General features: G+C 39.1%; 2 protein-coding genes across 5 annotated transcripts; both read right to left on the reverse strand.

Moving 5' to 3' along the window:
- Nucleotides 1-4,547: 4,547 nt before the first annotated feature.
- On the reverse strand, nucleotides 4,548-6,542 carry LOC138887110 (uncharacterized). Its single transcript, XM_070168826.1, has one exon. The coding sequence runs from the start codon at nucleotides 6,540-6,542 to the stop codon at nucleotides 4,548-4,550; it is 1,995 nt and encodes a 664-aa protein (XP_070024927.1).
- Nucleotides 6,543-24,582: 18,040 nt separating this feature from the next.
- Nucleotides 24,583-31,225, reverse strand: LOC104220744 (uncharacterized). Of its 4 annotated transcripts, none has more exons than XM_070170692.1 (8): nucleotides 31,039-31,225; nucleotides 27,378-28,481; nucleotides 26,997-27,294; nucleotides 26,482-26,691; nucleotides 26,096-26,269; nucleotides 25,730-25,927; nucleotides 25,537-25,650; nucleotides 24,583-25,301 (listed from the first exon to the last, which is right to left on the reverse strand). In XM_070170692.1, the coding sequence occupies exons 2-8, from the start codon at nucleotides 28,463-28,465 to the stop codon at nucleotides 24,948-24,950; spliced, it is 2,436 nt and encodes an 811-aa protein (XP_070026793.1). In that variant the 5' UTR covers nucleotides 28,466-28,481; nucleotides 31,039-31,225; the 3' UTR covers nucleotides 24,583-24,947. The 4 variants fall into 4 exon arrangements, with proteins under 4 accessions (XP_070026793.1, XP_009769974.1, XP_009769975.1 ...); XM_009771672.2 differs by having other exon boundaries at nucleotides 27,378-28,489; XM_009771673.2 differs by lacking the exon at nucleotides 31,039-31,225 and adding an exon at nucleotides 30,341-30,365 and having other exon boundaries at nucleotides 27,378-28,489.
- Between the last annotated feature and the right edge of the window lie 40,864 nt (nucleotides 31,226-72,089).

A 72,089-nucleotide genomic window follows, 5' to 3' on the forward strand; every position in this document is an offset into this window, starting at 1 on the left:
AGGGTTAAGCCGAAAGGGATTCAAGGAAAGGTAAACCAAGAGCGGAAAAACGAATTTAAAAGAGAAACGTCCCTTTCGGGGGAAAAAAAGACTTATCTGAGGTGCATGCTGGCTTCAAACTGACATGACATACTTTTTGGACTGGATGCTCGAACCTCACGAACTTGCATTTCCTCATGAACTAAAACGGATCTATGTTTCCCAACCAGGGAACCTTGCCAGAACTTTCTGGGGTGAAATCATCTTTTCGGCCGACAGCGCCTTTTGTGGGTTTTCGCTAGTCGACCTCTCTCATTTCTCTTCTTACCATCGCCTGATAGTACCTTTTGCTGGTTTTCACTAAACGGACTCTCTCATTCTTGGTTTCTCTACTCTCGTCGCCTCATGGTGCCTGAAGGTTTTCACCAACAAGACTCTCTCATTTTATTTCTCTCAATTTGAGAATGCATCAGCTTCCAACCCTGATATTTCTTGGTTTCCCCCGCCTTTGGCGTTTGATTCGAAGGACTTGTACTTGGTAAAAAGAATTGTTGATGAAATTATAACTTCGGAGCCATTTTAGTGTGCCCGTGGTTGAACCTTTATAACATCTGCCCAAGTTTCAACTTCAGGGAAAATGGGATTTTTGTTTTGGTGTGACTGAACCCCAGAGAGAGGCTGCCTACGTATCCTTTCGGAATCAAGTCAGACGTAGTTCAGGCAAATCATTTTTTTTTATTTTTTTATTTTTTTTTATTATTTGTTTTTTTTTCAACGGTGCTTTTGGATTCCAAAGAGGGTAGCCAAAGAAATGTAACCGGCCCAAAGGGTTTGTAAAAAGAGTTGATAGTATTTGGGTAGTGGGAATAAAAGCCTTCATCATCTCAAATGTGCCAACACATCACCGAAGTAAACTCAGACATAGTATCTTTTGACCGCATCCGCATTCACAGCTGTTTCAGGATTACTTCCTTCAATATCACCCAGATATAACGCTCCTCTTGGTAGTATCTTCCTGACGATGTATGGACCTTTCCAATTAGGAGCAAATTTTCCTTTCGCTTCTTGGTGATGCGGAAGAATGCGCCTTAACACCAGTTGACCTACTTCAAAATTCCTGGGTCGCACCTTCTTGTTGTAAGCGCGGGCCATTCTTTGTTGGTACAACTGCCCGTGACAGACCGCAGCCATTCGTTTTTCGTCAATTAAGGTCAACTGCTCCAATCTAGTCTTAACCCACTCACTATCTTCAATCTCCGCTTCAACAATGGTTCGGAGCGAAGGAATTTCTACCTCTGCCGGTATCACAGCCTCGGTCCCATAAACCAACAAGTATGGGGTTGCGCCTACTGATGTGCGCATTGTAGTGCGATATCCCAGCAAGGCAAAAGGTAACTGTTCATGCCACTGTCTGGAACTCTGGATTGTTTTTCTCAAAATCTTCTTGATGTTTTTGTTTGCCACTTCAACAGCGCCATTGGCTTTGGGCCGATAAGGAGTGGAGTTCCTATGTGTTATTTTGAACTGTTCGCATACATCCCCCATCAAGTGACTATTCAGGTTTGACGCATTATCTGTGATGATAGTTGCAGGAATACCGAAACGACAGATAAGATTTGAATGTACAAAATCCACCACAGCTCTCTTAGTGACCGATTTAAGAGTGACAGCTTCGACCCATTTTGTGAAGTAGTCGATAGCAACCAATATGAATCTGTGCCCATTTGAGGCTTTCGGCTCAATCGGACCAATGACGTCCATACCCCAGGCGACAAAAGGCCACGGCGCCGACATAGGATGTAGCTCTGTTGGAGGTGCATGAATCAGATCTCCATGTACCTGGCACTGATGACATTTCCGGATGAAACTGAAACAGTCTTTCTCCATGGTTATCCAATAATACCTAGCTCGAAGGATTTTCTTCGCCAGGATATACCCGTTCATATGAGGTCCACACACTCCTGCGTGTACTTCATGCATGATTTTTCCAGCCTCTTCTGCGTCAACACATCTCAACAAATTTAGATCCGGGGTTCTTTTATACAATACCTTGCCGCTCAAAAAGAATCCACTCGCATGTCGCCTAATGGTTCTCTTTTGATCTCCAGTAGCATGTTCGGGGTATTCTTGCGTTTTCAAGAACCTCTTAACATCATGGTACCATGGCTGGGTACTTGGTCCTGCCTCGATTACATTACTGTAACCGTGTTTTTCCCTGATTTGGATTTCCAAGGGATCGATGTGGGCATTTCCTGGATAAGGTAACATTGAAGCTAAGGTGGCAAGTGCATCGGCTAGTTCATTGTGACACCGTGGGATATACCTAAAATCTATTGATTCGAATCACTTGCTGAGATCCTCCACGTGCTGCCGGTAAGGAATAAGCTTGACATCTCGAGTTTCCCATTCACCCTAGGCTTGTCAGATAATCAGATCAGAATCCCCCATAATCAACAAATCTTCAACATCTTGATCGATCGCCATATTCATGCCCATGATGCAGGCTTCATATTCAGCTGTATTGTTCGTGCAAAAGAAATGAAGCCTAGCTGTAGCCGGATAGTGTTGACCAGTGGGTGAGATCAAGATTGCCCCAATTCCTACACCTTTGGCGTTTACGGCCCCATCAAAGAACATCTTCCAGGCATGAGCATCTTCCGAGACTACTTCTATGGTGTTTATCTCTTCATCTGGAAAATAAGTACTCAATGGTTGGTATTCCTCATCAACTGGGTTGTCAGCCAAGTGATCCGCCAATGTCTGAGCCTTCATCGCCGTGCGAGTGGCATAGACTATGTCGAATTCTGTAAGCAAGATTTGCCACTTTGCTAATCTCCCAGTAGGCATCGGTTTCTGGAATATGTACTTCAAAGGATCCAACCTGGTTATGAGGTAAGTAGTATGAGCTTGGAGATAATGTCTCAATTTCTGAGCGACCCATGTCAAAGCATAACACGTTCTTTCCAACAAAGTGTATTTGACCTCATAACCGGTGAACTTCTTGCTTAAGTAATAGATCGCCTGCTCTTTCTTTCCAGTTATGTCATGTTGTCCGAGGACACAACCGAAGGAATTTTCCAAGACCATCAGATACAAGAACAGGGGTCTCTCTGGCTCTGGCGGGACCAAAACTGGAGGATTTGAAAGATATTCTTTGATCTTGTCAAAAGCTTCTTGACACTCAGTCGTCCATTTGATTGCTGCATCCTTCCTCAATAGCTTGAATATGGGCTCACATGTGCTAGTCAGTTGGGCAATGAATCGACTGATATAGTTTAACCTGCCCAATAGACTCATCACGTCTTTCTTCGTTCTTGGAGGAGGTAGATCTCGGATAGACTTTATCTTTGTTGGATTTAACTCGATACCTCTCCTGCTTACTATGAAACCCAGAAGCTTGCCCGATGGGACTCCGAAGGCGCACTTAGCTGGATTCAGCTTCAGGTCGTACTTTCTCAGCCTCTCAAAGAATTTCCTCAAGTCTCGGACATGATTGTCCTGAGTCCTGGACTTGACTATCACGTCGTCTACATACACCTCTATCTCTTGATGCATCATATCATGAAAAATGGCAGTCATGGCTCTCATGTAAGTTGCCCCGGCATTCTTTAAACCGAATGACATAACCCGATAACAGTAAGTACCCCAAGGTGTAGTGAAGGCGGTTTTCTCGGCATCTTCTTCATCCATCAACACCTGATGATATCCAGCGTAACAATCTACGAAAGACTGTATCTCATGTTTGGCACAGTTATCAACAAGGATGTGGATGTTGGGCAACGGGAAATTGTCTTTGGGACTTGCCCTATTCAAATCTCGATAATCCACACACACCCGAGTTTTCCCATCTTTCTTCGGTACCGGAACTATATTAGCCAACCACGTAGTATACTGGACTACCCGAATTACTCTTGTTTTCAACTGCTTTGTGATTTCTTCTTTGATCTTATCACTGATATCAGTCTTGAACTTCCTCTGCTTTTGTTGAACTGGAGGACAATCAGGGTAAATTGGAAATTTATGCACCACTAGATCAACACCTAATCCTGGCATGTCATCGTATGACCAAGCAAACACATCTTTAAATTCAAAGAGGAGTTGAATTATTGCATCTCGCGTTTTCTCATCTGTGTGAATGCTTATTTTGGTTTCTTGGATTTCTTCAGGAGTTCCCAAATTAACTGGTTCGGTGTCATTCAAATTCGGCTTAGGTTTATTCTCAAAGTGTTCCAATTCTCGATTTATTTCCCTAAAAGCCTCTTCTTCGTCATATTCCGGTTCTTGGTTCATTATTTCACAATTAGACAGCTCGTTTGGATCTGGGTGTGAAGTTCACAAGCATGTCATATTATTTAAAGCCGCATTATTATAACTGAAAGGAAAAGATAAAAGAAAAATAGCAAAAATCAGAAAGAATAAAGAAAAAATGATGAAATACTGATTTTATTCCTTGGAATTGGGAAGATAACACGGTTTATATCTCAGGAAATTAAAATAGGAAACTAAAGAAAAACATCCGAGTTACACCCTAGGATAACTCGTGATGCAGGAAAGGTGGCAGGACAGGTCTACTCGGACTCCTGCCTAACTGGGAACGGTGTGGCCTCCCAATTTTGAAGCTTAGCATTTGGCCCCATGTATAGCACCTCAGCGGTGCTTGTGCCTTCTCCCAGCTGAACCATGTGAGTTTCGTAAAGCATTTCTCTCATTGTCCCACATATTTCTTCAATCTCTTCGGCCGTAAATGCCTCGTCATCTTCTTCTTCGATGTACCTTGTTCTGACGAAAGTTTCATACAAATGTGGCAATGGTCGAGGCAACTTCCATCCCTCATTTTTTCTCTTCTTCGCCCAATCTTCATCTTTTGGAGTAGGTTGGAAACCTAGCCCAAAGAGTTTCTTAGTGGAAGGCAAGGTGATAAGTTCCGTTATTCCTTGCAGCGATTTTCCAAGCCCTTTTCCCGGTTTGAATCCCTGTCGGACCATTTCTTTAGCAACCATGATTGAAGCGTTGGACAAGAAAGGTTGGGGACAATGGCTCCCTTCTTCATACTGCTCCGCCAGCACAACTTCAAAAACCTGATAAATTGTGTGCTCCCTCCCTTCTCTTGCTTCAAGACATGGGGTGGATGGGTCCCGATAAACAGATTGTCCGTCTTCTCCGTGGACCACAATTTCCCGATCTTCATCTTCAAACTTCACCATTTGGTGGAGAGTGGAGGGTACAGCCCCCGCAGCGTGAATCCAAGGTCTTCCGAGGAGAAAATTGTAAGATGTGTCCATATCCAGTACCTGGAAGGTTACTTCGAACTCCACCGGCCCGATAGTCAATATCAGGTCTATTTCTCTGAGGGTGTCCCTCTTGATACCATCAAAAGCTCTTACACAGACATTATTGGGGAGAATCCTTCCGGTCCCAATTTCCATTCTTTGCAGCGTGGAGAGCGGGCAAATGTCAACACCCGAACCCCCATCCAACATTACTCCCTTGACGTAGTAGTCTTCACACTTGACTGTCAGATGTAAAGCCTTGTTGTGAGCTGCTCCCTCCGGAGGCAAATAGTTCTTGCTAAAAGAAACTTGATTAACCGCAAAGAACCTTTCTGTCATTCTTTCAAGTTGTTCAACTGAAGTCTCAGCCGGTACATACGCTTCGTTCAAGGTTTTGAGCAGGATCTTCTGATGTTCGGCGGACCTCATTAGCAAAGATAGCATAGACACTTGTTCAGGGTACTTGCGCAACTGATCCACCACTTCATAGTCAGGCATATTCATCTTCTGGAAGAAAGCCTCTGCTTCTTCAGCGCTTACAGGCTTCTTGGGTGGGAAGCGCTTCCATGTGGTGTTGTTCACTTCTTGAGTGTCTGAATATTTTCCAGCAGAAGTATTTTCTGGCAGTTCTCCCGTGATTTCTTTGCCTTTGTATGTAACCAATGTTTGTTGATAATTCCACGGTACCATAGACGGGTCTGTCATTAGCTTCTGTGGTACGCGTCCGATAACCACTGGCTCATTCAGCCGAGGCAGTTTAATCGTCCCCCGGACCATATAGGCCCCTTTCGACACGTACATTGGTATTGCCCTTTTTATTTCGAATCTCTGTGGCTTCTCTGATCGACCTCGTGGAATATAGAGAACCTCATTCTTCGAAGGCACCATCTTCTCTGTCTTTGTCTCAGCCTTCTTTTCGAGCTCAGCCTTGATAGTATTAGTCTTCTTTTCCCCTTTCTCTTGCTTCGAGGCTGCTTTAGGCTTTCTCTCTACATCGACAATGGCGATTATAGCTTTCAGGGCAGGATCAAACTCCTTGTCCTCACAGATCATCCCAATCAACGGCCCATTATTGTGAGCGGGCAACGGATTGTTGGTCACATTTGGGACCTCCTCGTCCCTTAATACTATCTTTCCTTGTTCTATTAAGCTCTCTATTGCCCTTCTTAAAGTCCAACAATCATTGGTATCATGCCCTTCTTCTCCTGAATGATAAGCACACCTGACACCGGCTTTGTAAGCAGGTGATGCTGGATTGTGCCTTGTCTGAGGGACTGGTTGCAGGAAACCCATCTGGACTAGTTATGGGAATAGGGTAGAATACGGTTCACCAATAGGTATGAAAGTTTGTCTTCTGGGTGGTTCTTGAGGACGGAAGCTATTTTGGGGTAGTTGTGGATTATAGTGGTTTCGGTAAGGAGGCTGATTTCTGGGAGGTGGAGGTTGGCTCTGATTGACTTGTTGTGGTGGCCGGACATAAGGCTGAGTATTCATGACCGAGTATGGCTGAGGAGTATAGGCCAAATCTTGGTGAGGGTAATAGTGCTGCGGGGTCCTCTCTGAGAAAAGGGGTCCGGGAGTATAGTTTCTCCTTGTACCCGACGATGCCATGAACGTTTATTCCCTTTTCTTTCCCTTTGCTATTCCTCCAGACCCACCCTGAATGGCTTGGGAGGTAGCTCTGATAGCAGATTGGCTTAGAATTCGACCTGTTTTTAGCCCATTTTCAACCATTTCTCCGATCTTAATTGCTTCTGCGAAAGGTTTCCCCATGGCCGACATCATGTTTTGGAAGTAATCTGATTCTTGAGCTTGGAGGAAAGTAGTGACCATTTCTATTTCATCCATGGGAGGTTTTACTCTTGATGCTTGCTCGCGCCATTTAATAGCGTATTCTCTGAAGCTTTCTGAGGGTTTCTTCTTCAAGTTTGACAAAGAATTCCTGTCAGGCGCGATGTCAATATTATAATGAAACTGCCTTACAAAATCTCTGGCAAGATCGTCCCAAATGTGCCATCGAGATATGTCCTGATCCATATACCATTCTGAGGCTATGCCCACCAGGCTTTCTCCGAAGTATGCCATCAACAATTCTTCTTTGCCGCCAGCCCCACGCAATTGGTTGCAATACTTTTGATGTGAGCAATGGGATCTCCATGCCCATCATATTTCTCAAAATTCGGTGTTTTGAACCCTACGGGCAGGTGCACATGAGGGAACATGCACAGATCAGTATAGGAAATACTCTTCTGCCCTCTTAAACCTTGCATATTTTTTAAACTCTGTTCGAGGCTCCTCATTCTATTTGCCATTTCATCTTGTTCAAGAGCTTTGGGATTTTGGTCTTGCCCAGGCGTAAGCTCGTATTGAGGCTGCTGAGGGTAAGCGCTGGTGGTAAACCGAGTTGGTTCCAGCGAGAAGGATGGTGCTTGAAATGTGAATGAGGAAGAATCAAAATTAGGCCTGTGTATAGCGGGTTGTGCCGCAATTGGACAGGGCGGTGCAGTGAATATGTTTGTAGGCACATCTGTCGTTGACATCCGGGGATAAGAATCAGAGGGTGATCCAGCGGAGTGGGCTGAAATGGTAGGGTACCCGAATTGGGTAGTTGGATAATTTATGGGGACGTTGGAAGTCCCACTTGTCCTAGAGAACAGCTCGTGGAATCCAGGGATTACACTCGGCGGCTCTTTTCCATTGTTCCAATCATCCAACATTTCCAACATGCGAAGCCGCAAGATTCTGTTTTCTTCAGCAGTTGCTGATTCGGAAGTTGGGATGGCCGAGATTGAACTCTCTTCGGAGACAGGAATTGTTGGCAAAGGAATTTCTGAAGACATATCTACACTTCCCTTTGATCTCGTGAAGTAAGTGTGAATACTTCCTCTTGACTTAGTGACGGGCAGCTGAATACTTCCTTTCGACCTCGTAAAGTATGAATGTGAGGCCAGACCTCCATCAAACCAAACCATCTTTCTAAAAACCTGGACTTAGCAGCAAGCAAACGGTTAGTTTGAAACAAATAACAGATAGGTAATCTCACGTTGGGGTGTGATGCACCTATACAGTTAAGTAAATTTCTACATGTTTGCATCGATGGCATGCGTCATTCCGGCTTCTCTTTATGCTCCCCTTTATTTATTTTTTATTATATTTTTTTATTTAAAAAAAACATGACCGGATACGATGAGGATTGCCTACGTATCACGATGCCGTGCGAATCAGATCATTACGTAGTTCAAGACAAACAAGTGTAAAAATAAAGAAATATTTTTTTTTATTACTAAAACAATCTATTAAAAACTAACATTTTTTTGAAAAAGGGAGAATAATAGACTTGAAATAAATACAAACTCAACAACCACTGATACACCCTGATGCGAAAAGACAAACAAAAGACGCCAAGACGGGAAATACAAACTCGGCCTATTAATACATTAATGTTTTAAGAATTGGTGCCTGTGGGGCATCGTTCGGCCTCGCCGCGGGCTTAGATGCGAGGTCCCTTTCAAGTTGTTCCAGCTCATACATGGTCTGCTTGACATAAATCATCACTGCTGAGACAAAGGTAATGCGGGTCATATCTTCGCATCGTAGACACCTCCTAATGATGGCATGAGCAATGGTCTTAATCTTATCCCTGGTTTGCCTCTTTTCTATGAGTAGGCGCTCTATTTGATCATTACGGGCCTTCAAAACCTGAGAATCCTGGAGATGTTGATTCTGCCACTACTGAATTTCTACTTCCATTTGGGCCAGTAAATCATAGCAATGTCTATTTTCAACTTCAACGGTTCGGGCTAGCTCAACCGCTCTGTCCTCAAGAGCGGCCACCTTTCTCTTCAAATTGGCAATGGTTTGCTTATGATCCCTTTTCAACTGCTACAGGTACCGGTTGCGCTCTTCTGTTCTTTTTGCCCAGTGTGTCTCGAGTCCTGCTATGGTATTCTCAAGATTCTCCGACTCACTCCGGCACTCACCAATTTTCATTTTTAAACCTTTTATCAGTCGCTCATCCGACCGGCTCCTTTGTTGGTTATCAACGGCTATCCTTATCTACTGGATTTGGGCCCTAAGCGTCCCGTTTTCCTGGGTCAACCTGTTCTTTTCTCCCAGATCAGTAGCAACTTGCACGTTGTGCTCAAATTTTAGACCTTCAATTTGTTGTTTCAGCTTGCTGATTTCAAACCGATAGCCTTTTTCTTTTGCTAACCAATCCCATTGCTCCTGTGATGACTCGGCAAAATTCAGGATATGGGGTCTTTTAGTCGGCCTTTTGTGCTCAAGTTCTCTTTTGTACCACACAAGGTACCCTGGTGCTACTTCACCTTTGGCCCGATCCTGCACGCAAGTATCTGCTTTTAAACATTGGCATTCATTCCAGATCTGGCGGACTTTTGCTTCAGGAAATTGTCCGTCAGGGCTAATCTCAATTGCCTGAGCACTAAGATCTTCCTCGTGTGGCACTATCTGGCATCTCCCGAGTTGTCTCAAAACTCGATAGGGCGCGTAAGGCTGAATGCTCTTAAGCCCCATCAATAGAAAGTGGGTCCTAGCGGTCGGCATATATATGACCTCATCAACAGGCAACCATCCCAGTGTCCATTGTATTTGGCTGGCAGTGAGGGTTCGAAAGAATGACGTACATGTCGTAACTCCCTCGGGTAGACTGACCTCCTTGATTCTCGTGTAAAACTCTTCTATGCAAGTCTTCTTCGAGGAACCATAACTCAAAAGCTCGGAACGGTGGCAGAGATGTTCAGTCATCCATATTTGTAGCAGCAAATTACACCCCTCGAAAAAATTCCCTCTAGCTTTGCAGGCTGTGAGAGCTCGAAAGATATCAGATACTACCATAGGCACGAGAGTGCTTTCATTTTGAGTGAGCAAAGTACTGACGACCCCGGATATTTTTAGATCAATGTTTCCGTCTTTCCTCGGAATCACCAAAAGGCCCAAAAATGTTATCATGAAAGCCACTCGTCTATGCTCATCCCACTTCTGACGGTTACCTTTGCTGCATAGCTTGTTAACCGGATTGTTGAACCCTCCTACATGACCATATCTGTCGTATATGAAGCGCGGACTACAGAAACCTGCGGCCAAATCTGGGTTATGGGCTGTCCTGGGTATCTTTAATGAATCTAGAAAACGATTCACCGTGACATCTCTTGGGGCAACCAGGTATTTTTGCCTTAATGGAACTTCAGCATTTCCGATGTACCCGGCTATTTCCTCCAGAGTCGGGGTGAGTACAAAATCGGAGAAGTGGAAGACATTGTGTGTCGGGTCCCAGTAGGTGACCAAAGCTCTTATGATATCTCCCCGAGGCTGGATTTCCAATAAACCCGTGAGATCTTTCAGATATTTCTTGACCTCATCTTGCCCTTCACTACCTAGATCATTCCACCATAGCCACAACTTGACAGGGACTTTAGCCATTATCGAAAAGTGTTCATTTTGCATTGTGCTTATCCTGCACATTTATTAAGGTGATTTAAGTAAAAGATTATTTGACTCAAAGATGATTTGACTATGTTTTAGAAAGAAAGATCCGATTTTCAAACACGGCCTTTCAGCACTTCGGGGATGAAGATTTTAAGGCTGTGAGGGTCAACCGATCAAAAACTCTAAAGGATGATCGAAAGTGGCCATTTATGCAAAGTCAGCCTTCCGCCGTCCCTTTCGGGAACATTTGGCTATTTTTGACAAAACAACATCACTTGATTTATTTATGACTTTTTTAAAATAAAAAAATAGTAGCCCGACATTGGGAGCACGGCCTTACAGAGCCTCGGGGACGAGGATTCTAAGGCTGTTGGGCAAATTGGTCAAAATTCACAAAATGACCAAAAGCGGCTATTTATGCAAAGTCAACCTTCCGGTGCGTCCCTTTCGGGAACCTTCGGCTATATTTGACAAAAGTGGCATCACCCGACTCATTTATGATGAAATTAAAATTCTGACATTTTGGCGATTTCTGAAAAAGGGGAGGTTGGACCCGATGAGGGTTGCCTACGTATCTCACACCCTGTGAGAATCAAACCAGCGTAGTTCGGGCGATCGTGAATAAAGTAAGTAAACTAACTCCCCTTTTTTTTCTTTTTGGAAAAAGAATAAAGGTTTTTTTTTTTGATTTTTGTTTCTTTTGGATTTTTCTAAAAAAAATGCTTTAAAAGAAGAAAAGGATATATTTTTTTAGATTTTTGAATTTGACTCTATTTTTATTTTTGAAAGAAAGACTTCTAAGAATTCCTTTTCTTTGATTGGAACTTTGAGAAAAAAAAATATATATATATAACTTTGAGAATTTTAGAAGTAAAAAAAAATTTGTTTGAATTTTCATTTGTTCTCTCCTTTTCTAAATAAGAAAGAAAATATTTTCTTTGGATTTTGGCTGTCGCCTCTTAATTTTCGAAAGAGGCACTTTTAAGAAAATATTTTGGATTTTCGAGTTTTTTTTCTTTTTTTTTTGTTTTTAAATTTACAAAAGTACTTCTAAAGAAAAATAAAAATATTTTTGGATTTTAATTTTTAATTCTATGACATTTACGAAAGAAAGACTTCTAAAGAAGGAAAGTCTTTAAAAATATCGAATATATATATATATATATATATATATATATATATATATATATATATATATATATTGATTCACTCTTTTTTCTGATTTTTTTTTGATTTTTTGGGAAAAATACTTCAAAATAAAGGAAACCCGTATTTTAGATTTTTGATTTTATTGATTTTTTTTTCTTTTTTTTTTGTATGAAAGATATTAGAAAGGAGGAAACCATTTTTTTTTTGAGTTTTAAAACTTTTTTTTTTTTTGTTTTTTTTTCAATAAGTATTTTCAGAAACCGGTCAACATGCAAGTCTGCAGCAAATAAATGTGCAAAATAAACAGGATGCAGCAGGATGGTCTTTTTTTTATTTCAGGTTACTTGTCCTAGACGGACTCAACCCCTGTGTTGAGTCCCTTATGCCAAATGCAACATGATGCAAATAAGCGTTCCTACTAGGGATCCGGCATGAGGTTTTGTTATACTAGGTTTATAACCTGGTTATTTGTTCTAGACTGTGTACCCGAGCGGACAACTCGAGTCGAGGAGGGGGCTACGTACCGGGGACCCGTGAGATCGTCCGGCTTTGTAACTTGTCCGGCCTCTTTCTTATTTCAAGGTATTGACACTAACAGAATAGGGAGTCTTGACCAGCAAGCTCCTCCCCGGAGGTAAGAAGAGAAGGGTTTCGTCACAGTTTATATATAGTTCAAATAATATCAAAGCGGTAAAAGGTAACATTTAGCACGTTATGCCCAAACATGTAATAAAGATCAGATAATAAAGCTAAATATAACAATTATTCTAAGCTCGAATTCTTGAACCCTGAACCAGAGATTCTGGGTTCGTTTCCCCAGCAGAGTCGCCAGAGCTGTCACACCTCCTTTTTGTGCACCTGCCCCGAAGGATAAATGCGTGAGGAGTTTTTCCAATTTAAGTGACATTATTCGAAAATGGGATTATTTATTTAATTCAGAGTCGCCACTTGGGAAAGGTTTGGCTTTTGGTGTCCCAAGTCACCGGTTTATCTTGAATCCCAATTCGAGGAAAATATTCGACTTTCCAAATGAAGTCTGCGAACCAGAAATTCTAAGTAAGGAATTCTGTTGACCCGAGGGAAGGTGTTAGGCACCCCCGAATCCCGTGGTTCTAGCACGGTCGCTTAAATTGTTATAATGGCTAAATATCTTATTTTAATATATGTTATGACTTGTGTGCTTTTATTAAGTTTAAACAGCTTTTATTATTATTTTTAATAGAATTGCAACGTCGTGAAAATGCATCTCGAACCACGTCACAATCAATGCACCCGTGGTTGTTAATACGTTCCGACTCCGTTGAGATTTGGATTTGGGTCACATAAATGCGCACCCGAATTTAAGAATGTAATTTAATTAAAGTGCGTCCTAAAGAGACTAACGTATTGTTGTTTTAGGAAGAGGCCGTAAAAATTCGCTAAACGGCCAACTTCGAAGTCCAACCAATTATTGTATGCGTTTATTGAGGGCCCCGCAATTTGTAATTTATTTGGCGAAGCTCATCTCATCTTTAGTTAAGGCCAAATCCTGAAAGACTATGATTTTTCTGTTTATTCTTGTCTCAAAATAAAGAAAAAGGCTTGAACTAACTAGCATGCTCAGGTATCATCATTTCAATTAATATGTTAAGGGCAAATAAGCCCTCAAATCTTTGGGCCTTAACTGGATTTCCATTCAAAAGGGACTGCGCTAGCTTACAGCCGACATATTTATTCACAAAAATAAGCTTGTATGTGCATAACTAGGCTAAAATTTGGTATTTTCATGAGCATGTACACATGGAGATTTGGCATTTCTGATTGTATAAAATTAACCCATACTTTTACGTTTCTTTGTAGCGAAGATTAGGACAAACCAAAGTAATCCACGTGTGATTTTTATCTTTTAAACAAACCTACAATTTATGTAAATGGGTTCAGTATCAGACTATGAAGCATGGAATCAATACAGTTCCTCGTTAATTCACAGAATTAAAGTTAAGGGCCTATTCAATGTTTATGCTTGATCAGACGTTAGTTCAACTAAAGTTTACACAATCAGCGCCAAACATACCGAATCTATTACATACTCACTACATCAATAATGTCCCAACGGTCCCACAACAGTCTAACAAAAGTCCAAATTAAACGGCCAGAGTTTGTATGCACATGAATTGGAATCGAATTTTATTAGACTCTAATATCTATTTGGCTATTACTACATAACAATCCAAACAAACACATTTCAAGAATCAAATATGCGAGCATCTCTCATTTCATCTTCCCTTCAAAGTTACATCAAAAAAACTTAATTCGAGTGTGTACCTGGATGTTGAAACACAACAAGAAGAAGAAGAAAGTATAAGATCAGCAACAGCAAATCGTAGCAATAACCAGCAAATAACAACAGCAACAGCAACAGTATCAACCAGAATAAATCCTAGTGAACGAAACAGAAATAAACCAATGAAAACAATGCCAATATCCACCAAAACAGATTCGGGAGACTCAGTTGAGACCGGAAATACCAATGTTAATCACAGGCAGAAAACAGGTGAATCCGAAACAAAAGTGAAACAGTAATTCCTGATTTTCGGACACTCAAAGAAAGAAGCCTAAGTTTCGATAGAACAAAGCAGTTAATGCTAATTTCAAACAGAAAAAGTGAAGAAAAGCAGAATTTTTTCAACTTCAATGGAGCGACAAAGGTTTTTCTTTTGTTTGTTGTCTACCTAGGATTGAAATCCAGAAATGAGCTCTCTCGTCTAGTTTCAAGATAGGCTCCCTTAGGTTCTAACCAAAAAAAAAAACCTTCTTTGTCCGAAATCAGTCCCTTTAAAAGACTAGAGCTGGCCCTCAAACATTTCACTTTCTAGTCTGTTTTATTCCCTCCTCATGTGCATTTCTACCTTTTTATCATTAAACCCATGTTGTTACTGATTTTCCACCAGTAAAGTCACTAAGCCAACTCAAGTAATACCCTTTTTCACTAGTTAATTCAAAAAATCTGTCAGTCTTTTAACTGGCAATTTCTATTTTAAAATTAAACCCCATGCTCTTTCTGATTTCCAACCAACTAAAGGCACTTAACAACATTATCACTCCCACTATTGATCCTTATTTTATTCATTAGCTTAGTGGTATATTAGCATTAAACTAACAGACCATTAAAACTTGGACAATTTGCAAGTTTCTAACATCCCAACTAATTGACGACATTTATCCAATCGACTATATGAATTACAACATACAAGTCAGTAGCTAATGATCAGAATCGAACAGTACACATAGGTGATTCAAGTTGTACTGACAAAACAGGGAATTACCTTGGAAACTAATTAATCGACCAAACTCATTCCAATCGATTATATAGTTTAACACATACACTTAACAATGAGCAGATGAAAATTTCGACCAAATAAGAGGTCTGATTTGGAGAAGAAAAAGAACAAAGCACGAGAATTGGAAATAAAATTATTCTAACCACACAAACGAATGACAAAACAAACAAAAACAAAAAAATAGAACAAACAGAAAGGAAAAAGGAAATACCTCAAGTAAAACTAGATGACCCAGGTCTGAACTCAGACTCGACCTTTTTGAGGTCGAATGGACCTTAATCAAGTATTCTCAACGGAGAACACTTCGACTAAGGTCTATTAGACCCCAAACCTCTGCTAATTTGGACAAACTCCTGGTTCTTGGATTTCTAGGGTTCTTGGGGCTCAGATTAAGGGTTCGAGCTTTTCTGGTTCGATTCGAACCAAACCAGGCTTGGTTTGGTCACGAGGGAGGTCAGGGGAGTAACTGGTGTGCATTTGGGATCGGTTAGTACAAGTTGAGGTTTGGCTCGAATCTTCAGATGAAGATTCGAGATGATTTAGGTTGATTCAAACCAAACGGTTTGTAGATTCATGTCCAGGGGGTTGAGGTGCACTAGGGGTGTTAATTTTGTGGTCATCGGCATCGTCGCCGCCGGGTTTTATGGTGAGGGGATGGAAGGGCGGCGCTAGGGTTCTTGAGGGTTTCGTTTTGGTCTGTCTCTTTCAGAGACGAAGGGGAAGGGTGTTTGGGAATGAAAGGGGTAAAAGGGGTTTGGGGGTTTTGGGTATATGAAACGTGACAATTAATTTGAGCTGTTAGATCAAATGATCTTAACGGCTTGGATTAATTGGTGAAGGACGGGGCGGGGTCGTTTGGTGTAGAAACAGGGTCATTTGGTTTTAATGAGGGGTTGGGTCGACCCGGGTAAGCAGGTCGGGTTATGGGGTGAGATCGTGGACCGTTGGATGAGGATGGATAAACGGTCGAGATTTGTCGGTCTCGAAATGACGTCGTCTGAGGCGTCTTTTGAAAGCTGATGGTTTGGACAGGGTATAGGTCTTGTTTGGGCCTGATTTTGGCCCAAAAGAGAATGGCCCAGTTCAAATTTTCTTTTCCTTTTTAATTCCTAGTTTATATTCCGAATTTACAAAAAATCCTAAAAATAAATTATAAAATTCAAATTATATCACACAGACATTAATTGATTTTTAGCAATAATTAACACACAATATCATATATTAATTAAACAAAATCAACCATTAAACGATAAAAATGAAATTATCAAAAAATAATATTTTTTGTGATTTTCATTCATTTAAAAATCAAATACGATTTAATTAATTCCTAATAGTAGAATAAGATCCTAAATTTACACGCAACATATTTTGTATTTTTAATTAATAAAATAAACAAACAAAGACAAAAACTACAAATAACTATAAAAAAAATGCCACGCAAATTCTCAAAGTTATACACAAAGACAATTTATTTTATTTTTTTGATTTCTTTTGGAGTAATTATCGTGAAAACAAAAATCACGTGCTCACACTACGAATAAGGGTCCAAAAGATAAATACAAATTGTTTCGGAAATACATAGAAGAAACAGTATAGAATGATAGAAGGAGACGTCAGGGCCTGCGGACGCCAGCAGGACTACCTCGAGTCGCATGAATAGATTGAAGACAGCACCCTCACTGCAGTCCAAGAGCTGCAGCACCGGGATCTGCACACAGTGCAGAGTGTAGTATCAGCACAGCTGACCTCATGTGCTGGTAAGTGTCTAGCCTAACCTCGGCGAAGTACTAACGAGGCTAGGACCAGATTACCAGATAAACTTGTACAGTTAAATCATATACATCGAAAAATAAAAGCAGATATTCACAGTTAAAGGTGGAAAGGGAAAAGCATGCTACGAGGAGTATCAGACAAATACAGAATACCAAAGAGAAATGTAAAGAAACCAAAATCTAATTACTGACAAGAATAAGGAAGACAAATTCAGTATTCACTTTCATTTCTTTCTTGTTGCAGGCGTGCAACCCAATCCCATTTCAAATAATACCGTGGCGATGTGCCACCCGATCCCATTTCATATTTCTTGTTGCAGGCGTGCAACTCGCTCCCATTTCATATATATATATATATATATATATATATATATATATATATATATATATATATATCTTGTTGCAGGCGTGCAACCCGCTCCCATTTCACATATCTTGTTGCAGGCATGCAACCCGCTCCCATTTCATATATCTTGTTGAAGGCGTGCAACTCGCTCCCATGCCATATATCTTGTTGCAGGCATGCAACTCGCTCCCATTTCATATCAACATCAATCATAAAAGGATCCCGACAAGTGAACAAGAGTATAACAACAACATCCCGGCAAGGGAGACAATACCATAAACAAGTACATCCCGACAAGGGAACCAACAATGATAATCAACATATTAAGCATGACTAAAATACAACGGAGTCATAAAAAATACTATACGAGTCTCACGGGCATGCTTGACACTGACGTATAGATACTCGTCACCATGCCTATACGGCGTACTCCACAATTAACACATAGCAAATAAGACACAACTCCTAATCCCTCAAGCTAAGGTTAGACCAAACACTTACCTCAAAGCCACGAACACAATTCAAGCCTCAACTACCGCTTTACCTCTTGTTTCCACCACCAATTCGCTTGTATCTAGCCATAATTTACTTAACAATATCAATAAATGCTAAATAAATCAATTCTAATGCATGAAAATAGGTTTTTCAATAATTTTCCCAAAAAGTCAAAAATCGACCGTGGGCCCACATGGTCAAAACCCGAGTTTCGAACCAAAACCCGATTACCCATTCACCTACGAACCCAAATATATAATTTGTTTTGAAATTGGACCTCAAATCGAGGTCCAAATCCCCAAAATTTGGAAAACCTAAGTTCTACCCAAAACACCCAATTTTCCCAATAAAAACCCTTGATTTTGAATTGAAATCACGTGAAAAGATGTTATAGATTAAAGAAAATGAGTTAGAAATGACTTACCATCGATTTGGAGAAGAACTTTTCAATGGAAAATCGCCCAAGAGAGTTTATGTTTTGAAAGAGTTTGAAAAATGGGAAATTTTCGGCTAAGTTAGGATTTAGCAAGTTGCATATATCGCAATTGTGAACCCTTAAGAAACCTGTTGTCTTCGCATTTGCGATCATATGTTTGCAATTGCGAACTCGCTTTTGCAAAGGGAATGTCGCATTTGCGACAGCTGGGGATATTTGGGTTATTCGTATTTGCGAAGAATTGCTCGCAATTGCGAGAAAGGCTGGCCAGGCATACTTCGCAATTGCTAAGTGGGCCCTCACAATTCCCAAGTTTGATAGGCTCGCAATTGCGACACCTGACCTCGCAATTGCAAGATTAGGTCCTGCAACACATACCAGCTGAAAACCTGCAATTTTCTAAGTTTAATTTCACTCTATGGCTATCCAAAACTCACTCGAGCCCTCGGGGCTCCAAACCAAACATGCACACCAACCTAAAAATATCATACGGACTTGCTCGTACAATCAAATCATCAAAATAACATCAACAACTATGAATTAAACCCCAAATTCATGAAATCATTCAAGAACACCAAAATTTCCAATTTCTTAACTTTTAAGTCCGTTTTATACCAAACCAATTCCGATCTTTACCAAATTTTAAAGGTTCAACCTAATTATTATTTTAAACTTGTACCGGGCTCCGGAACCAAAATACGGGCCCGATACCATCAACTTCAAACATCTTTCATTTCCAAAAATTCTTATATATTCCAGAAAATAATTTCTTTCAAAAATTCATTTCTCGGGCTTGGGACCACGGAATTCAATTTCGGACATACTTCCAAGTCCCATATTTTCCTACGGATCCTCCAGAACCGTCAAATCATGAGTCCGTGTCCATTTACCCAAAATATTGACCGAAGTCAACTTAAATTCATTTTAAAAACAAAATTTATCATTTTTCACTGATTTTCACATAATGGCTTTTCGGATACATGTATGGACTGCATACGCAAATCGAAGTGAGACAAAAATGAAGTTTTAAGGCCTCGGGATACAGAATTTATTTCCAAAAGAAGTGATGACATTTTGGGTCATCACATATATGGTACCCAATTTTGACTTTATTATTTTCTTGCAAATATATAATTGAATAAAAATAATAATGATGAACCCGATGATGGAGTTTTTATGAATGACGTTAATGATGATAATGTACTCGAAATGTCAGCGGAGTATTACTTAAAGTTTTGTCTTAAAAATTCATGCATAACTTCTCTTTAATAAGGAAATATATATGAAAGGCATGATAATAGATGTTATGAGATGTTTAGGGTGAAAAACATAATTTTCTCGATTTATGCGAATATTAAATGAACAATGTGATTTGACAGCAACAAGAAAAATAATTATAGAGGAGAAGATTGTTATGTTTTTAATAGTAGTATGTCATGGTGTAGGAAGTCGAATGATTTAAGAAGAATCTCAACATTCTAGAGAGATTATTTGTAGACATTTTGATAATTTTACTAGCATATCTGAAATTGGTTATGGACATTATTAAGTTAAAAGATTCATCCTAAACTAAATGAAGATGATGAGTATTGACCATATTTTAAAAATTGCATTGAAGCTATGTATTGTTCTTCAAATTGTATACATCTATATAAGTAATAAAGTTACCATATATATTGGCATTATGGTTAAGCCAAGTAGCAAGCTATTAAAAAGCCACTTGACAATATTAAGGAGAGTTTGTAGGGATATTGTCAAATAAGGAAAAATCGGTTAAGACCTATATATGCAATACCATTTACTAAATTAATCTTTTATTATTCAATTCTATTTTGAATCTTATATGGCAATTTTAAATTCAATTTTGTTTTAGATCTATAATTATTTCAATTCCGTTTAGGCTCCTTCATTATAGTGAATATTATTAATGAAAAGGGGGGTTGAGATAGATTTTGACTCTTCCATGACACAAGTTTGATTTATCTCGAGTACAGTATCTTGCAAGTATGTATCTTTTTAGAATTGGTATTTGATTAACCATAATATCTATTAGAATTTATCCAATACGTTAAATACAAATAATTTTATTTTTTAGATTAAATAATAACATTACGTTGATTGTGAGGAGGAATCACGATTAAAGAAATTATTTTTATCGGCAAAAACCAAGTGGTAATGTAATTTTATTTATTCAAATGAATTTAACTTAAATCGATCATATATGTATTTAAAGATAAATAGAAAACTTGATTTTAGCATTTACTATTATTACTTCTACTACTACTAATACCAATAATAATAACAATAATAACATTACGTATACAAATAATTTTATTTTTTAGATTAAATAATAACATTACGTTGATTGCGAGGAGGAATCACGAATAAAGAAATTATTTTTATCTGCAACAAATCAAGCGGACTACTACTACTGCTGCTGCTGCTGCTGCTGCTGCTAATGCTGTTGCTGCTGCTGCTGCTAATGCTGCTCCTACTACTACTACTACTAATAATAATAATAATAATAATAATAATAATAATAATAATAATAATAATAATAATAATAACATAATAATAATAATAATAATAATAATAATAATAATAATAATAATAATAATAATCGCATATCTTCTGTCTATTTATTTGTTACACCAAATTAATTCAAATCATATCCAAACTTTTAAATTGAAAAATAAAATAAATTTTACCCAAGCTTTTGAATAAGCAAAGAAAACTCCAAGGATGAAAAGAAAAACACTTTGAAATCTTACAAAAAGTATGAGCATATGTACTTCTATTTTTAATCTATTATTATATTAAACACCAAATAAAATGATAATATAAAAGTTTTATAGTAGGAAATATAATATAAAAAAAAATAGAGAGTGTAAGTTTTATACTTTAAACTAAGTTTAAAATAAAATGGCTATATTAGATAAATAATATTAAAAATATTATTGACAAATTTAAACAATAACCTGAGCAGTAGAATAAAAGAATAAAAGCAAATAAAAAATTTATTACAAAAAAAAAAACTAAATTCATCTATAATATATTATAATGGGAGTAGCAGACACGATATGGATAATTTTAAGTTATGATAATGCAATAATATGGATAAAATAAAAAAATAAAATAAAAAGTTATGCAAATATATAATTTCAGTATCGAGATATATAGAAAAATAAGACTTATTTGATTTTTTAGAAGAGAAAGCTTTTCAAATAGTAACGAGAGAAGTCATACTATATAGATAAGATACACGTATTTGAAATTATTATGATAGATAAAACTAAAATAGGAAATATAGACATTTGACATAATTCCAAGAAATAAATAAAAAATATAAAGATATATTTTAAATGTTTATGTAGTTAATTTCAATAGAAACTAAAAGTCATTGGGCATGCAGTTTGATTCTCTTGCTCAATTAGCATTCAATTTTTAGAATCGAAATGTGTGATGGATGTAGTATGGATTCGATCAATTTTAAAGTTATTCTCAAAAAAGAGAATGATCATCGGGAAGTAATTTAATTCGATCAATAATAAAGTAACTCCAATAATGTTGGAAGGAAGCTAAAATCAATTATGAATGTACATATTAACAAGAGGAACTGATATCAAACTACACATCAATGTATTTTGTGGGAATAATATTTTAAAGTATGAAGCTACTTAGACACAAGCTAAATGTCAATTGTGTTACTTTACTGTTGATTATCAATAAATCATCGTATATGTATATATTAGTTTGTCTTTTCAACATCAAAACACTAAGGGGTCATTTGGCAGGAGATATTAGAAAAAATAATGCAAGCATTAGCTTTGTGTATTACTAATTCTTTATTTGGTACAATATTTTTTAACATATGTAAACTAGTACAAGTATTAATTATACATCATATTTGATATTATCCTATGTATAACTAATGCATAGCAAATCGTGATATTAGCAATGCAAGGATTTTATACATGCATAATCATGGTTAAAGACATAATTGCCCCTCCAAATACTTTGTATATATATATATATATATATATATATATATATATAAATATATATATATATTGTATATTTTTATATTGTGATATTTTAATTATTTTTTTCTTTAGCATTCTATTATAATCAAAATAATATTATATTTAATACTACATTTGATTCTTCATTCAAAGTATAAATTGATTTTTTTTATTTGTTAAAAATGTCAGCAATTAAAATTTTCTTCTCTTTTAACTCCAATATTTCAATTAGTTTTCTATTTTAATTTTGCTCTCATGTAAAAGAAATTGACTTTAGAGAGAGTAAAGAATGTGGAGGGTAATAAAATTGTTGCAATAAAAATAGTGTACAAAGTTAAAGAATGTAAAGGGTATTTTTGTAAGCAATTAATTTATAAAAAAAAATTATGCAATGATTTAGTACACCAAACCAAATAATGAACAAAAAATAATGTCAACATTACTAATACATCATATTCAGTACTATTCTTATACTTCCAATCATACGAACCCTTAAGGTAATAAATTATGTGACTTAGGTTGGTAGAAATTAATGTTGCATGTTGTGAGAGGTACTTCTATTGGGATAATAATAGAATATATTTTTTATAATTTAAATTAAGATATTACCAAAAAAAAAAAATAGTTATTACTCCATAAATGTGAGGTTAAAATATTTAAGTTTCCACCAATAGTTATTCATTTATGTTATAAAATTTAATTTTTCTTATGGAATTACAATAGTATTCCCACATCATGCGGGTACTAATACGAGTTGGTAAGAACAGCTTCACTTCCCAAAGCGTAATGACCGTATGTAATTGAAACATGTGCTTCACATTTGTATCGCATCGGTGGGAAGGTAATGTGCTGAAAGTAGATTTAGGAATAATACTGTTGAGAATGTTAACTATGTATGAGTAATTCTGCTTATTTCATAGTGAATTTTCGATATATAATAATTTATGGAATGAATTTTTGATTGATGTATTTAGTGTGTTTGGATCACCATGTCCAAAGTAAAAATCATTTTACCAGATATTCAATATTGCTTTTGTTTAACTATATATTAAATTAATTAAAAACTTTAAATATATTTGTTATTTTAATGTTTATATATTTTCATTAATAATAATGTAAACTTAAATAAAGTCGTTCATAATGAATATTCAAAATAATTTTTCTTTTTAAATAATCTGGATTGTAAAATGGATATTTATACTTGTCTTCTGCAATAATTTGATATTCAATGCTTTTTTGGAAAAGATTGGTCAATTACAATTTGCTTATCAAATACACAAAAAAGTATTTCTCAAACGAATTGGTCAAATACAAATTGTTTCTCTCTAAAAATACTTTTTTGAAAAGTTATTTTGACAAAAATACTTGTCAAAATTAACAATTTTTGACAACTTGATCAAACATGCTCTAAAAATCTCTCTTTCTCTCTCTCCCTCCCTCCATCTCCCTCTCTCTCTCTCCCTCCCTCCATCTCTCTCTCAATTTATGTGGTGGAGCTCGAATCTCGAGAGTCAAACTTCTTAATTATGACCATTAATTCGAACATAGAATAATTAAGCTTTTTGAAACAAAATTTATATATTTGAAAACTATGTTAAAAGTACTATAAGTCACAATAATTAATAATTCAAAAATATCTAAAAGGCATATGAAAAAATTATGGTAAAAAAAACCTGGTTTGACTCTAAGAATTCGAATTTCGGCACATAAATTGGGATGAAGGGAGTAACATTTTGTCGTTGAAGAGAGAAGTAAATTCCTTTGGGTTTCAATATAATATAAACCTGTCTTCAACTGAAAAAATGAGTTCTTCCTGGAAAAAAAAAAAAACTTATCGACGTAGTGAAAAAATAAATTATACCATCAACGCAATCGCAAACCAAAAATTAAATGATTTAGTAGCAAGAGATCTTCAATTGCTTTTCCTGGAAGAGGTTTTTAAAATTCAATTGCGAATTTTGCACAGAACTATACAGCATAACATTAAAAGGTTACTTTTTATTTCTTGCAATTTCGTGCACAATTTAGATGAAGATCCGAAAATTATGTGACCCCGTCCTATAGATTCTCTTTCATATGGAATAGTATTCTTTTTACTTTTCATTCGTTGATGTTGATAGAAAATAAAAATAAGTAATTCATATTAGAAGACATCTGTGTGTTAATTTCTCAAAAAAATACAACTCAGAGGAAAGTCAAACCCGTTAAAACTTACTGAATAATGGACTAGTTCCTCTACTCTTGTGCAATAAAATTCAAAACCGTGACGCACACTTACGCACGATATTCAGACATTAAAGACACAAATTCCAGAGTAATGCAAAGATATTCAAGAACCCAAAAAGGAAAACAACACAATCTTAATAATGATTTAGCAGGTGATAAAGTTGCAAAAACTATACACTTGTTATGAAGACTTGCAAAGACCAGACCTTAAACAGAAAAGAACTCCTCACTTTCTTTACTTGAACTTAAGAAAAGAAAACGATCAACTTCTTTCTTTACTTTTTTCTCAATGGTACAGTCATAAAGATTTCATATACAGAGAACCCTATAATTTGGAGGACGAAAAGCTCTAATCACTATTTACTGCTTGCATTTGTTGTATGATTTTCTGGTAAATTTCATTTCCAGATTTCTTCTTGCTCCATACCAATGATTTTGATACGAAATCTCACAAGTGTAATTCATAGCACACTCAAAAGTGGCATTATGTTGTCAGCCAAACCTCACGAAGAAGATCATACCTCGTATTTGATCCAATTGAACCTGTTTCTTCCTTTTGTTTAGCTTTTCTACTTCCATTCTGTGCAGAAGCGGGTGATGATGGCATTTTATCAATAATGCATGCTAGAGGAGAATCTATTTCCTCCAGTTCCTCGTCACTTGTGTATCCCTTCCTTTGTATAGCAGAAGCACTCCGAGACAGGAGAGACTTCCCATCAACTTCCGCAACTTTTTCTGCAACGTCAGCAGCAACAGGAGGTTTATACACAACTGGGGCGGCAGGGTAAGGGAAACTACCGGAAGAGTCTCCTCCTGATAATCGACGTGCTATGATGCACTGCAAACATCAGTGATGTGAGATAAAATTCATCAACAGAAACCTCTTTGCAAATGTAGTTTGATATCCTAGAAAAGGAAAAGTCAGTTGTATTGGCCAGTTTTGTCAGTTAATCACATTGTTTCGATTTTCGTCATTATTTTTACCATGGGCTTTTGTTTCAAAGTTGTAGTGAAGGTAACACTTCTAAATAACCTTAAAATGCAAAACTTGAACTAGCTAAGAGTAGCCAAACCTCGGCGTTGAGAGCTTCTAATACAGTGCCAGGGACAGGATCAGGACAAAACTCATCTGGAGAGAAGTTGCAGAGGATTCGCTTAACCAGTGGAAGACTGATAGATGGACATACCTGCAGCAACATTTAGAATTTTCATCAAGACTAAAGAACAATTGACCTCTACGCATATTTGGCAAACCAAAAGCTGTACCTCCATTCTGATAGTGCGGTCCATGAGCATATCTTTTGGAAGCATGAGAAGATCGCTTAAGGCATTGAGAAGATGGAAATGCTCTGGTTGATTTCCACCTTTCCTGTGATCATCTCCAAAGCTGCCTTCATCATTTTGCCCAGAATCTTCAGCATCCATGCCAAACAAATCAGTAAGACATCTTGACCAGTTGCCAACCTGCAAAAAAGATATACTATCAATATCAAGAGCATGGCCAATGAACAAAAGAACATAAAGGTTCCGTTAGCACATAGCCCATTGTTGACAATTTGGCAGAGTAACACTGCAAGAGCCAAGGACAGAGGAAAATATTTTCAAAACAAGTTAACAGTGAATAGTACTTACTGAGTTTTTCAGTTGCGCACCCGAGCCAAAACTCAAATCTCCGGCTGGAATAGGCAACACCTTTGAGTCAACTATTGGATCAGATATGGGATCAGTTGGGATCTCGTGAGCTGACTCACGAAGAATTGCATTGAACATAGCCACATCCAGTCTGGCAACACATTGTTCAATGACCTGAAAAGGTACATATATACAGAGGCGTAAAGCATTTAGACTAACAAGTGAAGCTGAAACCAATTACAGCTAGCTTTAAAAAAATACAGCTAAAATGGAAGTGTAAAAGTACTATGAGCTTTTCCTTGATCACCTGCATCCAAAAACTATAGGAGATAGAAGGATGGAAAAGATACGGAACATGGAAAGCAGAAACACCGGGGATTACTTACCCTTCTAGCCAAAACAGGCAAGCAACCGCATTCATGGCTTCCTGCTCGAACAGGACATAATCTCTTCAAAGCCTCCTGGAAAGCATGCTTCCATAGGTTAATGGAAAAGTTTCCTTGCTGCTGGTCACCCAAGGCAGGTCCTAATAACCGTCCAACAGATTTTCTGGCCATTGGATCATCAGCGGGAGATTGCATATTGGGAGTCAACGTCTGTCGCCAAAGCGATCAATCAGTTTCCGAAAGGAAAGCACATTAAAGCTGCTTGCTTGCTATTAAATAACATGCAATAGAGTAATAGGCTTAAGTTTCAATGTAATATAAGTTTTAGATATCAATTACTTAAAAACCTAATTAGTGATGGCATGTTTGGCTAAATCCTGTAGTTACTATGTAGAACAGAACATAAAAGGTTTACCTATTTGGTACACCAGAATATGATTTTCACTTAATTAGTGCTGTCTACACGTCAATCCTAAATGGGAACATTAATACAACAGGCAGCTAAGTACATTTACCTGCCACCATATTGATTCAACGATCCGCGAGAAAATCCAGGATTCTACTCTCTCTAAGGCAGCTGTAAAAGTTCTTGTTTCTTGCCAATCATCAAAAAACTGCAAAAGATCATGCTTGCTTGATTGTTTGTTTCCTGGATGTGTTTTCCATTTAAAAGAGGAAATCTTTGATTCAGTTTTCTTTCCTCCACCATTTGACTCAGTAATCTTTACCAATGAGCTTGGGCTACAGGAACTTCCAAATGCTTGAGAAATGATTACCCTCAAAACAACAGCATTTGACAGCCAAAATGTTAACCTTAATGAAAAGGGAAGAAAAATGTTAGGCTAATCCAAAGTACAAAAGTTCCACATGATCCAATAATTGAAAGTATAACACACCTTGCCACATCGTTACCACATGATTTGGCAACCAAAACAAGGCCGGAAACAGTGTTTTTAGCAACTGTAGCTCTTTTGTCTTGAGACCAGTATTTACATGCATGAAGGTAGAGTCTAGATAGGCGCCTGGCAGGTGTGTGCAGCTTATGTGCAGAACTGCCATGCTCAGATACCACAGAGTAAAGAGCAATTTCAAGGGCAGCAACTTCTCTCAACTCCTCCTCAAGTTTCTCAAGCCTTGATTCCATTTGGCCAATCTTTTGCTCTAAAGCTGTTTTATCTTCTTGTTCGCAACTCTCCTCAGTGTTGACTGTTTCATCATCACTTCCAACACTTTGAGCACTAACTGAAGTCTCATCCAAAATATCTACTGGCTCAACCTCTTTAACCAATTTTTCATCACCTTCTTCTGAGGAATCTGATACGGATTTTGGATGGACTTTCATATTTTTAGAGTTGTCATTGACATTCTTGGATGTCACTGTAGATGGATCCTTTTTAGGTGTTTTCGCTTTGTTTGCTGTACTTTTTGTTGCCTTAATCTGTGAATTATTTTCTTTCTGATCAGATTTTGCTCGTTGTGCTGGGGAAGAATTATTTGCGACACTTTTAGCAAGCTTTTTGGAGACCTTAACAGTCGAAGCTCTTTCTACATTTTCATCTTCAGCTATTTGTGGATCTCCTTGAGATGAAACTGAATCATTTATTGTATCAATATCTGATTCCTCTTCCAGCCCCTCTTTGGGTTCACTCTCCATATCACTAGAATGGTCATTGATTTTATCCTTCCCCTGTTTGTCAACCATTTTACGTGTTTTTGATTGCGGAGTTGCTTCCTCAGACCTGTATACATCATCCACATAATCTATAACCACATTCTCATAAACTTCAGTGGGCTCTGTGTCCGTGTTCGGATCACTTACTAAAACAATGGACTCTGGTCTAGGAGGTGAAGCTTTATGATCAGTCTCTTTTGCTTTTAATGTTTTGCCAGTACTCTTTTCCTGTTTGTAGTCTCTTTTCTCTGTCTTTACAGCACGCTTTGTTTGATTAGTGTTTGAACCTCGCTTCCGCTCAGTTTCCCTCATGCTCAATACGCTTCACCTGTTAATCTTCAGCAAAGAAGAAGCCATAATAAGCAAGAAAATAGATAATCAAGCATCACTAACAGTACATTGTGAATCGATAATGAGTGAGCTTTATCATGACCAGACTATAAGTATGCTAGATATTAGAGCTTATAATTTAGGATTTGCCAAGCCTAACCGCTAGCTAAAAAGCATTCACTGTCAAAATTTATGGAAAAATTGACCTTTACAGGTTAGAATCAAAAGATGATGCTCACAAATTTCAGACTAAGCAGGCACTAGTAGAAAAGCAGCATTCAATACCAAAAATGTCATTACTGTGATACTTCTACGATCATACCTACAAATATAAAGTTTAAGATGTTGAAGGAATGGCATTGCTAATGACTAAGGTCATATTTGTATTCATTGTCTAACATAGCAGCCATTTCGGATCAACTCCCTTATGAAGATAAATTATTTTCATACTTTAAATTTAGAGCTAGTTAAGAGCAGGTCTGTAAGATAAGCAACTTGTATTTTCCAGTTAACTAGCTAAAAATAACAGGGGTTAAGTAAAATGTAATAACTACTTTGCATCAATGTTACAAAAGAGTAGGACAGAAGGAGAATCAACCATCTCTTAAGTAGAATATTTGCTTCTTTTTTTTTCATAAGCCAAAAAGTACAGTATTAATTAAGTGAATAATGCACAATTTCAAATATAACACAAGTAATACAGCATCCTACAAAGTTATAACTTCGCACAGCCTTACACTGTGTTTTCACTACTTGTGAAAAAACTTTATCCAGTTTACATTCAAATACTGTCCAGAAGAAGCAAGTTGAAAGGAAGAAGAGTGGTCAATGAAATAAGTCAATAGCTAAGTCTCTAGTCAAAGCCAGAGAAAAGTTTTAGTAAATCTCCTACTCTTTCTCGCCTCTCTCCATCAAAGCCTTTTTGCAAGATGATTTGACAAGTTCAGTTTAGCCTCGAAAACCAGTAGTTTTAGGATCTTCAGACAAAAAGATCCAAAACTTGTCAATATTTCCCAGTAACAAAGTGACGAAAAAGAAGTCTCACTCAGGGAAAGGAAAATTAACCACTGGGAAAGAATCTTATAAGATTGCCAACACTAGTTATATGAAAAAATACACACGTCACTGAAATTTCAGAAAGCTTTTTTGTTTTTCCTCCATAGCCAGTAGAACATCAGAAAAATGAACCGGGACAAAGAAAGTAGATAAAATTGACACAAAATTGTAAGTACTTTGTAGCAATAGGATTAATAAAACGGAAAAAAGAAAAAGCAAAAGCATTTATGGAGAGGCAGTTAAAATGTGTCAGAAAGATGAATTCTAACTCACTTTGAAGCAGGCAACATTTTTTTCAGAAGCATTTAAGTGCCAAAGCTAACTCAAATTATGAACATTCAATGAACAAATGGAGGAAAAGAACAAAAATCAACACAGCAAAGAAACAAAGAAAAAAAATACTGCTGTAGCAATTTCAGTGAAAAGGCCTGTTTTTATGGGGGGAGATGACGGTTACAGGAACGTGGAAAAGTAACTGCCAAATGGATACACGCACCCACGATCTTCAAAATATTTAAACCATCATTACGAAAAACATACAAATTTCCAGAACTAAATATATAGAATAATCAAACCGTCATTTCCTCATTTTCCTTTTTTATCTATAAGAAAATAACACATTTTTATAATCACACAATTTAACTTTAAGATTCGATTTATAATCACAAAATTTACCTTTAAGATTTTAATCACAAAATCTCAAATTTCTCATATATTTTTAAATTCTGTGTCCAATCAACAATGCACATAAAATGAGACAGAAGAAGTAAAATTAATAACTATAAATAAAATTTAATATACCGAAAGCGAAAAATCAAGGCAAAAAGGACAAGATCTAAAGCAAACAGAGAAGAGAAAAACTTGAAACAGCGGAGCGGATCTACAATGTTTTTTCGCAATGGATAAAAAAACAATGTGCTTCGTTTCGTCAATTTCTTCCATACATCCAAAATTCAGTAAACGACAAGGAGAAGAGTATAATAACAAGGCCTCATATACTTATAAGTACATTCACGCCTTTATTGAAACTGCAACTTGCTGCATCACTACGTCACTATTTGAAGACCGCATTCTTCAGCAACAAAACAGCGTAAAATGTAGAAAAAGTGAAAATTACTAGAAAATTGCATTCTTCAGCAACAAAACAGCGACAAATTTACTAAAAATAGGGAAAATTCACTAGAAAACAAAACGTTTCAGCTGGAAAACAGCGAAAAATCTGCTTAAAGAGGAAAAATTACAATAAACCCGCATTCATCAGTGGTAAAACAGAGTCAAATCTACTACACAGACGAAATCGCGAGAAATTCTTCTAAAAATGAGAAATATATTAGAAAACTGCATTCTTCAGCTCTAAGCTGAATTATTATTTATTAAACTGCATTCTTCAGCAGCAAAACAGCAAGAATTATCAAATGATTTATTATAAACTATTACGAAACCGCATTTCTTAAGCTGTAAAACTGCGAATACTTACTGGAAACAGAGAATTGACTTACCGAATCAATTACGAGATAGATTCAATGAGAAGAAAAAGAAGAAGATGGTGAGATGCTTCAAAATGCAGCAGCTTCCACGTTCACTTTCTCTCTCTATATATAGGTGTGTGAAGAATTCTGTTCTGACTTCTGAGGGACTGAAACTGTGTTTGCGAAAATGTGAAGAGAAGTGGGAATAATGTGAAGAAGTATGGGGCATTTTTAAAAAGGCTTGTTTTTATTTAATTAATAATTAATTATTAGGTTGATTAATTAAGATTACGGGAATCGATTTGAGGCTGTGACCGGTGAAGGGGGTGTCGGTGGAGGGAAAGTGACCGGTGGTTCCCGGTTACGTTACGCGTCATCATGACTCCCTTGTAATTTGCGCTCCATTATTAAGTCCAACATTACCCTAACCGGATAATGTAGCCATTATAATACATAAATTACCATATAGTGAATCATACTCCATCTTTGATCACGTTTTTTGAAAAGTAAACTTTATTTAAAAAACATTGAAAATTTTATGCCTGAATTAATACCGAAATTAGTACGCCAAAAAAGTTAAACATAAATTAAAGAGGATGAAATTTTTTATATATGTAGGTGAATATTTAAAGAATTATTATATGGTGATTAATAGAGAATATATTAAATCAAGAATTGCAAAATCATTTCAAGAATAAAAATTTACTAATTATAACATGCATGGGTGATCTTTAAAAGCTGATTTAACCGACTGGAACGCACTGAACCGAATCGATTAATTAGATATTTTAATAAAATTATAAATTTTTATATAAATTCTTAACTGCACTGAATAACAGGGTAGGTTCTTAATTATTGGCGATAAATTTATATATGAAAAATATATTTCATATATTAAATTTAAAAATAACAAAACATTAATTTTTTTCTAGGACCTTGGGATTATGGAATGGCTATAAGCCAACAAATAATTACCAACCGCAAAGTCCTACTCCCAAACTTATTTTGCTCCCATGTTGAAATTATCTTAAGTACCAGCAACAAGGTTGGATATCTTTCTCCCGTATAATTTAAATTTCACTTGTTGAGTACTTAATCTTCTAACATTATGTTGGATCATTGTTACCCATTGTTTTATAACGTATTCTATTGTACTGTACTGTATTGTATTGTATCATTTTATGGATACAATGTTTGAATAGATTGTATCATTTGTTGTTGTTAAATAACATTTTGATTGTTTGGTTTGATTATATCATACTGTATTGTAACTGATAAGTTTACCAAAATATACTTAATTGTTTTAAATCAAATTTATCAAGAATTACGTATAAAAATAATTTAAGAAAACCTCTTTCTACTAATTTATCATCAATTATGTAACTTGAAAACAAGAGCAAAACTTGAAGAAAATGGTTAACTATCATTAGGTAAAAAACAAATCAAAAACGATGAAAACAGATAAAGAAACGAACAGAGATTTGGATGAAAAGAATGGCACGAACCAACTCTGGAAAAGATGGGCGTACTTATCTTCCAGAGGCTATGAAGTTTGGAACAAGTTTCACTTCTATTTTTCTCTGTCGTGCGATTTTGTTCTCTTATTGCTAATTGAACTCTTTTGCTCTTGTTCTCTCGCAGATGGCGGGAACACGTACTGCATCTTCAGCTGAGCAGCAGCCAGAGCCCCCAGTGGTAGCTCCTACGGGGGACAAAGGTCGAGGTCGAGGCCTTGTCAGAGGCCGAGGCAAGGGCAGAGCTCGAGCAACAGCACCAACAGTGGAGCCTCAGATGGAGTTTGATGAGGAGGTTCCAGCCCAGACTATGTCGGTTAGACCAGCTCAGGTCCATGAGGGGTTCATCGTCACCCTAGTGCTTCAGGATGCTTTAGTCCGTTTAGTGGACCTTATGGAGAGTGTGGCCCAAGCCGGTACGTTTCCTATGGCACCAGCCGTCTCTCATGCTGGGGGAGGAGCACAGACTCCCGCTACTCACACTCCGGAGCAAATGGCTCCCTGTACCAGACTCCAACAGCTCAGCCAGTTAAGGTAGTTTAGCCGGTTGTTGTGGCACAGGCCGGTGAGGGACCAGTTATGTCTTCTCTAGGCTTATTGAGATTGGATAAGTTCACCAAGCTCTTTCCATTTCACTTCAGTGGTGCACCTTCCGATGACCCACATGATTATCTTGATCGCTGCCATGAGGTGCTGCGTAACATGGGGATAGTGGAGACCAATGAGGTCGATTTTGCTGTGTTCCAGATGATGGGTTCCGCCAAGAGATGGTGGAAGGACTTTGTATCGACCAGACCAACTAGATCATCTGCTCTTACTTGGGACCAGTTCTCTCAGATATTTCTTGAGAAGTTCCTTCATGTCACACTGAGAGAGGATTATCGCAGGCAGTTTGAGTGTCTTCTGCAGGGCAGTATATCTGTCACTCAATATGAGACCTGTTTTGTGGATTTGGTCTGTCATGCTATTCCTTTGCTTCCTACCGAGAGAGAGAGAGAGACAGAGAGAGAGAGATTGAGAGAGAGGGGGGTGAGGAGGTTTATTAAGGGACTTGCTCAGCCTGTCATGTTGTAGATGGCCAAGGAGACCGGGAGTGAGATTTCTATTCAGACGGCTACCAATGTCGCCAGGCAAGTCGAGATGGTTCTTGTACAGGGGGGAGGTCAGAGGTCTAACAAAAAGCCTTGTCATTCCAATGGATTCAGTGGCGCCTCGTCTGGAGGCAGGGGTACTTTCGGTAGAGGCCATCCTCCTAGGCCGTTTCATTCAGCACTCCAGGAATCCCACGGTGCTTCAGGTGGTCGTGGCCCTCATCATGCCTTATTTCGACCAACTAGCCTACAGTGCACCACTAGCTCCTATTAGTGCACCTTCGCTCCAGAGTTTTCAGGGTGGTTACTCAGGTCGACAGGGTCAGTTTCAGGGTTAGCAGTCGAGGTCCTGTTTTACTTGTGAAGATTCGAGGCACATTGCTAGATTTTGCCCTCGAGCATCTAGTAGTTCATAGCATCAGGGTTCTCGTGCCATGGTCCCGGCATCGGGTGCTTCACCGCCCGCTCAGCCAACTAGAGGTAGGGGTCAGACAGCTAGAGGTGGAGTTCATGCCATTAGAGGTGGAGGTCATGCCGCTAGAGGTGGAAGTCATGCCGCTAGAGGTGGAGGCCAGCCAGTTATGGCTCGTCTTATAGATGTAGTTCAGAGATGGAGGTCAGGCCGCTAGAGGTGGAGGCTAGCCAGCTAAGGCATGAGGCTGAGTCATTTGACGTTGTTATCACAGGTACTGTTTCAGTTTGCAGTAAAGATACTTCAGTTCTATTTGATTCGGGTTCTACTTATTTTGACGTGTCATCCTATTTTGCTTCATATTTGGTTATGCCTCGTGATTATTTGAGTGCTCTTATGTATGTGTCCACACCTGTGGGAGATACTATTATTGTAGATTGTGTTTATTGTTTATGTGTGGTTACCATTGGGTGTGTTGAGACTAGTGTAGATCTTCTATTTCTCGATATGGTAGATTTTGATATCATCTTGGGTATGGATTGGTTGTCACCTTATCATGCTATATTGGATTGTCACGCCAAGACGGTGACCTTAGCCTTGTCAGAGTTACCTCGATTAGAGTGGAGAGGGACCCCTGGACATTCTATCAGTAGGGTTATCTCTTACATGAAGGCTCGACGTATGGTCCAGAAGAGGTGTCTAGCTTATTTGGCTTATGTCCGCGATTCTAGTGCAGAGGTTCCTTCCATGGATTCATTACTAGTTGTTCGTCAGAGGTGTTTCCTATAGACCTGTCGGGGATGCCACCCGACAGGGATATTGTATTCATTTGGCTTTGGGCACTCAGCTCATTTCTATTCCTCCATACCGTATGGCCCCGCCAGAGTTGAAAGAATTGAAAGAGCAGTTGCAAGATTTGCTTGATAAGGGCTTCATTAGACCTAGTGTCTCGCCTTGAGGTGCACTCGTATTGTTTGTGAAGAAGAAATATAGATCGATGAGGATGTGTATAGATTATCGGTAGTTGAACAAAGTCACCATAAAGAACAAGTATCTGTTGCCAAGGATTGATGACTTATTTGATCAGCTTCAGGTTGCCAAGGTGTTTTCAAAGATCGATTTGAGGTCTGGCTACCATTAGTGGAGGATTAGGGCATCTGATGTCCCTAAGATAGCTTTTTGGACTCGGTATGTGCATTATGAGTTTTTCGTGATGTCATTTGGGCTGACAAATGCCCTAGCAGCATTCATGGATTTGATGAACCGTGTGTTCAAACCCTATTTGGATTCCTTTGTGATTGTATTTATTGATGATATCTTGATCTACTCCCGCAGTCGAGAAGAGCACGAGCAACATCTTCGGATCGTACTTCAGACTCTGAGAGACAGCCAGTTATATGCTAAGTTTTCAAAATATGAGTTTTGGTTGGACTCAGTCGCTTTCTTAGGGAACGTTATATCAGTAGAGGGCATTAAGGTGGATCCTAATAAGATTGAGGTAGTTCAGAACTGGCCTAGATCCACTTCAGCTACAGAGATTCGGAGTTTTTTGGGATTGGCGGGTTATTACCGTCAGTTTGTGGAGGAGTTCTCATTTATAGCAGCCTCGTTGACCAGGTTGACCCAAAAGGGTGCCCCATTCAGATGGTCAAACGAGTGTGAGGCGAGCTTTCAGCAGCTCAAGACTGCTTTGACTACAACGCCAATGTTGGTGTTGCCCACAGGTTCAGGATCTTATACATTATATTGTGATGCGTCTCATATTGAACTTTGTGCGGTATTGATGCAGGAAGGAAGGGTGATTGAATATGTGTCACGGCAGCTGAAGGTTCACAAGAAGAATTACCCTGTTCATTGTTGATACCCAATTTTTTCATATATATTTTCAATATGAAAAATACCTTCAAAATAGCATATATGCATATATATGCATGTCCAAGGGTTTTATTATTTTTTCCATAACTTTAAGATTTTAAATTAATTTATTTTCTCCCTTTTTATCCATAAAATCTCCAATAATTATTTCCAAAATTATTGTTTTGATAATTCATCTATTGAATTTCTATATTTATGCCAAAATATGGCTAAGGTAATTTTTGACATATTTTTAGAATTACATTTAGTATTTTTAAAGCTAAATTGCACATAATTGCAATATTAGCCCTTTTCAGATTTAATTAGGTTTTATATGCATAAAATTAGATTCTGTATTTTTAAAATTGCTAATTATGTATTATAAATTATTTTAGTATTTTTAAATTATTTTCAGAAATTATCTACTATTTTATATAAATTAAATAGAAAAAAACTGGCTATTTAACTTATAGCCAAAATTGGCTTTCAATTTTAGCCTAAATCAAACAGACCCCCAACCCAATTAAAAAACCCATCGGACCCAAGCCATACCCGACCCACCTACCCCATTCAATCTTGACTGTTGATCATTCAAATCAACGGTCCTTATTCCCCTTTCCTAAATTAAACCCAAACGACCCCCCCAAACCCTCTCATTCTTCATTCACTCAACCGACTCTCATCTCTCTCTATCTATCTCTGGTTCTCTCTAGAACCTTCTCCCTTCCCCTCCTCTCTGATGAACCTTATCCACCTTCTCCGGCGATCTCCTTGCCTGAATCCATGGTGGTCTCACCACCTACATGCCTTATGGCTCCCTCTTGAACATGTGTCATCGTTTTGAGGCCTTCAAGTGAACCAGAGGCGGTTCACTCGCCTCCAATGGTTTTCCATGCCATTTTTCGGCCATCCATGGTTGTTCGAGTAAGATCTGTGATTTTTTTTGGCTAAACCAGTAACTTTTCAAAGTTTTCTCACCTTCTCTGGGTTCTCTGAAACCCTAACTTTAAAGATTTTCCGATTTTCTTTCAGATCTGTCTTAGATCTGTGTATATTATGAACCTTTTGGTATTTTCCTGAAAGGTTTTCGATTTTTTCAAAGTGACTCTCTGTCTTCAAGATTAGGGTTTCTTAACCTCTTTTAAAAGACTTCTCCTCTGATTTTCAGTATTGTCATATGATTTTACTATGTTTAAACGGTTTTTTTATGTTTTCTTCTACCTGATTCATCACGATGAAAACCCTATTTATTTTGGTTCTATCCGGGGTTCTGGAACTGCCTTTGTTTATTTGATTTGTATGTATACCTATTTCGATTGAGTTCTTTATGGTTAGATCCTTTTCTTTGTTTATCTTAACTGATTCTGAGTTCTCTCCACTTTTTTAACTCAACTCTGTTAAAACCCTAATTTCTTAAAGATTTCTTCACTTGTTACTGTAAGTTTTAAAGGCTCTCTTTCCTTGTTTATGTGCATTGGCCTGATCTTCTTTACCTGTTAGGTTGGTCTTTCACTCTGGTTCTATGTGTTAGCCATGACTATTTGACTTTGTTGATTGCTATCCTTCGAGTGGGTTCTTTTTACTACTGAGTCCTTAGCCTACTCATGCCACTTCTGTATGTTTGTGTTCATCTAGTTTGCTTCTTTTTGTCGATATGGCTAACCTTGCATGTCTGATATATCTGTTCAATCTTCTCTATTTATATGTCGAAGTGCAGAATCATGACTCCCTCTTGATTGATCCTGATTTCCTTAAGTTACGGTTTGATTGTAAGGTTTTCTCATAAACCCCTAAAATTTTACTCGTTTGTTTAAGTTGATTGATTCCATTTCTTTATTTGTTGTAATGCTTCATTCTTGTTGAACCCTTTCCCCAAATCAGTGTATACTGTACTTAGACTCAATCATATGCCATATACTTTTACTACCCCTTATATGGTAAAAACCAATCTTTCTCAAACTGATTTTCTTTCCTTAATTATCCCTGTTAGTATCCATTTGAGCTATAATTCCTTGATTAAAGGGAAGTACTTGTATTAATTGGATTCTAATTGTGATTACTTCCATAATTATGCTAAACCTTTAATTGTGATTACTTCCATAATTTTGTGCTATTCTACTACTATTGGCCGGCTGCAAGCCAAGGCTAATCATCTGTAAGCCTTGGTTGTTTCATTTGTTTACCTCTATCTTCACTAGTATGTCCTAGTTCAATTTAAAGCCTCAACAACAATATATTTCTATTCCTGCTTCAGTTTCTTTTACTTTTGGCCTGCTTTTACTTTTGGTCTTGTAGTGAAGCATGCTGACATAACTCCCCTCCCTTTAAATTCATGTGATTCAAGTATGCCTGGATGATTGCGTTTTCTTACCTACTGTGTACTTACCATCTTGTGAATCCCAAATCCCCTATCCTTCCTCTATATGTTTTATGGTTGGTTTGTGATTATGCCAGTGTCCAACTATCTCTGAGCATGTCTCTACCAGTCCTAATATTCCTGCTGAGGTCAGGTGTTTGTAGTCAATATATATGTACCCCCAAATCCCCTTTTACCCCATATGTGATTACTGAATTCATTCATTTGTTGTGTGTGGTCTTACCTTGAAGTGTTTGAACTCTGTCTTATTAATACAACTTCTTTCAACCCTTTTTATTACTGATTGCTTTCAAAATGGACCTGTCAGTCCAGTTTTTAAACAAACTCCTTTCAAACATGTGTCTTGCACTTTCACTATACTCTTAGACTAGTAGGTTCTGCCCCTTTTGTGTGAGAGTTGCCTTGGGACCCTTGAGCTCCCTCTAAACTTGGACACATGAAAGCTGACCTTCCACACTGTACTTCTCAGTCTTGGCTATAAAATCTGGGTGTGAGCACTGCCCGGGATCCCTTGAGGTCCTTAGGGAGCTCTGACACACCTAGAAATGAGGAAAAGCTATGAAACAATCCTGGCACTTGGGGTGATTGATTATATAACTCAGAGAGGAGGTCCTAATCAGGCTTCTTATAGTGTAACTTCTTATTTTCATTTCTATTCATGTAATTCACTTCAATGTTGGTCTGTAATAACTTGTTGTAAATTAGTATTGGGGTTGGCTAGTAAAAAGAGATGGGGTAGATATGTATGCTATAGTCGTTAAGGGTAGAAAATATGTTATTAGGTTTATGTTCTTAATTGCACAATAGAAACCATGCTTAGGGTTCATACATGCATTAGAAATCATGCTCTTAGGTCTTATGTTTATTGTTTCGGCATGTGCACCCTTACAAAATCATATGCTAAAATATGCTAATAATTAGCAGTTTACTATTATGTTCTACGGTGCCATGTGCATTTAGAAATCCTGCTCTTAGGAAATTCTGCAATCCTGCCATGTACATTTAGAAATCATGCTCTAGGAATTCTGCATCATGAGTTTTATACATGCATCTTAGATACCATATTTTAGGATCTCATTTGCACTTGCATTCACACTTAGTGTAAACTGCTGATTATAAAAGAGGTAAAAACAGATTCACACTTGATTATCCTGTTTAAAATAACTGGGGATAAACTCTGCACTCGTATCAACTAGAACAACATGCTCTTAGGGTAAAATAATTTCCACACTATTTAAATAACTCGAAATAACTAATGCACATCACTTTACACCTAGGAAAGCCTTAGGTAACTGCTTAAATAAAAATAGAATTGTCCTTGTTTAACTGCCAGTATCTTAAAATCAATAGGCAAGCTTGATTCAGACTTCTTTTCTGAGTCATGTGATAAATCTAATTCTGTTGTAATCACTTAGATACCATGCTTTAGAATTCTGAATTCAGACCTTACCTGTGTATGAGTCATGTTGTCTATATGCACTACCTATGGAGGTATACTTGAACCTTTCGTTTGTTTCCATGCTCCCTTTAAATGCAGTCCTATGTGTTCTTGTTTGTCGCCTAGCATTTTGCCTTTAAACCTGAGGGTCTGCCTATTATAGGATAGAAGTCCTAAATTCCTCCAGGATTGGTAGGAAGGGACGGGTAACAGCATGCAATAGGGGTCGATACCAACCCTCGCTTTAATTACCTTCATGGGGCGAGAAAGGATAGATATGGATATGATGATCGGTGCATTAATAGAACGTCTAGCCCCTCTTTGAGGAGTGTCATACCGGGTATTGCATTGGTGTGATCCATATTACAAGCAAACCTAGGACACCCTTTTACATTCATAAGCATGCTTTAGATTGTAATTCTTTTTCAAAATTTTGCCTTTGGCTAATTGTTTTCCAAACACTTATGTATTTAAACTCAAATCCCCTACTATTTGAGCCATACTTGTTTATTTTCTAATTGCACAAATTTACAAAAAACTGTCTGGCCGGAAACCACACTAGTGGATCCTGAGGAGTGCCTAACACCTTCCCCTTAGGATATTTTCAAGCCCTTACCCTATCTCTGGTTACCAAATGTAGTTATAAATGAACCCCATAGGTGCCCTAACGCACCTTAAAAATCGTTCGGTGGTGACTCTCCAAAATGCAAACCTCTTCCCAAAAGGAATAAGTTGTCCCATACCAAAATGTCATGAACCCGATTTCGCTGAAGGAAAAGGGGGGCGCGACATTCATGACTTAGAGTTGGAAGCCATTTTTCATGTGCTGAAGATTTGGAGGCCTTATCTCTACGGCATCTCGTGTGAGGTATTCACGGATCATCGGAGCTTGCAGTATTTATTCAAATAGAATGCACTTAATTTGAGGCAGTGGAGGTGGTTGGAGCTACTGAAAGACTATGATATCACCATCTTGTATCATCCTGGGAAGGCCAGTGGTAACTGATGCCATGAGTAGAAAGTCAGTAAGTATGGGCAACCTTGTGTTCATTCTAGTCGGTGAGAGGCCACTTGCATTATATGTTCAGGCCTTGGCCAATCACTTCGTGAGGTTGGATATTTCTGAACCCAGTCATGTTGTAGCTTGTATAGTCACTCGGTTTTCATTGTTTGAGCGCATCAGCGAGCAACAACATGATGACCCTCATTTTCTTGTCCTTAGGGACATAGTGTGACACAGTGATGCCAAGAAGGTTACTGTTGGAGATGATGGATTTTAAGGATGCAGGGTTGTGTTTGTGTGCCTAATGTGGATGGACTTTGTGAGTTGATTCTTGGGGAGGCCCACAGTTCTCGGTATTCTATTCATCCGGGCACCGCCAAGATGTATCAGAACTTACGGCAGTATATTTGGTGGAGGAGAATGAAGAAGGATATAGTTGCATATGTAACTCGGTGTCTAAATTGTCAATAAGTATGAGCATCAGAGACTTGGTGGTTGCTTAGAAGTTAGAGATTCCTAAGTGGAAGTGGGAGCGTATCACTATGGATTTCGTTGTTGGACTCCCACAGACTCAGAGGAAGTTCGATGTAGTTTGGGTCATTATGGACAGGCTGACCAAGTCAGTGCATTTCATTCCTGTGGCAATTACCTATTCTTCAGAGCGGTTGGCTCAGATTCACATCCGCGAGATCATCCGTCTTCACGATGTGCCAGTGTCTATCATTTCTGATCGAGGTACGCAGTTCACCTCGCACTTCTGGAGGGCAGTACAACATGAGTTGAGCGCGCAGGTTGAGTTGAGCATAACATTTCATCTTCAGATGCACGGATATTCCGAGCGCACTATTCAGATATTAGAGTATATGCTCCGCGCTTGTGTTATAGACTTCGGAGGTTCTTGGGATCAGTTCTTGCCATTTGTGGAGTTTGCCTACAACAACAGCTACCAGTTGAGCATTCAGATGGCTCCCTAGGAGGCATTATACGATAGGTGATGCCGATCGCCAATTAGATAGTTTAAGTCGAGGGAGGCTATGTTGTTGGGTACAGATTTGGTACAGGATGACGTGGATAAGTTCAAGATCATTCAGGATTGACTTCACACAGCTCAGTCCAGGCAAAAACATTAATTGTAGAGTTCGTGATGTTGCATTCATGGTCGGGGAGCGGGTGTTGCTCTGGGTTTCACCCATGAAGGGTGTGATGAGGTTCAGAAAGAAGAGCAAGTTGAGCTATAGGTATATCGGACCATTTGAGATTCTTGAGAAAGTGGGAGAGGTGGCTTACAGGCTTGCGTTGCCACCTGGGTCATCAGTAGTTCATCTGGTGTTCCATATGTACATGCTTCAGAAGTATCACGGTGATCCGTTCCACGTGTTAGATTTCAGCTCTATCCAGTTGGACAAGGATTTGCTATGAGGAGGAGCCGGTGGCCATTCTAGCCCGACAGGCTCATCAGTTGAGGTCGAAGAGTTATCCTTCAGTTCGAGTGCAGTGGAGAGGTCAACCCATCAAGGCAGCTACTTGGGAGTCTGAGTCGGACATGTGGAGTAGATATCAATACCTTTTCACCAGTCCAGGTAGTTTTTTATGTCCGTTCAAGGATGAACAGTTGTTTTAGAGGTGGAGAATGTGATAACCCGAAAGGTCATCTTATATTTTTGAAGCTAGTTTTATGCTTTGAAGTCTAAAATACCTCATTATAGCCCTCCTCGATTTATGTGCGCAGTCCAGATATTTTTTCGGAAAGCTTTTATGTTAAAAACTGATAAAAATATGAAAATTTTGCTTTGAAATCCATTTGAGTTGAATTTGCTCAAAATTTTGAGAAAACAGACTCGGATTTGTGTTTTGATGGTCCCGGTGGGTCTGTATCGTGATTTGGGACTTGGGCGTATGCCCGAAATCAAATTTGGAAGTCTCTAGCCCGAGTTATTGGACTTTGTTGAAATTTGAAATTTAAAAGATTGATGACTTTGGAATGTTTGACCAATGTTTGACTTTATTAATATCGGGTCCGTATTTTGGTTTCGGAAGTTGGTATAGGTCCAGTACTATATTTATGACTTGTCTGTCAAATTTGGTGGGGAACAGAGTTGGTTTGACATGATCCAGACGTCCGGTTGTGAAAATAGAAGTTTTAAAGTTTTCTTGAAAATTTCATTTGATTTGGTGTTCAATTCGTAGTTCTAGGTGTTATTTTGGCGATTTGATCGTGCGACGGATGATAGTTTTAGATGCATAGTTGGTTTAGAACCCCAAGGGCGCGGGTGAGTTTAGAATAGGCTACGATGTGAATTTGGACTTAGAAACATTGTTGTTGTTCTTTTATTTCTGATGCAGGTCTCAGACCTCGCAATTGCGAGGTCTGACCTCACATTGCGATATGGCAGGATACCTATCAGGTTTGCATTTGCAATCATATTCTTTGCATTTGCGAAGAGACCCAGTTGCGCAATGGCGACCAAGTTTTCACTTTTGCGATGTGGACTGGGGGAGTTACTTTGCATTTGCGATCAATGGGTCGCTTTTGAGATAATGCCCAGTTCGCATTTGCTAACAATTCATCGCATTTGCCATGGAAGCAGATATAGGAAGGACTTCGCAATTGCGGTGATTTCTTCGCATTTGCGGGGTTCGCATTTGCGAAACCCAGATTTAGACGAGATTTTTGTTCATTCTTCAAATTTTCAAACTTAGAAACCCTAGAGGCGATTTTCCAAAGAACTCTTCTTCCCCAAATCATTGGCAAGTGATTCTAAACTAGTTTATTTCAATCTTTCAATATATTTCCTAAGATTTCAACCAAAAATCTTGTGTTTTCATGGTGCAAAATTGGGGTTTGGGTAGAATTAGGAATTTTTGTAAAATGGGGATTTAGACCTCAAATTGAGGTCGGATTCCAAAATAAATTATATAACCGGGCTCGGGGGTGAACGGGTACTCGGTTTTGGTCAAATTCGGGAGTTGACTTTTGTTGACTTTTTCAATAATGACCTAAATTGAATTCTTTGCAATCGTGGGAAGTTTGTAAGGCTTAATTCAAATCGTTTGGTTGGTAATTTGCTAGATTCTATTGGTTTGGAGGCTTGTTTGAAAGGCAAAGCCGTGGTTGAGCTTTGAATTGATCCTTTGGAGCAAGGTAAGTGTCATGATTAATGTTGACTTGAGGGATTAGGACTTGGTTTTCTATTTGCTACATGTTTAGATGTTGGGTACAACGTATATATGAGGTGACAAGTACTTATGCGTTGTTGTCGGGTTAAAGCATGCGGGTGGGACTTGTTCCTTGCAATTATTGCTTACTTTGATCATGTTATCCATGCTTAGACTAGTTATTTGTTAAATTGATCAGTATTATCGTGTTTATGGGTTTTTGGTGATAATGGAGTATTGATTTCAAAGTTGAGATTGGTATTGTGGAACCATTATTGAAGTAAGGCTTATTCTTGTTATTCTATCTCCCCTATCGTTACTTATTCATTGTTATATGGTGAAGGAGAGTGTTAATGCACGAAGGGTGCCGTTTGTGAGTGTTAATTCATGAAGGGTGATGTTGTGCCACATTGTAAGTGTTAATGCACGAAGGGTAATGTCATGCCATGTTATGAGAATTAATGCACGAAGGGTGGTGCCGTATCGTTTATATTAATTTATACTGTGAGTGAGAGTAAAAGTACGAAAGGTGATGCTGTGCAGTATCATTGTTTCATTGTGAGGTTGAGAGTAAAAGCACGAAGGGTGATGCTATGCAATTTTCTTCATTGTGCTTAATTGTTTTTTTACTGGTTAAAAACATATTGACTGTTCTAGTTATCATTCCCGTTGTATCTCTCTTATCTTGTATCTCCTTAGCATGTCCCCCGCCCAATAGTACATGTTTAGCTTTTATTTGTCCTTATCTCGTTTGCACAGGTTTATTACATGGGTGTCCTGTCATAGCTTCATCACTACTTCGTCGAGGTTAGGCTTGACACTTACAGAGTACATGGAGTCGGTGGTACTCATACTACACTCTGCACTTCTTGTGCAGACTTTGGTACTAGCCCTAGCTGTTTGCGAGGCGTAGCAGCTCGGATCCGCTCATTGGTGACTCGAGGTAGATCTGCTGACGTCCATAGGCCTTGAAGTCCCCTTCTATTTTACTATTTTACTGTTTCTTTCATTCAAAACAGTTGTATTCTTTTAAGACTCTGTATGTAGAAAATCTTAGAAGCTCATGAGTTGTGACTCCAGATCCGGATTATAGTAGGTGATATGGGTATTTATATTATTCCGCACTCAATTTTATTTCATTTTGGCTTAATTTACTTTATTTATTGAAGTTGAATAAAAATTGGCTTAACGGTTTTCTAGTGTTGGCTTGCCTAGATCGTGACAATTAGTTATCATAATATGCATGAAACGAAATGACCAACAACACTTGTACTTACTAGTTATCAATAATTTCTATTAGCTGTAGAAATTTTATATATACTGAAAAATAAATTGGCTTCAGTTGTAGAGTTTAGATAAGGACTATTTTCTTTAATGATGGAAACTAAAAGTGTAAGAGTAGACAATTGTGTAATTAAGTTGGTCCTTTCCTCTTTACTAACGTGTTTGATTATTTGTTCTTAGCAAAAAACATTAAAAAAAAATGGCAGATAATGGTGTTAACAACACATACAACCTTGAGACCCAAGGAAACCAGCCTCAGTATGAGGATTCAATAAGTGATACCCGCAGTGAGGGGAATGAAGCCACACCGGTCCACGACAGGCGCGATACTTGCGACATGTTCGGGAGGCAACTCTTGATGATGCTAAAGAGGATCACAACGTTGAAGGGGTAAGGGTCCTGTAGGAGCAACAAGAGGTCATTCTAGGCCAACTTACATGACATGATAAGGTTATGATGGAGCTAAATCAGGCATTATTGTGTGCTTCCAATAACGCAGATGGACGAGGTCTAGTTTTGTCTAGTGCCTCTGCAAATCAAACAACACAGAGAGTCGACAACAACTCCCCGAGGGGCTAGGTCGGCTTCGATGGGTCCGGGAGGAGCGGATCCAGTCATAATAATGAGAGTGATCCCTTTAAAAATGAACTCATACAGTTTATGAGGGAAGTAAACACCCGCATGGATGAAATCCTGGGTGCACTACCGGTGTTGAAAGGACCAGACTCAAAGAAGTACATTCAATTGTCGTACAAGCCAAGCGCGGTACCATAAATTGATCCCGAAGCGGTTTAAAATGCCCAACGTGCCAAAATTTGATGGGACTTCTGACCCTCAGGAGCATATCACCACCTATAGAACGACAATGAAGGGGAACGATTTAGCTCCCCACGAGATCGAATCAGTTTTGCTGAAAAAATTTCGAGAGACTCTCATAAGGGGAGCATTGACGTGGTATTCGTTATTGCCCGAGAATTCCATAGATTCCTTCGAGATGCTCGCGGATTCTTTCATTAAGGCCCATGCCAGGGCCAGAAAGGTATAGGCCCGGAAGGCTGATATATTCAAGAATGCATAAGAAGAGTCCGAGTTGCTGTGGGAATTTGTAATCCTGTTCCAGAAGGAAAGGATGTTGCTCTTGGTCGTTCCAGATGAATGGGCGGCTGAAGCATTCACCAAGGGTTTGAATCCGAGAAGTTCCGACGCTTCAAGGATATTGAAAGAAAGCTTGCTCGAGTTCCAAACGACGACTTGGGCAGATATTCACAACCAGTACGAGTCAAAGATAAGGCTTAAGGATGATCAACTAGGCTTACTGGCGTCGATTAAAGGTCGAGAGAAGAATAAAGAGAAATCAAAAGACGATTTCGACACAAATAGATGGTCTTCGAGGAACCGATTATTGCCCTACGAACAGGCAGAAGACATGGCAAAGGCTTTTGGTTGGCATACAGGTTCGTTACCAATAGAAGAGCTGATCGTGGACGGAACAACATGTCATTACAAGACAAGGAAACATCAGGTTCTCGAGATTCTTCCTACCCCAAGCTTTCAGAATACAACTTCAACGTCAGTGTAGTAGAGTTGGTGTCGGCTATGAGAAATATTAAAGAAGGCATTTCCCGAAGTCGATGAGATTCGATCGTAGCCAAAGGGATCCTAATTGTGGTGCGAATATCATGGGACGAACGGTCACCGAACTAGGGATTGCTAGCATCTGTGCGAAAAGGTGGTTACACTACTAAAAAAAGGCCATCTTAGGGTATTCTTAAGTGACCGGGCCAAAAAATAATTACGGTTGCAATCATGACAACACAAAGCCCTCAAAAGCAGGAGACGATCCCCTGCGCCTGACGATCAACATGATTTTTAGGGGGACGAGATTAACAGGGTTACCTTCTAGCAGCAAAAAAGACGAAGGTATCAGTAACCCATAGCAAAGACTCCAGAAAGTCGCTGAAGACGATATCACTTTCACAGAGGAAGTCGCATATGGATTATTGTTGCCGCACAACGACACATTGGTAATTTCTTTAAATGTATTAGATTTTAAAATCAAACATGTTTTGGTTGATCTAGGGAGTTCGGCCAATATTATACAATGAAGGGTATTGGAACAAGCCAAACTTACCGGATCCAGCCACAAAACTCTTTATCAGGTTCAACCTAGCAACATGACAACCTGAGAAGAGATTCTACTGCCCACGAACATCGAAGGGGTGATGAAGACGACCTTTTTTGAGGTGGTGGATGGTGATATAGGCTATAACATTATCCTAGGAAGACCATGGTTACACTATATGAAGGTTGTACCATCAACATATCACCAGTTGTTGAAATTCCCAAATCCCGATGGGATTAAACAGATAAAAGGCAATCAATCGGCAGCAAGGGAGATGAATGTGATTTTGGTCTCCAGTAGAAAAGGGAAGAAGCATACGGTATTGCAATTATAGGAACCAATCACCTGCTCCCAAATCAAGTGAAGTCAATCAGGGGGAAAAGGCATCAGAATCTTATCAAGTGCCATGGTATTTCGAGGTACCAGAAGAGACGAACGTAACGAATTCCACAATGGAAAATCTTGAGCAAGTCGCATGCGGATATGATAGGTATCCCGACGGAAGTGGTCGTACACAAGCTAATCTTGGATCCCAGCATCCCCCCGGCAAGACAAAAGAAACGTCCTATTATCGAGGCAAGAAATAAATTCGTCAAAAAAGAGGTAACTCGCCTACTTGATATCGATTTGATCTAAGAGGTAAAGTATCCGAACTGGCTAGCTAACATAGTAGTAGTTCCTAAGAAGAACAATACATCTCAGATGTGCATAGATTATAAGGACTTGAATAAGGCATACCCAAAGGACTCATTCCATTGTCAAATATCGATCAAATGATTGATGCAATGGTCGGGCACGAGTTTATGAGTTTCCTTGATGCTTACTAGGGGTACTACCAAATTAAGATGAACACGGAGGATTAGGAAAAAACTTCGTTCATAACAAATTTCGGTACACTCGCTACCCCTTCTTGGAGAAGCTGGCCTTAGCCCTCGTAATCGTCGCTCGAAAGATAAGGCCTTATTTCCAATGTCACCCGATAGCTGTGATGACCACCTTTCCCCTGCGTAATATCCTTCATAAACCCAAACGTTTGGTAGGCTGGCCAAATGGGCCGTCAAAATGAGTGAATTTGACATAGAATATAAACCTAGGGCTGCGATTAAGTCACAAGTTTTGGTCGACTTTATGGCCGATTTCAATCCGGATTACTGCCTCTGGCAACTAAAGAAGTAGTGATGGTGTCAGAATTGACATCAAGAGTTTGGACCCTATTTATGGACGGAGCTTCTAACGTAAAAGGATCCGGGCTTGGCATAGTATTAACCACGCCTTCGGGACAAACCTTAAGGCAGGCCATATCCCTTTAAGTAACAACGAAGCAGAGTATGAAGATTTAATTGTAGGACTTGAATTTTCCTGGGGACTAGATTCCGAGGTCAAAGAAATCAAATGTGACTCCCAGCTGGTGGTAAATCAGGTCTACGGGATCTTCGAAGCCAAAGAGGAGCGCATGCAACAATACGTAGTGAAGGTTCAGCCTCTGCTTGCCTGATTCTGGAAGTGGTCAATTATGCATATCCCGATGGAAGAAACTCAGAAGCAGACACATTAGCTAACCTTAGCTCATTAACAAAAATAGAAAGATCGAACTCGGGTATGGTAGTACAGCTTATGCACTCAGTTCTGGATACAGATAGCTACTACAAGGTAAACACGACTAATTTGGTCTAGGACTGTAGGAATAAAATCATTGATTATCTCGAGCATGGGAAGTTGCCCGAAGACCCCAAGGAATCCCGGGTGTTGCGCGCTAAAGCATCACGATATAGCTTCAAAGGAGGCCAATTGTAAGTGAAATCATTCCAAGGCCCGCCAGGCCGATGCTTGGGAGCCTCCGAAGCTAATTATGTTATGCGAGAAGTCCACGAAGGAATATGTGGAAATCATTCGGGCGCAGATTCCTTAGTACTAAAGTTGGTAAGGGCAGGATACTATTGGCCCCGAATGGAACAAGACGCTAAAGCTTTCGTATAGAAATGCGATAAGTGTCAACGTAACGCACCGTTGGTACATCAACCAGCAGAACCATTGCACTTCGTTTTGTATCCCTGGTCGTTCATGAAGTGGGGAATGGATATCGTCGGACCACTACCATCAGCCCCTGGTAAGGTAAGGTTTTTTTTATTTTAACTGACTATTTTTCTAAGTGGGTTCAAGCAGGTCCTTATCAGAAGATCAGCCAATGTGAAGTGGTGTATTTCTTGTAGGAGAACATAATATGAAGATTTGGAATAACTAAAGAGATATCCTGTGATAACAGACCACAATTTATAGGCGCAATGGTCATGAGTTCCTTGAAGAGTTGAAAATTAAAAGGATCACATCGTCGCCCTATCATCCGAGCGCAAATGGTCAAGCAGAATCAACGAACAAAGTAATTATCCAAAATATGAAAAAGAGATTGGAAGCAACTAAAGGTAAATAGCCCGAGGAACTGCTTAGAGTAGTATGGGCGTATCGAACAACAGCTAAATCGAGCATAGGAGAGACTCCTGCCTCCTTTTTGTACAGAGCAGAAGCTTTGATCTCGGTGGAAGTAGGGGAGCATACCTTGAGATATTTCTAGGCAACTGAAGAAGCAAACAACGAAGCAATGTTAGTCAATTTGGAGCTGCTCGATAAGCGCAGGGACTTGACGCATATAAGGATGAAAGCTCAAAAGCAGAGAATAGAAAGATATTATAATCGAAGAGCCAAGCTCTGTTATTTCAAAGTGGGAGACTTGGTTCTAAGGAAAGTAACCCAAAACACACATGAACTCAATGCAGGGAAGCTAGGTCCAACATGGGAAGGCCCCTACTGGGTTTTAGCTGTCACCGGGAAAGGTTCATACGAGTTGGAGAACCAAGATGGAGAAAAGTTTCCAAGCATCCGAAACGTGGCACACCTTAAGAGATACTATTGCTGATGAACATCATATGTACTGAAAGTATGTGCTGCACTCTTTTTTCCTTCGTCCAGTTTTTGTCCTAATTAGGTTCTTTTGGTAAGGTTTTTAACGAGGCAGCAATGGAAAGTATACTACGAAGAAGGTTTCAACAGCAGCAATATGACCTTTTAATAGCAAGGCACATAAGCGAAGAACCACTCCAGAGCGGTTAGATAATCTTTTGCTGGTAGCAAAGTTCCCACCGGGAAGTTAAGTTTGCTATCGAACAAAGGTTAACCGACCGTTCACATGTGCAAGACACTAGGGGATCTCTAAATAGCCTTTGGATTGATAGCATAAACTCCTAAGGGGAAGTGAAGTTAGTTATCGAACTGAAGATTATCTAGCAATTCATTAGTGGAATCCTCGAAGGTACAAAACTTCCAGTGTTCAAATTCGCATTCTTCGCATTCGAACACTAAGCGAGAATGATACGAGGATACGACAACAATGACTTCCACATCAATGGAAATACAAAAACCGAAAACATAATTGTGTCATTGGGATCGGGGACTGCGTATCTAGCCCCGTAGAAACAAGTTTTACAAGTTACCTAGCCAGAAGAAATGGCAATTTCTTTTTAGCATGTCGAATGCTTATATACTTTTTGAAAATTGTAGGGATAAAGTAAAGTCCTTTTATTTCTATCTTGTTTCTTTTTTGAGCGATGAATTGATTTTGTCATTTGAAAGCTAAATAAGTAATTCAAATACTAGTGCCGCAATGAACATGAGACGTCCTTTTCAAGTGCACTGTAAACAAAAGAGGGCCCTCTCTTATGAAAACTCTCACGATAAAGGGTTGATTTTGGAAGAACTTGTGCCCAAAATCCAATAGCTTTCGGGGAAAAATACACCCAAAGCCTTGCATAATCATACGCAAACAGTAAAACTTGCGCAAAACACTTAAGCAAGCAAGAACGCAAATATTAAACTTGCAAAATTGTTCAAACAAAAGAACGCAGAAAGACTCATACAATACTTGAGAAAAAGATGTTTTTATTTAAAATAAATGTGCCAAAATGGAACAAGTACAAAAGTTGGGAAATGAAAAGCTAAGTTGCTGCATCTCCGAAACCCGGAGGAAGAGAAGCATCCGCGCCCCCAAGGGAAGTAGGTAGATCCGCCACCGGCTCGACACTTGACCTTTATCATTTTAGCCTCCAACATCTTTGCCTTCTGCTTCCTCTTCAGTTCCCGAAGATTCAGAGTGGAACCAGAAGAACCAGAAGCATCAGGACCGTCTGAAAGACCCCTTTTAGTAGCTGACTCTAGCTCAAGGGCTTTTGCGATTTCGGCATCAAAGTGGATGACACCCGCTTTAGCCTCTTCCCAGGTTTTTCTCCTCATGATATACATAACATATATTTTTTCAACAACTAGGGAAGCCGCTTGGAGCTTGAGTTCTTCTTTAAGTTGGCCAATCTCGACAGGAAGATTTTCTCGTGCGGATCTAACGGACCGGAGGCCAACATCGAGATCACGGATAATAGAGCTGAAAAGTCTATTATGCTCAATGGTCCTCTTATACTTCTAGGCATATTTCACTCGGCCAGCAGCAAACTCTTAAGATTTGGAGTTCAAGACCTCCAAATTATTTAGTCAGCGGAGGCAGCCTCGCGATCGGATGCAGCAAGAATAACACTATGGACTGCAGCCCATTTTTCCCTAGCCTCTTCAAATTGAACCATCAGCGGGGCGATCTCTTGGCTAAGGGTTTCCACTTCTTGCTCGCTTTGCTGCAAATAAGTCTCCAACACATTAGCCTCAGCAGCCTTGGCTTCCAATTATGAGATACCAGCAGAAGTTTCATCCTACTCGGCCAAAAGGTGATCCCGCATGGAGGTAAGTTCCTCCTTTTCCCGAATCAACATTTGGAGTCCCTTGGAAGTAAAGAAATTGGCATGCGAAACAAAAAAGGCAAACTCAAAATACTACTAAATCAAAGATAGAAGAGATGTCAAAGGAAATGAAGAGTATACCGCTGCGGCGGCGTGCATAGCATTATTCAACAAGAACTTGCCCGAGAGAGCTTGTATCTTTTCCAAATATTTTTTTGAAGACAAAGGATTTAAGTAGTTAGCAAGTTCCACCGGTTGGGAGATTTGATTGCACCTGATAGTGACTGAAAGAGTATGCTCTTCCTCCTATGTGGATCTTCTGAGGAGGCTGCATAATTTTGCCCCAAATTTCCATGAACTGGGGACTAGGGGAGAGGAACTTCCTCTTCTCGGACAGATGCGATCGGTTAGATGATGTAGCAGTTACTGGTGGAAGAGTCGGTGATAAAGGAGATAAAGTTGATGGCATTGAAGGATGAGAAGTGGTTGTGGCAAGCGCAGTACGGGGTATTAGTTGCTCGTTATTCGAAGACGACACGGACCTAGTACTCAGCCTCATAGTACCGAGTACAGGGATCCGAAAATGGGAGTTAGCATTTTCCACCATATCAAACTCCCCCAGAGCGCTGAGGCATCGTCCTCGGTTGGTGTAACTAACTCAACAGATTGAGCAGTTTGTTAAGCTGAGGAAGGTCATCGTATTCTGTGTAGAGAAGCCCCCCTCCTCGTTGTCTTCTCCATCATCGTCAATCATCACGGTATCTATGGCTAGACCGAGCGTGAAGCTCATCACAACAACTTCCGGAGATGACTCGGGGGCGGCGTTCTTCGCCTTCTTATTCTTTCCCCCAGTCGCGGAGGAACACCTTCTTTTTGGTTGTTTGTTCTCCGGCCGGGGACTCCGAGAAGAAGCACTCGCACTAGAAGCAGACCCGGAGATGCCTATCTATGTAAAAGCCTCCCGCATCAGCAACAGGATTAGCCAAAACTTCATCCTCGAGAACAACAACCGAGCCTTGGGGTAGACCTGTATTCAACAAGAGAGAAGAGTCAAACAACTTCCTTATGAGAAAAGGTAAAAACAAGATGAGTTCGACTTACCATGATATTTGTCCTTCCACTCGTATTTCACAGACAACTCTTTCCACATGTGGGTTTCGGGCATAGTAACGTCCAAAATATTTTGGACCTATTGGTTCAAGCCTCAACCCTAGGGGGAACCTACTAAGTTGCTGAGACAGGTAAAGGAAGAAGAGTCAATAATGATGATGAATGGTCTTTAATAAAAGAAGAAACAAACAATGGACTTATGAGTGCGTTTCCATAATTCTGGGAAATTCAGAGCGGAGGCCAGGATGATGTCACTAGAGGCGACTAAAACGAATCATTTCATCCACCCATGGTCGTTGTCATAATCCATGCTAGATAGCAGTGCATGGTGGCCACGCTTGCTAAAATTAATCATTCCCCCACAAAAGATTTTGGGGGAATAAAGGTTCATCACTTGAGCTAAAGATAACTCTTCTCCCGTCTCCTGGCACATGCGCTGAAAACAAGCAATTGTCATCCACATGGAAGGGCTCACCTGTGCCAAGCACAAGAAAACGCTCCCAAAGTGAAGGGATACATGTAAAAATGTATAAAACCCTTCTTGGGTAAAGTTCACTCCGCCAGGTCAGGAGCGATAATGTCCAAATCCTGACAATGACAGTCTTCCTTCACAGCAGGAATACTGGAAGGACGGATAAAAGAAGGGTATACACTAACGGCTCAAGTACGAGGGTGAGCAAAAGGGTACTTCTCTTCAAAATCTTTGGTGGTAATCAGGTTCTTTGGGACGACGGTACTTACCGTAAGGGGAGCAACATCATTAGCCTTGCCTTTGATCTTTGAAGAACTAGGTTTTCTTGAAGAAAGGGCCATTTTTTATCTGATGGAGGGTTTTTCTCTCAAAAAAGGAAGCTAAAGAAAGGTTAAAGTCGAAGTATGAGTTGAGTAAAGAATGTCTTACTCTTATGAAGTCTAAATGAAGGATCTAGGTGGATGCGTATAAGTAAGGGTATAGGTGGCTAAACCGGTGGTCATAATTACCTCGATAACCGGCAAACGTTATGCTAAATCATGGGATGACGTGTGTTTGGGGCATTAAATTCGGAGAGACGTGCGTCTAATCAACCGTTAGAAACTTTTCAGAGGGGTTTAGTAAATTTTCCAACAAAAAGAATGTTTCTACCAACTTCCCGGTAAAACAAAGTTATGCCACCGGAAAACAGGGGGATCATCTGTATAGGGTAAAATATGTTATATTAAATGATCGCGTGAGGGAGTGACACGTGGAGCCGAAGACAGAAGATAGTCGAAATCGAAGGCAACGATCCCGTCTGTTACCAGAGAGAATGATACCCATAAAGATGAAATACATTCCTGTCACCCGGTAGCATTTAATGAAGAATATCTACAGTACTAAGTACACTGGCCGTTACAAGAAATATGACATTCACTGGTTGTCGTTACACAATTTACTGGCTGTCATTACACATTCTTCAATTGCCCTCATAATTGACATTAAAGAACGGCTTGATCCTAGGACCTTGTTCCCTAGGTGCAGCTATAAATAGTGAGCTCTATTATCATTGTAAATGACATAAATTTTCTGGCAAACATACGCTACACTATGTTCAAAGTTTAATACAATTTTATTTTCTTGCTATTTGATATCGTTGTTGTTGTGTCCGGAAACCCTGCTCCCGCAATTATTATTTCTGCTATTTTATCTCCATTTCAAGGCTAAGTATTATATTGTTTTATCTAATTTATCTATTATTTCAAGATCAAATTAATTTACTTGTCTAGAAATCACATATAAATTTAATTATATCGTTTTACGGGTAAACAATAACAATTTAAAAAAAAAATCACAAATGCTAAACATGTTAACGTTACTCTATTTTTGGGTTTCGGCAAGAACGGTGGTGACTGATGAGTCTTTCTCTGGTTAACCACTTCTAGTTGATTAGTTATAATATGAAATGAAAAATTAAATTTTAAATTGACTTCACAACTTCCAAGTCTTATTCACGTCTTACCTTTGGATTGCTACTTCCTATCTTCATGGTACTGGATTTTGATCTGTTCTTTCTTTTTCCTTTTCTTGTTCCCCCTTTTAGCTTGTTGTGCCAAAGATTAGATCGTAGTCGCTATGAGGGTCAAGTTATGGAGTTCGAAGTATGAGAGTGTTTTTAAAGTATCATGCAAAAAAGATCTTTATTACTCGTGTCAAAAACTTTCAATAATCAGGGATTCTGATTGTGGATACATCATAAAGCAACAATAACAAATTCGGTGTCTGAGGAGCGTATTGTATACGTAAATTTTATTCATATCTTGCGATGAAGGAAAAATATTTTATTATAAATTTCTGAAAGTTCTCTACAATTTTTTATTTCCTTCACACTTCTTCCACATATAAAATAAGGTACTAATACCCTATTTATAATAGTACAAAACATATTTCAATTAGAAACATTAAAGTCTATTCTTATATTAATTCTAACTACAAATCCTATTTAGACATGAATTGTATAACTTGGCAAATACCAAATCCTAAATAATTTAGGTATCCTACTACAACTTTGAATTAGTTTTCCAACATTCTCTCGTAATTTAAAATTATATACAACTTTTGTTGTATTGGGTCACTATCTTCTACTTTTGTTGAAGCGCTTGCCTCCAACTCTGTTGATGCACTTTGTCACCAACACCCAATTTTGTTGAAACACCTGTCTTTAACTCCCGTTGATGCACTTTCTCACCTACATTCAATTTTGTTGAAGCACTTGTCTTCAACTCTCGTTGATGCACTTTGTCACCAACACTTAATTTTTGCTGAAGCACCTGTCTTCAACTCTCGTTGATGCACTTTGTCACCAACATTTAATTTTGTTGTAGCACTTGTCTTCAACTTTCGTTGATACACTTTGTCACCAACACTCAAATTTGTTGAAGTGCCTGTCTTCAATTCCGTTGATGCACTTTGTTACCGACGTAATCAACTTCCAACCTCTCTCCAACTTTTAGAGAAGAGTTTCTTCCTCTTGTGTCATATTTGTTTGCACCTCTTTAAACTTGCTTTTTTTCTTGAATCTATCTTGAAATTTTTCATCGAATAGTCTAATTCTACTGACAACTATCTATGATTTTGCCAACATATTTTTTTGGCCAGACGGGTGGCACACATTAGCTAGCGCTGTCCACCGGCAGCGGAAGCTACTTGATTTTCTTCCAAGATCGTAGAGGCTCTTATATCAATATGAAGGAAAAATATTTTATTATACATCTTTGAAAGTTCTCTACAATTCGTTATTTCCTCCACACTTCTTCCACACATAAAATAACCTACTAATACCCTATTTATAATAGTACGAAACATATTTCAATTAGAAACATAAAAGCATATTCCTATATTAATTCTAACTACAAATCCTATTTAGACATGAATTGAATAACTTGGCAAATACCAAAATCCTAAATAATTTGGGTATCCTACTACAACTTTGAATTAGTTTCCAATATGTCAAGGTAAAAAAGCTATTTTTGATAAACCTTCGGCTCAAGAAAAGACGAAAAAGATGCAGTAGCAACAAACAATAATAACAACAAGATAATAAGATAACCGGAGCAAAAGAGGTAACGTGTGATAATAGAAATCTAAGAATAAAAACAAATACAAAATAATAGAGCGAAAGTAACTACATGTAGTAATAGAAAACTAAGAATCAAAACACATAAAGGTAAATGTCACGACCCAAGTTCTCCCTCCGTGAACTGTCGTGACAGCACCTAGTCTCTACGACTAGGTAAGTCTAACCATTTGCGGAAAAATGAATTTAAAAGTACAACTAGCCATCCAACAGGTAAATATATATAAAGTGTTTAAAATGTCGCTCGACATATACAATAATAACACTCTCGACCAATAATAACACTTCCAAAATCCGGAATCTCATGAATCACAAACTAAAGGAAATACATAGTGTTCTAACTCTAGAAGTCTAAACAAAAGTAATTACAGAAGGTCTATAGCTAAAAGGGAGAATAGAGAGGGACTTATCGGTCTGCGGACGCGACAGATTTACCTCGAAGTCTCTGAAAATCGCCTCGCCTCACTGGTGGTATGGCTGAGCAGAAGAACCTGGATCTGCACACGAAAAATATGTGCAGGAAAGGGAATGAGTACACCACAACGGTACCCAGTAAGTGTCATGCCTAACCTCGGTCGGGTAGTGACGAGGAAGGTCAGGACCCTACTGGTTATATATATGACAGTATAATTAAAATACTAACAGTCAATAAAGAAGGAAGTCACAGAAAGAAACAACTCAGAACATAGAGATAGAAATAGGGGATCTCCCAGGATATCGCCCCATAGTCCCAAACGTAAATGTGTAGAAGATCTTCCGGGATTTCGTCCCCTAGTCCGAATCATAAATATGCAGGGGAATCTCCCGGAATAACGATCTGTAGTCCCAAAGTAAATACCCAGTACAGGAGGATCTCCCATGATATCGTCTCGTAGTCCCAATTGTAAAGTGCAGGAGGATCTCATGGAATACCGATCCGTAGTCCCAAAGTAAACACACAACAGTCTTAAGAAAAAAATCTATAGATCTATTCGATAATAAACAGGAATTTCTACTCTAAACAAGCTGCACAGAATCCAAGTAAGCAGTTAAAGCAGATACGACAATTAAGTCATAGAATCATGCTTTCCTAAGCTAAACAGGAAATTTCAAGTACAAGTATTGCTCAATTAAATGAAAACACGGATATTTACTTAATGAAAATGGGTCTTCTCAACAATTAGCACGTGTACGCACTCGTCACCTCACGTACACGGCACTCATATAATAACAATACCAAAATCTTAAGGGGAGTTTCCCTCGCATAAGGTTAGGCAAGCCACTTACCTCGAACCAGCTCAAAATAAATCCGAAATCATGCTCTTGCAACGAGTATCCAACTCCGAGTTGCCCAAATCTAATCAAATCAATATCATAACGTAAATACAACTACAAACAACTAATTTAGCTAAAGAAATCGAAGCTAAGACAAGAAAATACAAGAACGCCCAAAAATCCTCCCTGGGTCCACATCTCGGAATCGGGTAAAAGTCAATAATTATGAACATTTATTCACTCATGAGTCTAACCATACCAATTTTACTCAAATCTGATACTCAAATCTTGATCAAAATCCAAAAATTAGGCCTAAGAACTTTTCTCAACTTTTTCCCAATCTTTCCCCCCAAATCTGAAATTAGATGATGAATTCATGTTTAGATTAATGAGTTATAATCAACAAGGAATTAGGAATCATTACCCAAAACTTCATCCGAAAATCTCTCCAAATTTTGCCTCCTACCGAGCTCTCAATCAAATTTTTGAGTTATGAACTCAAACCCTCAATTTTGGAAGTTAAATTCTGCCCAGGTGCGTTCATTTTCGCAAACGCGTGACCACCATCGCGAACGCGATGCACAAAATCCCACTGTCCAAATTTCCTCTTTCGCGAACACGAGGGTCCACTCGCAAACATGTAGCTTGCACTGTCAGACCCGTCGCGAACGCGAGGACCTTGTCACGGACGCATAGGCTAAAGGGTCCATACCTTTGCGAACGCGGGAGCATCATCGCAAATGCGAAGTACAACTCAACTGCCTCTCCCAGATGCTCTTCGCGAACGCGAGACCCCTCTCGCGAACGCGAAGAAGGATTTCTCTGCAACAAACACCAAAAAAATCTGCCACTTCTCTAAGTCCAAAAATGACCCGTTGAGCATCCGAAACACACCCGAGACCCCCGGGACCTCAACCAAACTTACCAACTAATCCTAAAACACCATATGAACTTAGTCGAGCCATCAAATCACGTCAAATAACACTAAAATCACGAATCACTCTCCAATCCAAACTTAATGAACTTAAAATTTTAAAATTCTACAACCGATGGCGAAACTAACCAAACCACGTCCGATTGACAAATTTTGCACACAAGTCACATTCAACATTACGGAACTATTCCAACTTTCAAAATCGGATTCCGACTTCGATATCAAAATCTCACTATCGATCCGGAAACTTCAAAAAATCAACTTTCGGCATTTCAAGCCTAAATAAGCTACGTACTTCGAAAACACAATCCGAACACTCCCCTAAGCCCGAAATCACCCAACGGAGCTAACGAAATCGACGGAATTCCATTCCGAAACTGTCTTCACACTGCTCCGACTACGGTCCAAATTCTAAAGCTTAAGCTCTCATTTAGGGACTAAATGTCCCAAAACACTCCGAAACTCAAAACGAATCTTCCCGACAAATCACAGTAGCAGAAATAAATACGGGGAAAGCAGTTAATAGGGGATTGGGGTGTTAATTCTCAAAACGACCGGCCGAGTCATTACATCCTCCACTTTTTAAGACATTCGTTCGTCCTCGAACGAGCATAAAGACATACCTAAAGTGGTGAAAAGATGATGGTAGCAGCTGCGCATATCCTGTTCGGTCTCCCACGTCGCCTCCTCGACCAGCCGACCCCGCCACTTAACCTTTACTGATGCAATGCTCTTTGACCTCAGCTTTCGAACCAGCTTGTCCAATATCGCCACTGGCTCCTCAACGTAAGATAGATCCTTGTCCAACTGAACTGTACTGAAATCCAACATGTGCGACAGGTCACCATGATACCTCCGGAGCATCAAAACATGAAATACCGGATGAACTCCTGCCAAGCTGGGAGGTAAGGCAAGCTCATAAGCAACCTCCCCAACACGTCGCAATACCTCAAAAGGACCAATAAACCTCGAACTCAATTTCCCCTTATTCCCAAATCTCATAACGCCCTTCATAGGCGAAACCCGAAGAAAGACTCGCTCTCCAACCATATAGGAAACATCACGAACCTTCCAGTTCGCATAACTCTTATGTCTGGACTGGGATGTGCGGCGTCTATCCTGAATCACCATAACCTTCTCCAAGGCGTCCTGAACCAAGTCTATGCCCAATAATCTAGCCTCGCCCGGCTCGAACCAACCTACCGGGGATCTACACTGCCTACCATACAAAGCCGTATATGGTGCCATCTGAATGCTGGACTGATAACTATTATTGTAAGCAAACTCCGCCAGTGGCAAGAACTGATCCCAAGAACCTCCAAACTCCATCACATACGCACAAAGCATATCCTCAAGAACCCAAATAGTTCGCTTAGACTGTCCTTCCATCTGGGGGTGAAATGTTGTGCTCAATTCCACCCGAGTACCCAACTCATGATGTACGACCCTCTAGTTACGTGATGTGAATTAAGTACCTCTATCTGAAATAATGGAAACTGGAATACCATGAGACGAACAATCTCCCGAATATAAATCTCCGCCAACCGCTCCAAAGAATAGGTAGTACACACAAGAATGAAATGTGCGGACTTGGTCAGCCGATCCACAATTACCCAAATGGCATCGAACTTCCTCAAAGTCCATGGGAGTACAACTACGAAGTCCATGGTGATCCGCTCCCACTTCCACTCCGGAATCTCTATCTGTTGAAGCAAGCCACCCAGTCTCTGGTGCTCATACTTTACCTGCTGACAATTGAGGCACCAAGCTACAAACCCAACTATATCTTTCTTCATCTGCCTCCACCAATAGTGTTGTCTCAAATCCTGGTACATCTTCGCGGCACCCAGATGGATGGAATACCGTGAACTATGGTCCTCCTCTAGAATCAACTCCCGAAACCCATCAACATTGGGTACACATACCCGACCGTGCATCATCAATACACCGTCATCACCAATGGTCACATCTCTGGCATCACCATGCAGAATCTTGTCCTTGAGGATGAGAAAATGAGGGTCATCATACTGATGCTCTCTAATATGATCAAACAAGGAAGACCGAGAAATCACTCAAGTTAGAACCGACTGGGCTTCGAAAGATCTAATCTCACAAACTGGCTGGCTAAGGCCTGAACATCCATCACCATGGGCCTCTCCGCTGCTGTTAGATAAGCCAAACTCCCCAAACTCTCTGCCCGGCGACTCAAAGCATCGACTACCACATTGGCCTTGCCCGGGTGATACAAGATAGTGATACCATAGTCCTTCAGCAGCTCTAACCACCTCCTCTGGCGCAATTTAGGTCCTTCTGTTTTAACAGGTGTTGCAAACTTCGGTGATCAGTATAAATCTCACAAGGAACACCGTACAATTAATGACGCTGGATCTTTAAGGCGTGAACAATAGCAACTAACTCGAGATCATAGACAGGATAATTCTTCTCATGTACCTTCAATTGTCTGGACGCGTAGGTAATCACCCTACCGTCCTACATTAATACCGCTCCAAGGCCAATCCTCGAGGAATCACAATAGACAATATACGACCCCGAATGTGTAGGTAATATCAATACTGGGGCTGTAGTCAAAGCTGTGTTGATCTTTTGGAAGCTCTCCTCCATCCGCTTGAACGAAGCACCCTTCTGGGTCAGCCTGGTCATAGGTGCTGCAATAGATGAAAATCCCTCAACAAAGTGACGGTAATAACCCGCCAAGCCAAGAAAATTACAAATTTCTATAGCTGAGGATGGTCTGGGCCAACTCTGCACTGCTTCCACTTTCTCCGGATCCACCTTAATCCCTTCATTCGATACTACGTGACCCAAGAATGCCACGGAATCCAACCAAAATTCACATTTCGAGAACTTCGCATATAATTTCTTTTCTCTCAAAGTCTGAAGCACTATCCTCAGGTGATACTCATGATCTTCCTGACTCCGGGAGTATACCAGAATATCATCAATAAAGACAATGATGAACGAGTTAAGATATGGCTAGAACACGCTGTGCATCAAATGCATAAATGATGTTGGGGCATTGGTCAGCTCACATGACCTAACAAGGAACTCGTAATGACCATACCGAGTCCTAAAAGTAGTCTTCGAGATATCTGGCTCCCAAATCTTCAACTGATGATAACCTGAATGCAAGTCAATCTTAGAAAATACTCGTGCACCCTATATCTAGTCAAATAGATCATCAATACGAGGCAAATGATATTGATTCTTTATTGTAACTTTGTTCAAATGGTGATAATTAATGCATATATGCATAGAGTCATCATTCTTCTTCACAAACAAGATAGGAGCACCCCAAGGTGATACACTAGGCTAAATAAAACCTTTGTCAAGCAATTCCTACAACTGCTCCTTCAACTCCTTCAACTCAGGAGGTTCCATACGATAAAGAGGAATAAAAATGGGCTGAGTGCCCGGCAATAAATCAATGCCAAAATCGATATCTCTGTCGGGTGGCATACCTGAAGATCAGCTGGAAACACATCAGGGAAATACCGTACTATTGGGACTGAATCAACTATAGGGGTATCAATATTGATATCTCTCACATAAGCTAGATACGCATCATACCCCTTCTCAACCATCCGCTGAGCCATAAGGAATGAAATAACTCTACTGGGAGTGTGATCTAAAGTACCCCTCCACTCTACTTGCGGTACACCTAGCATAGCTAGCATCACGGTTTTGGAGTGACAATCAAGAATAGCATAATGGGGCGACAACCAGTCCATGCCCAAGATAACATCAAAATCTACCATGCTGAGCAATAATAAATCAGCTCTGGACTCAAAACCACTAAGAGTAATCAAACACAACCGTTAAATATGGTCCACAACAAGAGAATCTCCCAAAGGAGTAGAAACATAAATAGTGGAACTCAAAGAATCCCGAGATACGCCCAAATGCGGGGCAAAATAAGAGGACACATAAGAATAAGTGAAGCCTGGATCGAATAAAACCGTTGCATCTCTATGACAAACCAGGACAATACCTATGATGACAGAATTGGAGGCGACAACCTAAGTACGGGCACGAAGGGCATAGTATCTGGTCTGGCCTCCCCCTCTAGGCCGACCTCTACCTCCCCAGCCTCCACCTCTAGTTGGCTGGGCAGGTGGGGCAGCAACTGGTGTTGTGCTCATGGCCTGGGAACTCTGCAGAGCACGCAGTGGCTGAGAAGTCTATGGAGGTGCACCCCTCCTAAGTCTGGGGCAATCCCTCACCATATGGTGTGTATCACCACACTTAAAACAAGCTCTGGGAGGATGTGGCAGCTATGACTGGCTCTGGCCAGGTCTGCCGAACTGACCACTAAAAGCACCTTGTGCAGGAGGTGCACTAGATATTGGAGGTGCATAATAAGGCTCCTGAGGTCTAGGAGGAGCTGGAATACCACTTGCTACTGGAAGAGCTGAATGAATGGGGCGACTCATATAACCCCTACTATGACGAACTACAGTTGGAGCAGGGGCAACAAAATAATGGCTCGACTCTCGAGACCTCTTAGTTTCCCTCTCCTCTATCTATCCCGAGCAAGCATGCCCTCTACTCTCCTAGCAATGCTCACCACCTGCTGATAAGTAACATCCATTTCCAACTCCTGGGTCATGCTACACCTGATGCTGTGAATGAGTCCCTGAAGAAACCGGTGAACTCTCTTACAAACTGTAGAAACCAAGGTCGGCGCATGTCTAGCCAAGTTGGTGAAACGGACATCATACTTCGAAACAATCATAGTACTTTGGCGCAAATTCTCAAACTCTGCGCGCCATACGTCCCTGAGGCTCTGAGGAACAAACTCCCTCAAGAACATATATGAAAACTGGGTCCATGTAAGGGAAGTTGCCTTAGCCGGACTGTCCAACTCAAAAGTACGCCACCACTGATAGGCTACTCCTCGAAGCTAGAAGGCAGTGAAAGAAACCCCACTCGATCCTGATATACCCATAGTGCGGAGGATAAGGTAGCACTCCTCTAGAAATCCCAGAGCATCATCTGATGCTAGACCACTAAACGTAGGAGGCTTGTACTTCTTGAACCTCTCAAGCCTCCGCTGCTCATCCTCTGAAGCCACTGCCCTATCCTCAAGTTGAACTGGGGCTACAAGCGGTACCTGTATAACCTCTAGGATCTGATCAACCTGGACCCGCTACCCTGGGGTATGGGTGGCGGGAGTCTATGCTCCTCCCCCGACCTAGGATGCGGCTACAGTAAGGGGAATTAACCCTGCTTGAGCTAGAGTGGTGTACCTGCTCACGAATTGTGCTAGGGTCACCTGAAGAGCTGGAGTAGTACTAGCAGTAGGCGTATCAGGTGCCTATGCTCCGGCTGGAGCTGCTGGTGGCTACTTTGTGGCAGCTCGCGGGGGTGCTCTGGCTGCACCACGTACGCGTCCTCGGCCTCTACCCCCGGCCCCGACCTCTGGCGGCTCTAGCAGGGGGCGCGAGTGCCTGGTCATCTTTGGTAGCACGTCTCCTCACCATTTGTGAGAGAATAGAAGACAAAGGTTTAGAATTTTGAAATCAATAATCTCGCACGAAAGGAATCAAATGAAGTGAAATTTTCCTAACAGTTACATAGCCTCTCGAAGATAAGTATAGATGTCTCTGTACCGATCTGCGAGACCCTAATATATCGGCTTATGATTCAAGACTTCTATGATTCTAGGGCTCTCAAACCAACTTGTCACGACCCAAGTTCTCCCTCCGTGAACTATCGTGATAACACCTAGTCTCTACGACTAAGTAAGCCCAACCATTTGCAAAAAAGAAATTTAAAAGTACAACTAGCCATCCAACAGGTAAATATATATATATAAAGTGTTTAAAATACCGCTCGACATATATAATAATAACACTCTCGACCAATAACAGAACTCTCAAAACCCGAAATCTCATGAATCACAAACTAGAGAAAATACATAGTGTTTTAACTCGAGAAGTCTAAACAAAAGTAATTACAGAAGGTCTATAGCTAAAAGGAAGAATAGAGAGGGACTTATCGGTCTGCGGACACGACAGATTTACCTTGAAGTCTCTGAAAATCGCCTCGCCTCACTGGTGGTATGGCTGAGCAGAAGAACCTGGATCTGCACATGAAAAACATGTGCAGGAAAGCGCATGAGTACACCACAGCGGTACCCAGTAAGTGTCACGCCTAACCTCGGTCGGGTAGTGACGAGGAAGGTCAGGGACCTACTGGTTATATATATATAACAAGATAAAACATTATAAAATGTAACAGTATAATTAAAATACTAACAGTCGATAAAGAAGGAAGTCACAGAAAGAAACAACCCAGAATATAGAGATAGCAACAAGGGATCTCCTAGGATATTGTCTCGTAGTCCCAAACGTAAATGTGCAGAGGATATCTTGGGATATTGTCCCGTAGTCTGAATCATAAATATGCAGGGGAATCTCCCGAAATACCAATCTGTAGTCCGAAAGTAAATACCCAATACATGAGGATCTACCAGGATATCGTCCTGTAGTCCCAATCGTAAAGTGCAGGGGGATCTCCCAGATTACCAATCTGTAGTCCAAAAGTAAACACACAACAATCTTAAGAAAAACATCTACAGTTCGATTCGATAATAAACAGGAATTTCTACTCTAAACATGTTGCACAGATTCCAAGAAAGCAGTTAAAGCAGATACGGTAGTTAAGTCATATAATCATGCTTTCCTAAGCTAAACAAAAACTTCAAGTACAAGTATTGCTCAATTAAAAGAAAATGCAGATATTTACTTAATGAAACCGGGGTTTCTCAACAATTATCACGTGTACGCACTCGTCACCTCACATACACAACACTCATATAACAACAGTACCAAAATCCTAAGGGGGGTTTCCCTCACACAAGGTTAGGCAAGCCACTTACCTCGAATCCAACTCAAAATCAATTCGAAATCACGCTCTTGCCATGAATATCCAATTCCGAGTGGCCCAAATCTAAGCAAATCAATGTCATAACGTAAATACAACTACAAACAACTAATTTAGCTAAAGAAATTGAAGCTAAGGCAAGAAAATACAAGAACGCCCAAAAATTCTCCCCGGGCCCACATCTCGAAATCGGGTAAAAGTCATAAATTATGAACACCCATTCACTCACGAGTCTAACCATACTAATTTCACTCAAATCTGATACCATAATCTTGATCAAAATCCAAAAATTATGCCAGAACTTTTCTCATCTTTTCCCCATTTTTTCATCCCAAATCCGAAATTAGATGATGAATTCATGTTTAGATTAATGGGTTATAATAAAAAAGAAGTTAGGAATCATTACCCACAAACTTCCTCCGAAAATCTTTCTAAATTTCGCATCCTACTGAGCTCTCAATCCAATTTTTGAGTTATGAACTCAAACCCTTGATTTTGGAATTTAAATTATGACCAGGTGTGTTCTTTTTCGCGAACGTGTGACCACCATCGCGAATGCGATGCAGAAAATCCCATTGGCCAAATTTCCTCTTTCGTGAACACGAGAGTCCACTCGCAAACGCGTAGCTTGCACTGGCAGACCCTTCGCGAACGCGAGGACCTTGTTGCGAACACGTAGGCTAAAGGGTCCACATCTTCGCGAATGCGGGAGCATCATCGTGAATGCGAAGTACAACTCAGCTGCCTCTCCCATATGCTCTTCGCGAACGCGAGACCCCTCTCGCGAACGCGAAGAAGGATTTCTCCGCAACAAACACCAGAAAAATCTGTCATTTCTCTAAGTCCAAAAATGACCCGTTGAGCATCCGAAACATACCCGAGGCCCCCCCGGACCTCAACCAAACTTACCAACCAATCCTAAAACACCATACGAACTTAGTCGAGCCCTCAAATCACCTCAAACAACGCTAAAATCACGAATCACCCTCCAAACCAAACTTAATGAACTTAAGATTTCAAAATTGTACAACCGATGCCGAAACCAACCAAACCACGTCTGATTGACCCCAAATTTTGCACACAAGTCACATTCAACATTACGGAACTATTCTAACTTTCAGAATCGGATTCCGACCCCGATATCAAAATCTCACTATCGATCCGGAAACTTCAAAAATTCAACTTTCGGCATTTCAAGCTTAAAAGCTACGACCTCCAAAACACAATCCGAACACGCCCCTAAGCCCGAAATCACCCAATGGAGCCAACGGAATCAACGGAATTCATTCCGACGTCGTCTTCACACTGCTCCGACTACGGTCCAAATTCTAAAGCTTAAGCTCTCATTTAGGGACTAAATATCCCAAAACACTCTGAAACTCAAAACGAATCTTCCCGGCAAATCACAATAGCAGAAATAAACATGGGGAAAGCAGTTAATAGGGAAATCGGGGCGTTAATTCTCAAAACGACCGGCCAAATTGTTACAATAAAATCAATATACTTTTGGATAACTCATGAAGAAAGCGAGTAAAAGCTGGATTTTACCATCTGATCTTGTTAAAGGTATAATTAAGCTAAAATCTAAACCAAAAATGTTGTTTGAGATATTTTGAACATATTTTTTGCCCGTGGAATTTGATCATTTTTTAAAATAATTTTGAGACATTTTTTAAAATCCAAAAATTGGTTTGGACCAGTTTTGGGTGAAAATTTTCTCTCTTAATAATTTTTTTTTTCAAGTGAAATGCGTATCGAAACGCAACTTTAACTTTCAAAAATTATTTCAGAATACAACTTCAAAAGTTTTTGTTTTTCAAGTTTCTAACCAAATTTATTCCAAATACCTACTTATAAATTGTAGGAAAGGATAAATACCTCTAACACTTTTCTTATTGTTCTCAGGAACCTTTGAATTTAATGCTTGATTATGATGTATCAGTAGCATAGTTACTGTGTTTCTGGTAGTACTTGTCTGATGAACATTTACTTTGTGGACCTTTAGTGTCAGACTCTGTATATTTAGCACATTTTTCAATCTCGAAGATGTCAATGAATTGTACGGAATACTATATAAGTATATTGAATAGAGTTGTCTATAATTTATTTCATCTTTGCCTTATTCGAATGAGCAGTAAACAACTTAAAGATGGAAGCAATTTATTGAAAGGGAATGATTGCACGCACGGTAATGCAATTTTATTTATAGAAAAGAGCATGTATTATATTCATCTTAGTCTATCTATATTAGAAGGATGATATTCTTTCATTTTTTCGCGATTCCAAAAACTGAACTTGACTAATTATAACAGTTTATATAGTCTTTTGTAATTTAAGATATGCAATTTATAGTATCTAAATCCTAAAACTAGCTGTTACTGCACGCCGAGGACGGACACTTCCTCATCCTTTTTTTCGTGTAAATTTTTTATGCCTGTATTGTACAAGAAAAAATTTATCGTGCAAAATCAATTTTTATCTCTTTTCGTACGAAAATATTTCTTGGTTGTTTAAACTATATTTTATTCAATTGTTTCACAATTATAATTATTTCATATGTTAATTTTCCTAATATTTACTTATTTAGAAAATTAAAATCAGTTTTATTTATCAAATATGTATAATTTGAACCATGTCAGAAGTCTTAATATATAAAATTTAAAATCAATTAAAATTTTAATATATCATCTTTTACAAATTATTTTCTTCAGAAAATATTTAATATATTTTGATATAAATTTTTATTTATTAATAATTTATTCTTCTTATATATAAATATATTTATTAATTGACGCGGCACACAAGAATGACGTTCAAATACAGATAACGTAAATTTTTCCTTCGTTAATATATTCAAATAACATTTATTTAAAAATGATATGCATATGCACAATAGATCCACATCGTTTGATTATAATACAAAGTAAAGATGAATTGGGGACGAGAAATAACGCGTTAAGCTCATTATAGTCTCATATTTAAACTTATTTATAATACGAATGGCATAAACCTGACATCACTTGTGAAAAATTATGCTGCTGGCAACCAGTGCAGTATATTATTTTTGTTGTAGCAGTTCATCCATCCAAATCAGTAGTGCAGAATATATAGTGGGTTTTTATAACCAATGAGTACTTTTATTTTCTCTATGTCTTGTGTGTGAAGGTGAGTAGGTGGGGTTCCAGTTTTCCAATAATAAGGTATTACTATTTCTATGGTCACTAGACAGTTTGTAGTATTATGTAAGGATTTGGAAGAATTAAATAGTTTTTGTTTAAATCTTTTTTATTTGTATTAGGAACTTTATTAAATAAGTATAACTATATAATTACAAATTCAATAACTACAAGTGATTATGATACAAGCTTAAAATTCATAAATTTCAAATTGCCGGCTCTGCTGCTTCTACTGCAACTGAAGTATTTAATTCGTAAAGCACTAGTCAGGAGATTTTCGTTTTTCTCCTTGCAAAAACGAATTATTTGAAGCATTCATGACTTGAATTACTAGTCGTTAGGAATCATCACAAGACAGATGAACTCCCTTGTTTACACGACCTAAGAATCCGTTCTATTCGGAGATTGATATTATGATATATAAAATCGTATCCGTCAGCGAAGAGATACTCTTTTCAATACACATAGTGGTGTTTATAAATAGGCTAGTACTAGGATTTTAAGAGGAGAACTAAGAAATAGATTAACATCCCTTATGGGTGGACCAAATCCCGTAGAATGAAGTAGCTAGCTTAGCTAGAATTAGAAAGATCAGCTATCTATTTCTACACGAAAAGCCGGTGCATCTCACCGACAAGGACCTTGCAACACTAATATATGTGTAGTTGACTACTTAAGAAATATGGTGGATAGCATGTCCCCTCGCTTTTGGTCCATTCATAGTTTCATACATCTCATCGATCACAAAATCACGAGACTCCTCCCTTCTTAGCGCTTGCTTTTTCTTTTGTTCTTTGACTTTTTTCACACAGGAGAAAAGTTAGTGAAGAGAATGAAAACAACCTTCAGTAGTGTAATTACTATTTCTGAAATAGTATGGTTCACTATGCAGTTGCTTTCACTACGGGAAAGCATGGACTTTGTAATAACGTTTTAGCAACAAATGAAATATTATTGGATAAAACTGATAAATGGCAACAACTCGATAAAATTATTGCTATAACATAGAGTTTTTGGCAACAAAATTTTCTTGTTGGCAAGAATGTTAATTTTGTTGCTAAATTTTGAAAAATGGCAACAACTAATTTTAATTGTTGCAAAAAATAGAACGTTTAACACAATAAAGTTAAAATCTAAACAAAATTGGCCACAATAAAGTTTTTTTGGTTGCCAATACACATTATTTTGCGAATGACATGCGTGGGTTGTGGCCTAAAAATTTTCAATTTTCCGCCAAAATCAAACGCGGCAAATCTTTTGCTTTTTAATTACTTTTCCCAGACTTTTAGCCCACTATTTAGTAACTATTCTAGCTAGGGTTTTTCTTGTCACTTCTACTTGAAAGAGATCCTCCCATGTTGCGTCCTCCTTGTCGCGTCGTGTTACTGAAGACCCGAGAAGAACCTGTAAGAACTTTATCTTTAATTGCTTTACCCAATTGCTGCTTCACTAAATTATGGAAATATCAATTTATAACGACCCGACCAGTCGTTTTGAGAGTAATAACCCTGATCCTCTATTTACTACTCCCCCCTGTATCTGTTTTTGTTTATGTGACTTGTCGGGAGGCTTTGTTTTTGGTTACGGAGTATTTTGGGATACTTAGTCCTTGAAATGGAAGCTTAAGTCTTAGGATTTCGATCGTAGTCAGAACTGTATGATGACGACTCTGGAATGGAGTTTCATCAGTTCCGTTAGCTCTGTTGGGTGATTTTTGACTTAGGGGCGTGTCCAGACTGTGAATTGGAGGTCTGTAGCTGATTTAGGTTGCGAAAGTCGAATTTTTGGAGATTTTGACTGGAAGTGGACTTTTTAATTTCGGGGTCGGATTCCGATTCCGAAAGTTGAAGTAGGTCCGTAATATTAAATATGACTTTGTGTGCAAAAATTTGAGGTTAATCGGACGTGGTTTGATAGGTTTCGGCATTGGTTTTGGAAGTTTGAAGTTTCAAAGTTCATTAAGTTTGGATTGGAGGGTGATTCGTGTTTTTAGTGTTGTTTGATGTGATTTGAGGGGTCGACTAAGTTTGTATTGTATTTTAGGACTTGTTGGTATGTTTGATTGAGGTCCCGGGGGCCTCAGGTGTGTTTCGGATGCTTAACGCATTGAAATTGGACTTATGCAAATTGTTGAAGTTTTTCTAGTTTCTGGTGTTTTCGCACTTGCGGTGGGGAGACCGCAGGTGCGGGATCACATGTGCGTAGAGGCAAGCGCATAAGCAGATTGGGATGGTTGGTCAGGGGTCGTAGGTGCGAGTATAATTCCGCATTGCGATGCCCGCAGATGCACCTAAGGAACCGCAGAAGCGGATTGCTCCGCAGGTGCGCACACGTAGGTGCGGCCCATTCATCGCAGATGCGGACCCAGCCCTCTTAAGTCATTTCCGCACCTACGAGGGAAATTTCGCAGGTGCGGCATTGCAGGTGCGATTGGAGGCCGGCAAATGCGAAATCGCTGGGCAGAAAAGGGCCAAGTTCGAGGGTTTTATCCCACTTTTAATTTTGGAACTTTGAGAGCTCGGTGTGAGGCAATTTTTTGAGGGTTCTTCAAGGAAATTATTGGGGTAAGTGATTCTAACCCGGATCGGACTATATTTCATAAATCTATTACCATTTTTATCATCTAATTAGGGATTTGCGTTGGAAATTTGAGGAAAAATGGTAGAAACTTCCTAGACTAAATTGTTGAGTTTTGAAAGGCGATTTGAGTAATTGGACTCTTGAGTGAATGAGTGTTCTTATTTTGTGACTTTTACCTGATTGAGACGTGGGCCCGGGAAGGCTTTTTAGGGCGATTTTCGAACTTCTTACTAAAGTCTTGATTTCATTAGTTAGATTAGTCTATTATAGTTGTATTTATGATATTTAATTGCTTTTGGCTAGATTTGGGCCATTCGGAGTCGGATATTCGTGGAAAAGGCATTCTTACCGATTAATTGGGTTTGGTTCGGGGTAAGTGGCTTGGCTAACCTTGTATGGGGGAACTCCCCTTAGGATTTGGTACCATTGTGATATATGAGCACCGTGTACGTGAGGTGACGAGTGTGTACACGAGCTATTTGTTGTAAAATCCGATTTTCACTAAGTA

This window comes from Nicotiana sylvestris, chromosome 3 (genome assembly GCF_000393655.2).
Source record: "Nicotiana sylvestris chromosome 3, ASM39365v2, whole genome shotgun sequence".
NCBI lineage: Eukaryota > Viridiplantae > Streptophyta > Magnoliopsida > Solanales > Solanaceae > Nicotiana > Nicotiana sylvestris.

Coding starts and splice junctions, on each gene's coding strand:
- LOC138887110 (XM_070168826.1), bottom strand. CDS start 6,542: ATGGGTTTCCTGCAACCAGTCCCTCAGACAAGGCACAATCCAGCATCA.
- LOC104220744 (XM_070170692.1), bottom strand. CDS start 28,465: ATGAGGGAAACTGAGCGGAAGCGAGGTTCAAACACTAATCAAACAAAG. Junction 26,692..26,996: donor TTGAATCAATATGGTGGCAG/GTAAATGTACTT, acceptor CTTTGGCGACAG/ACGTTGACTCCCAATATGCA. Junction 25,651..25,729: donor ACCGCACTATCAGAATGGAG/GTACAGCTTTTG, acceptor ATGTTGCTGCAG/GTATGTCCATCTATCAGTCT.